This window comes from Aulonocara sp. 'chitande type north' Nkhata Bay, linkage group LG19 (assembly GCF_057382095.1).
Source record: "Aulonocara sp. 'chitande type north' Nkhata Bay isolate Kocher_YH1m ecotype deep benthic linkage group LG19, A_spYH_male_GT1.1, whole genome shotgun sequence".
Classification (NCBI taxonomy): domain Eukaryota; kingdom Metazoa; phylum Chordata; class Actinopteri; order Cichliformes; family Cichlidae; genus Aulonocara; species Aulonocara sp. 'chitande type north' Nkhata Bay.
Window position 1 is genome coordinate 27,943,574 of NC_141362.1, and position 63,051 is coordinate 28,006,624.

The 63,051-nt window shown below is 39.3% G+C and overlaps 1 protein-coding gene and 1 pseudogene across 4 annotated transcripts; one reads left to right on the forward strand and one right to left on the reverse strand.

Moving 5' to 3' along the window:
- Positions 1-28,847: 28,847 nt before the first annotated feature.
- On the reverse strand, positions 28,848-34,307 carry LOC147307225 (uncharacterized; annotated as a pseudogene).
- LOC147307226 (uncharacterized) lies at positions 32,008-37,609 on the forward strand. Of its 4 annotated transcripts, XM_086274783.1 has the most exons (10): positions 32,398-33,133; positions 33,266-33,372; positions 33,731-33,849; positions 33,952-34,368; positions 34,453-34,678; positions 34,858-35,007; positions 35,701-35,918; positions 36,007-36,160; positions 36,242-36,351; positions 36,915-37,609. In XM_086274783.1, exons 1-10 carry the CDS (start codon positions 33,003-33,005, stop codon positions 37,224-37,226), a joined length of 1,944 nt encoding a protein of 647 aa, XP_086130909.1. In that variant the 5' UTR covers positions 32,398-33,002; the 3' UTR covers positions 37,227-37,609. The 4 variants fall into 4 exon arrangements, with proteins under 4 accessions (XP_086130908.1, XP_086130907.1, XP_086130909.1 ...); XM_086274782.1 differs by having other exon boundaries at positions 32,008-33,133; positions 35,704-35,918; positions 36,007-36,351; XM_086274781.1 differs by having other exon boundaries at positions 32,397-33,133; positions 36,007-36,351.
- Positions 37,610-63,051: the final 25,442 nt, after the last annotated feature.

Sequence of the window (63,051 nt, forward strand, 5' to 3'; positions counted from 1 at the left end):
TTCTTCATTGTCCGAGACTCTGTACGGACTGGATGTCATAAATCTTTTTATTAAGTTTCCAGCAAAATGTTTGCAATTCCAAAAGCTTTTATTCCCTGGAAATTACTTGACACGGTATGCTTATACTCTATTTGTATTCACCATCTAAATTCCCTGGAAACTTAAAAGCAGGCACTTTGGTATGCAAGTGTAATATCTGTGTTCGGGTAATCGGGTACAGTGTGCTAGTTATCACTGTTAATGACAGAATGGTTTAGATTGTTATTCAGTACATTAACATCCGAAAGTGACTTTTGGCTCAACACTCGCTGGACCTCTGGCTCTCTCCAGCTCTCGGGGCAGCACCGGCCCACCTTGAACTCCCTCACCACCAGAGTGGAATCAGCAAAAACAGACCTCCAATCCCTCAGAGAGGCCAACTCTATTTCATGTCAAGAATAGCTAATGGGCTGTGTATAGTAAAAGAGGAAAAAAAAATCCGCATGCACTTTTCTTTTAAGTCATAAGCTACAGACATGTTGCTCAGCACGTAACACACAAACACACAACAAACACAGCGCCTGGCTTCGGTTCAGCACGTTATAAAACATACAGAGGCTCGTTCCTGTGCTTAATAGAAAATATATTCTCATTAAACAGGAAAAAAACAATTTGTGGATTCTGCTTCAATCTGTTTACATGCTGAAATGGTATTAGAACTAGGCCCTATATACAGTAACCGTGAGGTGATAGATTATCAACCAGGATAAAGAAGATGTAACTCATTCTCTGTGTCTTAAAATGTGGTTGCTTTGCATTATCTCTCTGAGTTAAGTCAATTTTATTACCGGGCACCATGCTTTAATAAAAATGTATCGACATAAGTGGCAGGCACGGGACGAAAACTGCTGGATGTGCAGTGCCTTGTGGAGACATTTTGGATTACATAAATGACAGATGTTTTTCTCATCTTGGAGAAATGTATGAGGTTGATTAGCTGCTGCTCATTATGACCTGGATGGTGGAGCGAGAGGAGCCTAGCAAATCTGGCCTCATTTTCCTTCATGTTACTGCAAATTAAATGGATCTCATGTAGCAGCAAAAGCTCAAGGCTTGGCCTTGGACTTCATCTGATGAAACGGTACATCTGTTATGGGAGATAGGATGTGTGAGGTGTGTGTGGGAGAGTGAGTGAGTAAGAGCAAAAAAGAGAGGGAAGTGCTGGAGTAAGAGAGAGACAAAAAGAAAAAGAGAGAGAAAGGTAGTTGGTAAATAGATCAGCACACCCAACTTCACTATGGGCCCACTGATGGAGTGGGTGAGAGAAAGTGAGAGAGGATAAGATCATAGCACTGTAAATTATTTGCTCTGCATGCTGAAGAGGCCTGGAAAGGCTGTAGACCATAGGATCAGACCCAAAGACTATATATTAATATAGTGATCCATTTCTGCACATTCAGGATCTCTTAGTTTCTACATGAGGAGCCAAGCACCTATGAGTTCCACAGGGGTAAATGATGTATGAAGTAGCTGCTGAGGAGAAAGGAGAGAGAGAGGTGGAAAGGACAGAGAGAGCAAAAAAGGCAAAGAAACTGAACAAGTGGTCCAGTTGTGCTGCATAAACAAAGCCAGGTATATGTATTTTGTAGCTGCTTCGCAGTGGCCACGTTAGTCCTTAAAGGTTGTTTTGCATATTATGCGTGCAGTGATGTTATTGAACGCCTAACCTCTACCTACCCAGCTTCAACATGTGATGACATACCAGGCAACACAGATGGTGCAAATTCTATTTTGGACAACTCGTATGGTGACAAGGTTCTGTTGTCCCACCTTCTTTGTGCTGAACAGGCTTTTCTGAATTGCAGATGCTTAATCTCACACATTGTGAAAGAGAAGCAGCCAGTCCACTGCTCTCGGTAGGGGAGAACATATGTAGCACACTAACATGAAAAGGCGATGACAGACATTTATCAAGTGGCGTATTGAGTGTCACAGGGGAAGTGCTGATGTGGGATCACTGACGAGGCCTCTTTTTTTTTAACATCCTCTTCTTACATCCTCATTCATAATAAAGAAGGCAAAGTTTTCTACCTCAGCACTCTCCTTTTTTTAGATGCAGTTTTATACACTGTGGAACGGATTTGTTGGCGTATTTTAGAGTCTGTTCATTCTGTTTGTTTACATAATGGAAGACAAAGGTGAGGAGATGAGTCTGTATGAGAGAGAAAACAAAAGGAAGAAGGCAGTCTGCACTCTCATTGCATCTCGGAGAAAGACTTGCATATGTTGATACACACTATGCAGTTTCTTCACTCGCTTTCTGCATCTTTCACTCTCAGTAAAACAAATATACACTCACACAAACACACCTACTCCCACACACAGACAGAGCCAAAATGAACAAGTCTACAATGATTGAGCACTGAGAACTAAGGGGTGAGGAGAAAACCGGATTGAACTGCATTAGCGATGAACCAAGAGAACAGCAAGCATGCCTCTCACCTGCTTCCTTGGAGACCCCCCAAATAGGCCCACATCTCAAGCTCCCTGATAAACATGCACACACACACAGATTCACCAGCAACGCGCACACGCATACAGTAACCCTCAACTCTGACCCAACTAAGCTAACACGATGTGTTGTGCATTTATAAACATGAATTTCATCTTTAGAGAATAAACAGATGCACGTGGACATGCATGCACAACACAGGGTGTAGTTTTCAACATGCCATGTTTTTACACTTCTAGCAATCAAGCAACAGAATACATGTTTTTACCCAAATAGAGGAGAAATTAAGCGTATATAAAGTAGAATCTGGCCAACGTACTGCTTATTAATTATTGCTCTTGTCATTTAATTGTGTGTGGGAAGAGCAGGAGGAAAAACGTGAAAGGAAAAGTAAGGAAGGAAGCGCTGACAGTTATGTTTGGTGCGTTGTGCTTAACTATACGAACCACATCGAGCAGTAAACCAAGTGAGTGGTAGTGGTCTTGTGGGAGAGCCATTCATTTGCATGGCATTAAGTGGAAAGGCAACATGACAGCTAGCGGCTCCACAACATGTTGTCAGATGACTGAACCTGCATAAAACCTCCTTATTAAAAGCATTCAGACATGTTGTGGAATTTATAATACCGTAGTATCGTCTGTAAATTGTTTTTGTCATGGTGCCGAATGCCGCTCATGCATGGAAAGGCATCCAGCGGCCAGAGGATTACTAGCGTTTGTTTGGAAGACTGTAGCACTTGCCAATGTCATTTCAATATTCACTTTCCATTCAGATCCATTTTGTTTTATGTCCATGAGCTAGTCGCAGATTTTGTCTCGTGTTTGTTGCTGGTCAGATAGCACAGTCTGTTTATAAGAGCATCTGCCTGCTACAGCTGGGAATGAGTCTTCATGCGAGCAGCAAGACAGAGAAAATCCACAGTAAACTTGTGACATTTGTAAAAATTCTTTCTCTTTGTTTCAACCTTCCATCTAGACTTAAACAATGTTTTCTCCCTCAGTACCAAGCTTGTGAAAATAAAAAACAAAAAACAATTGATGTTTGGGTTTCTACTGGATAAAGAGAGTTTTTAAAAATGGATGATCTAAACAAGCCCAGTCAGAGTTGACACTCTGTGGCAGTGAACTTCAGGCAAACTTTTGACTTTTACCGTAATCCAATTAAATATTTAATCCAACTCCAAGCAGTTCCTTTAACATTATACAGTATCTTTTAACCCATTGTTAATATGAAACAACATATTTTTGAATACTTAATAAAAATGTTCATATTTATGTAATTCAATGCATTATGTAGTATTTTCATTCTTTTATAGAGAGTGTATGTAATAAAAGTTTAAGTGCTGGAAATGCTCCCCGGTGGTTTTGGTCCATATTGGCCCCATAAGATCACACATATGCTGCAGATTTGTCAGCTGAACATCCGTGATATCAATCTCCCATTCCGCCTCATCCCAAAGGTGCTCTGTTGGGTTGAGATCTGGTGAAAGTGGAGGCTGTCTGAGTACAGTGAACTCGCTGTGATCGTCAAGAATCCTCTTGGATATATTCAGCAACAACACTAGGTAGGATGTGAAAATAAAATCACATTCATTAAAAAATAACTATTGAATTCTAAATTAAACTCCAGGAATATTCTAGCCCAATTCCCATTACTGCCTATTTTTTTGTCAAGCTAATAGCATTGATAAAGATAAAGCTCTATCATCTAAAGTTCATTAACCCTTTACAGCCGATCGGAGCGGGCACGCTCCATTTTGCGTAACTATTTTTAAATCCCGGTAGCTCTGCAACCACGTAAGCTAGCGCAATAATTTTTTTTGCATATGAAACCGGAGGAGTTGTACTTACATCTTATGCCATCAGCTTGTCCTAGGTCACAGTTTCCTTCCACATATAGCTTTGCAAAAACTGCATAAAAATCACTTGCAGCAACAAAAACATGATATTCCAGAAACACGCTTCGCCGATCCGATCAGCTGTTTGTAACACTTCCTACGTCCATCAGCTCGAACTATCACATGACCGCATGACCTGCCCGAAACCGGAAGTGACGTCATTTTGCGGAAATGTAGTTTTTTTACGATCGGGGCCTTATGAGCCTATACTTGTGTTTTAAAAAGTTATGTTTGAGTTTATGACTTTCTGTGTCGTTTCTGGGATGCTTAGGACTCATATTGCACTGCTGGAAATAGTTTATTTTGATGCATATGCTGTTATTTTGCAAATTTGCACTATAATATTTATTTTCGTTTTTCCTGCAGTGTATAAAAATTGGTGTATTTCAAAAATAAAACTATGAAGACACTCAAAATAAATTTCCTGTGGTGGGAAACTAGTTTGTGTAACTTTTTTGTATTTACAGTTTTGAGGGATAAGCCTCTTAAATTTCTCTAACTAGAAATATATGTTAAAAAAACAAAAACGATTTTCAATTTTTTTGTAGTTTATTGCACTTTTTTGCAATTTATGTAATTACTATGCACCTAATGCAGACATATTATTAAAGTTTGGGCTATAATGGTTGTATTGATGTATAGCAACTTGAAATGCTCCCAAAAATGGCTCCACAGCATGTAAAAATATAATATAAGCTCTGGCGGACTTGGTTCTATGGTAGGTCTTAAAGGGTTAAGGTCTAATGCTTTGAATAAATCCAAAGTCCAGAGGAATGCCTGAACTTTATCTTGTTGATAACTGGCCGAGGACTTTCGGTAAAGCAAAATTTAACAGTCGCGTTTAACTCTCTCTCCACCCGTTCCTCTCAGAGAGATAATGATATGCCAAGTGGCACAGTCATTGTGGTCCAGTGGTTTACAAACTGTTTCATCAAGCAAGATCAAATCGGAAGGTTTTGATTGATGTAACGGCGCAACGAACAATCAAGGACCCCTGATTTCTAACAGAACTTAGCAAAGCTGTTTTAAAGTGTGGTTAATGATGTATACCCCTTTTTGTTTTGCATATTTATTTGATATTCATGAAGTGTCCAAGCACACCAACTTGACATGCATCTCCATGGTGATAAATTATTGAGAGGTCTTTTCAGTGAGGCAGTTAAAAAGCAACTCCATTAATAATGAACAACTCTGTGTACTCTTCTAATTGTGTTATTTTCCCTGGAAAGTTGTGTACACCAGCTTTCAGTATCGCTTTTGTTGGGTAGCTTTGATATGTGCGCGCTGGCCAGCACGCAGGAACATGTTCTTTAAATGAGTCCATTTGGTGTAACTTTCAGACATAATGGGGATTTATCAAGTTACTCGTGTTGTTGTTTGCCACAGTGATTGTACAAACTGACACACATTGCTCAGACACATTTGGTTTTGTTTGTCAGTGGCATGTTAGGCCCTTTTACTTATCTTTTCTGGATGTGCTTATATTCCAAACAAAAGGGTTGGAAATTCTTTCCTGTTTCTTTCTGAAATTCTGATCTTTGCTTCCCAGTGAGATTACCCCCTTGGATCACATGCCAACCCTTGCCCAATTGTAAGGGTAAGCCCCAATGTTAAACCCTCGGAATAATTCTGTTGCAAAGACTCGGGATCACAAAGCATCACACAGCCATGAAATATCGGTAGTTTCAGCAGTCAGAAGTGTATAGGCCTGCTTTCTACAGAGAAGCTCCAGCGACGGTTCTGTGAGAGGATTGGAGAGGACATGTGTAATATGTGTGAAAAGATGTCCTGTTGAGTGAGAGCCAGCCTCATCTGTGCCAGTTCCCTACCTCTCTTCCTCTTCTACTACCCCTCCCTTTCTTCTCAGTTTCTAACACGGTTCCTCTTTCTCTTATTTTCCCCTTTTTCTTGTTTTTTTGTCTCTGTAATATCTTATATTTTGTTATAACACACAAAAAAAGCAACTAGAGTACACACTCTATGCTCAATGTCTCACTCATGTGCAAACACACACCCACACAATCTGTCGCCCTGTTTCTCTCTTTTCCACCTTTTTTTTCCCTTTTCTTTTCTCTCATCTTCAGTCAATTATACAGATGTCTAATGTTTTCTCCCTGCTGTAGGGAGCGGACAGAGCATCTATCATCCTCGGGGGGATGGTGATGATGGTGGTGGGTGAGGAGGGGGCTGAGCCCCATGCTTTGCTCCGCAGTTGAACACTCATTCCTCTGGGCTGGAAGGACGCCAGACGACTGGGGACCAAACCTTGGCCCCCGGCCCGGCATCAGGCTTCTACAGCTCCTTCCCATTACCACCAGATCTGGGCCATTTCCATGTGGGCCAGCAGAAGGCATCTTTTTTGCTGGTATCTAATCTGTTGTTTATTGTTGCGAGCGTGCTGTAGATGAGCAGAGAAAGATGCTGGGGAGGAAATAGAGGAAAGAAACATGCTGATATTGGAGATATCAGAAGAACCTCTGTGGCCCTAAGGTGAAGTTTAGCTTCATATTTCAGGGGGATTGAATCAGTAAGATAAGACAAAGACCAATGGGCTTTGGTAGGATGTGCGCCTTCTGTAGTTATGTCAGGTTATATTACCAAAACATTTTAACACTCTTCATTTCAGCTAGGCTGTGTTTTCATTATTCCAGCAAAACTCAATTTTCACCACCTTACATATTCTGAGAGATATATTTCAGCATATTTCAGAAAATTGCGGAGTAATTTTAGGCCAGCTAACCAAAGTCAGGAAAGCTTTTTTCAAAATATGTCCTGGGTCTTTGCTGAAAACCAGAATCTCACCTTATCAATATGTCAGCCAAGTCAAAAGAAGTGCTAGGGGAGTGGGGTAAAGGTGAGTTAATAATCCAAACATCATGTAAAACATCTATCAAGTTTATTCAGTTTTGAACAAAACTATAGCATTGCCTGTTATTTCGTATACTGCAACTATAATATACAAAGTAGTCCACATCCAAAAGGTCAAGGGTTAACAAGTGTAACTTGATGCTGTGAATGTGTCTGTGTGGGTGAACACAAGAGTGTGTAATCAATACACATAGACATGGCCTGTTGGAAACATTTCAGCCTCAGGGTGTGTAAGAAAGCAAAACTACATATTGTAAAGGTGGAAAGGGGTTGTATGGTTGATCGTGATATGTGATAGTGGTGGTGTTGAAGAAGAGGGGCTGAAGGTTCATACAACCCTGAAATAAGAGAGAAATAATGATCCTGCATGGCATCCCTGTAGTTCAGGTACACTGTAACCTCTGCCTACATGTACCTAGCCTGTGTTTGTGTGCTCACAGGCACTGCAACACCATTGAAAGTGCAGGGGGAAATGGCAATTCCCAGCTGTCAGCCTGACCTACAGGTTAGCCGCTGTACTTCTGCCTGACCGGCTGTAAAATTAGGAGCAAACAAGGTGCTTTTTAAAAACAAGGGCTAGCATCCAAGCCGTGTCTCTCTGGGGTGAATAATTCATATTAAAAACATCACTCACAAAAGCACTAAAAATATGCCCAGGGCTCTGAAGACCCAATGATGTGCCAAGCTGAGGGAAAGCTTGTTTAAAATGCACACGTTGTGGTGTAGGAACACACGATCTTCTCACTTGGATGTGTGCTGGCATCAATACAGCTCATGAAAAAAAAGATCTTCCTGGAGCTAAAATCCTCTAGTTCTAGAAATAAGTGCAGATAGCGCTGGCGAATTTCCCCATGTTCACTTCTTATTTTTAAGTATTAGAGGTTGGATACCTACTCTTGATGTACACCTACAGTAACTAAACCGGGTCACTGAGCTTGGAGTGACTCTATTACTCAATGAGTCACACTAAAATTTGCAACCGTGTGCCTTTTCGATCTCATTTTAAACAGATGCCATGGGCTTCGCACTGCACCCAGGAAAATAAAGCAGCTCTTATTTTCCCTTTGAAGAACATGCTCAGAGTAATAGTAAACAGAGCACAAATGTTGATCTCCCAGCAATCCCTCTTTCTGTGTAATACAGTTTTACTACTTGCAAGTGGATGAGACTTGAATCAGCAAAACGCTCATAGAACAATTGCAGTAGGATGAAGGGTCTTTGCTAAGTCCAAATATGAATCATGCTTAAAGACAGAATATATTCTTTATTCAGCCATATCCAACCATTCATTCTGGTTAGGGGACATGAGTCAGTACTACACTTTACAAATGCTATATGTAGCTATCAGTGCAGCAGTAAAATAGGTCAATAGATTGTGTGTGTGTCTAATCTTTGATCAGATGGTGTTCTCATCCAGGGCTATTAATGTGCTGATCCACTAATTGGGAGAGCTTGCTCTCTTAATGCAATGGCCTTCTAAATGTGTCCGTCCCAGTAATTTAATAATGGCCATTTCATGGTACTCTGACTTTTCAAACAGCTTGCTCAGGGCAGCTACAGGGACTGGATATTGATTGAAACTCCTAGGTTGCCTGGCGCAAGGCTGTGGGTGAGAGAGACTGATCGGCCTACTTCCCAGAGTCCAGATGCAACCGCAGTCCCCCCTCCTCCCGTGTCTCCACATGCTACTTATAAACACACAAACACGAAGCATAGACTCACAAGTGCATACTTGCAGATTCCACTGAGATCCTCTTCAGCAGGCTTGATCAGTAGCGCACAGATGAGAGCTATAAATGGCAAAGAAAGTTGTGGGGAAAATGTCACAGGACTGTGAAATGAAGACCTGGGACCTCTTCAACAGCCAACTCATTCTTCTACCGTCATCTGCAGCTCTATGTATAGTCACCAGGGCCCAGTGGCTGCATCTGAGGAGTAATGAGGAGGGGGGCCAAGGAGGAGAGATAAGAGGAAGAGTGATGGGGGTCAGGCTGCAGCATCGCTGGCAGCCCTCACGGACCTCACACACCACCCTCTTCCCCCTCTGATGGGCTGCTCAGGACTGCGTTTGTTTGCACAAGGTGATAAATAATTTGGCCTGCACTGACATGGATTAATGTGGCCCTTAGACACCCCCCACTCCTCCTCCCTACCCCTTTGGCATTTGGTCACACAAATGCTTGGCCCCTCAAACTGGCTTTCCATTAAAGGCCAAAATGCATGAAATTCTTATCAGCACTGAGAGGCTATCATACACCTTAAGCATGCTTCCATATATTTAGAGCAGAGCCTTGCATGTTCTCACAGGCATTTAAAAGATTTTTGTAGCTCCCAGAGTGCACTTTGAAATTATTTTTTATTCCATTGAGGAATGTTTGTTTTATTTTATTTTTTTACCTGGATTAGAAATAATTAGAATATATAAATGATAGAAAAAAAACAAGGGAAAAATAATTAGAAGGATGCAAATGGAATACTGATAATTATAACAATTAGATATGATATTTCATATTTTATCTGTAATCTTCACCTTAATCGACCACATACAATCTATCAGTGCCAAACGATCATGGTGAAATATGAGAATCTGTCAAATGTTTGGCACCCTGATATTATAATTGGACATCCTCACAGTAACAGTGACAGTAACCAGGTGACACTGGGTTGTGTTTTGAATACTAATCGCGCTTTGTACCTAAAACAACTGTGTACTCTCGAGTATAGTGATTTCATATTTCCTGTAATAAATTTAGCTCATTTGGCCTCAGTGCTACAAAGTTCTCTCTTACTTTAGGCCAAATCAGACAGCTTTACACCATGAAAGACCAACATCTTCTTAACAAACTATCTTACACTACTCAGCAAATTAAAAGGTGTTTTCTTGCCTTTCCTCCAGTTTTGTCTTCACATGGGTGTTTCTTTTCAAACTGCATTATTAGAGGCTCTTTAAAATATCTAAGATGTTTCTTGTTTCAATAATTAAACAGTGTACAGCTAAGGGCTCTCGTTATATCTCTTAATGTGCATGCCCTATGGCCTTTGTCTTTGATCTTTCATGCTGCTCAGTGTGCTTTTGCATAATTTGAACTATAACGAGAAACCATCCTTCCTCCCTCTCGCTCTCATTCTTTCTCTGTTTCGTTCTTTTGTACACAAACAGGGGAATGGTTTCACTGTTCAGCCGCTGCAGACATTAGATTCGGTGAGCTTATGTATGATGCACAGTAATCGTGTGATTAACTCATGTTTGCATATTTGAGTCACAGTGATGGACTGATATGACTAATTCCCCCCCCCCCCCCCAGTACACATTTGGCTTTTGAGATTACTAAAAACTTTTAAGTTACAGAAAAACTGTAACTTTGAAGACTTGGATGTTGTTGAAGCCCTGTAGCTGCTTTGCTTGTAGCACACATTTCTGGGACGAAACATTCGCATCAATCCACTTTACAGTTAATCTGACAGAAGGAAAAGTTCAGTTTTATTGAATGAAAGAACAAAAGCATGTTGGTGAAGTCCAAACTGCGTGCAGGCCAGAAACAATGGCATTACACCGCTAACACAACATCTGCTCTTTGCAAGCATCTGCACAGACAAGCATGTTAACATTAAGCTAGCAAAGGAGCCAGAGTGATGCTAAAGCTCAGCGTGTGCTAACCCCAACCCAACCAATCTTCAGCTGGTCAGGCAGTGTGCGACAGTCACTTTAAAGTCTTTTTGAGCTGCCTTTAAACTTTGCTTTGTTTTTATATTTAAAAACTGAAACAAAGAAAAGTCCTCATTAGGATAAGGATTTCTTTCAGTGTTGGGGAATGTAGCCTAATACTCATATTGCTAACTTAAAACTTAGTGACAATGGGTTTCAGGACACATTTAACTCAAAGATAATGTAACCAGTTCTCTATCCAGGGAGTAATTAAGTAATTATCTTTGTTAACACAATGCCTTACTTAAAAAAAAAAGTACAGACTAAAGTGTAATGCATTGCTTTTTTTGAGTAACAATATCAGGGAGTAATACCGATGGGTCATAAAGCACAATGTACTGCATAAGATCTTCTGTCTATGAATTGCCCATGGATATTTTTCTCCTCTAGAGGCTGGTTGTTGCTGTTTCCTGCTGCTAGCCTCAGTAAAGCCTCTGAACAATGTGTTGTGCTGAGTTTTTAGATCTTTTATCAAACTGCTTGTGTTACATGAGAATTTTTTACTTCTCCTCCTGACAAGTGAACAGAGCATTTAGTCCTAATCAAGTCCTTGCATATAAACACACGACTTTCCTATCTCCAGAAGTGGCATTGAAAAATAAAATAAAACACAATTTTTATTGCAATAAGACCAGCAACCTGCCCAGCCTCTCAGCCAGTGACAGTTGGGATAGGTTCCAGCCCCCGTCACGAGCCAGAACTGGATTAGTGGTTAAGAAAATGGATTGATGGATGGAAAATAAAACTAAATGGCTATGTCTTTATCGTATTAGTGATCTCGTCCAACAGTATCGTCCTTATGCATTACACAGATTTTTATAGCACCACTGATGTTACATACTTCCAAGAGAGTGGTAATCAGAAAATACTTTGCAGCTATTTAGATATACAGTGCATAAATTGAAAAAGCTATAAAGTGCTTCACAATGAATAACCAAATCCAAAGTACATAAAGAAAGAGAAATGAAGATGATCAAATGAGATAGCAGTAAAGCAGATAGCGATATGATAACAAATATACAAAGAGAATCAGCGGCACACATCATTTTTGTTTCAGTTAATTATCTCATTTAGTCGACTAAATAAGAAGAGCTTCACAACCACATTAGTATTACCCCTGCTTTTTATGTAGCTTGCATTCAGATGTGTGTGTTTATCAGTGTTTCATAAAATGCCTAAAATCATAAAATCCGGTACAGGATGGTGTATATTTTGTGATTTTATCTTTTGCACCTGTAAGTGTGCTACCTGTTTTAGTGTTTGTTACACAAATAATGTGTAATTGCTTTCTAATATTAGTTGTTTTACAGCGTTAGTCACAGTACCCCATGACATCATTGTTAGCTTCTGGGATTAAGCACACTGTAATTAACATTAAGTAGGCTCCCAAACCTCACCTTTTTTCCTTAACTCCAGACTCTCTGTCTGTTATTCTCTGTCTTTTCTTTTTCTCTTTCAAACTGGCAGTAGCACCAAACAGCAGGCCCACACAGACCAAAGCACCAGCGATGGTGGATTAGTCTGATGAATTATTCAAAGCCAATTCCCCATTGAAATGTGTAAAAGGTCCCTTGCTAGGTTTAAAAACAGAGAGTACAGTTGGAGCTGACAACAAAAGGTTCAGCTTCAAATAAAAAGCCCCCATCACTTTTCCTCATTTACATTGAAGTTATTCATTTTAACACCAGACTTTTTTTGTGAAAACAAAAAAAAAAAATGTAATAATATTTTTAAAAACACTGATTTTCTGGGACTCTTCTGCTGTTGACTGGTTTGACACAAAGCAAAACAATTAACACTGCAGGGTGTTTAGAAGAGTATATTCTGTTTTTACTTTGCCCCCAAGTTTCTTTCAAGATGTTGATGATACAATCTTATTAAAGCAGAAATGTGGAAGGCTCTGCCATGTTTCATGGTGTGATGTAACGCAGAGCCAATATTTCCCCGATTGTGCGCTGTAGACAGTGTTCATTGAGCACAACAAAGAAAGCTGAGAATACCTATCCCTAGATTAATACACTTGAATGAAATGGTAGCATGTGGCGCTGTGGAATGATTGGTGAGACAAGCTTAGCAGCCATTTTATTATGTGCATGTACAAGTTATTCATTTTCCAATGATATAGACATGGAGTTGGAACATTTTGAAATGGATTGTGGGTAAGAATTGAAAGAATGTTGGGTTGTGATATTTGAAACTCAAGCCAAAACTGTCCTTTTCTAAATCTCTGTCATAATTAGGAAACTAATTGAGATATGCTACAGTTATTAGCGGCATACCTTTTATTTACTTTTTTAATACAGGAAAAAGCTGAACTCTGCTAACACATCTGAAAAACAGAGACGGAGCTCCCGCATTGCTTTTCCAGTGAATCATCCGCACTGCGCTACCTATGGTGTCGTCTCAAAGTATAACTTAGCAGGGAACAGTCCCAATGTTAACAGATGCTTCTGAATTTGATTGAATCAACACACGAGAACTATTGGCATAATGGAAACATGGAATAATAGACAAAACATATTTTTCTTTAAATAGTTGAAACAGTCCTGTCAACTGTCCCGCTCAGTGCACAGTACTGCATTGATGTAGTGATTTTCTTTTTTATAAAATGTCATGAAAATCATTGTGGATGAAAGTCCAATATGGCAGAGATAGGATAGATAGGGTGTTTTGATCCAAGGAATTGAACTAGTACCTTCTATCTAACTACTACCACAAGGCACTTTGTTCTTGGAAGATAAAGACCTGAACTTAATCAATCTAAATTTTTGCCTTCCCCTAAACGCACCAAAAGAAATACTCTCACTACATTGCACTACTGATATATTCTGTGTTCTATCCATCATGGAAATATTAAAGAGCCTGATGGTTATTTGGCTCTTGCTTAATATTTACATTTAAAATCACACCAAAAAAAAAGAAGCACAAAGTACTCTGGCCAGCCTAAATGCTTCCATTTTATCCCCAAAAAATAGTTCCTGTGTAGTAACTCTCATTGTCTGTGTCATTTTATTGGTCTTCTATGTGTTTTAAGTAGGGGTGAGTTTACAGCCTCGTCTAACAAGTCTGTCGTCGACATTGCCTTTTCTTAATTGCTCTTTCACTCTCAATTTGCATATTAGTTCTTTAGCATTTCAAACACAAGAGGGTTAGTTTGTTTATCAAAGAGTTTCATTCTCCTCACTGGAACAGCTGGACTTCTTGTCCTCTTCAGCTCATTTGACATGTTTTAATTGTGCTTATATAAAACTTTCAAAACGTTGGATTTTATGTTTTTGAAGTTGAGAAAACTGAGATGGAATTTCAGGCCTGAATTTCAGGCCTTCTTCAGAGGTTGTCACTATCCTGTGGACACGGACAGCTCAAAAACCTTGATAGCAGAACCATTTTTACCACCACAATGAATAACTTCTTCATAGCTCAGTTTGCTCCTCAGTGCTTGTTTGCTGTGTTGTTTGCTCACGTAATTTTCATCCTTGTCACACTAAGGAAGCTTGTATTCATTTTTGTCCTATTTCCTGCCTTCATTTTGACCTGCTCATGTTGAAAATGCTTCACACCTCAGTCCCCAGAACTTGCAAATTCTGTTAATATGCTTAAATTTGATGCCTTTTCAAGTCATTCACTCAATCAAACATTATCGTAATATAACAAAAGACTTATTGACTACTCGAAGAATCTCTTTAACCGTGAAATCTTGTAATAAAACTCCCTTAACAAAGCTAACGAAGAAAACCAAAGCAAAAAATGGAAATATTATGAGCCAGTAGTTAATAAATGATAGATTTTTGGGCACAGCCTTGGATGAATACCCAAGTGTAAATAGCTGGCGCTGAACACTTTAGATTGTAGTGTTACACACTGCTGTGGGCTTTATCCTCCATTATGAAGGGACAGTGCACCACCTGCTAACACATATCCCCACTGGAAAACTAAATCCACCAGACCTACAGCACCACACAATTACAGTCTGAAATACTCTGTACCCCAGAGAGGTGTGTATGTGTGTGTTTGTCTGTTTCTGTAATATAGGGGGAAGGGAAGATGTGTACCTTGATGAAGGAAAATAAGACGAAGGCAGGTATTCCAGAGTAACGAGAATAATAAATGATCTTTGCACGTACCTTTAGATTGATAGGTATTTCCTTAAAATGCCTTCCCTCTGGTCTGTACATCTGTCTTATTCTCTTTTGCTCACTTTATTTAATCAATGCTGGAAAGACAGATATATAAAAATATTTTTAGCCCTCACTTGTGGACAGGTTCATAAAGAAACACTGGACTTATGTGTCTCCTGTGCACGTTAGAGACCATAAGGCCCCATTAACAGAGCTTGTAGTGTACACAGTCTGTACTTCCCATTGTATGCCCCAAGAACAGACATTACAAATCATTTGTTAGCATGGTAATATGTAAAGGGGGCAAATATGGATTTATGTTGTGGAGCGGCACCATCAAAGGATCACTCTGATGCCAGTGGTGGGGTTCAATAAGCTGGAGAGATGAAAGCTAATGAAAGGCAAACATGAGTATGGTGTTGGTGGGTAGGTATGGAATGAGAGAAGGAAAGGAGGCAGTGGGCGAGTGAGGGAGGGTTGCGAGTGATTACAGACGATGTGAGAGATGCTGTCTGGTGTGGTCCAATCAAGCCACAGGATACAACCGTAGTCAATAGGGAAAGATGAAAGGGATCTCAGTATGGAGGCTGTGTGGTCTCACAGAGGACCGTGTGCATATGTGAGTCTGGGCCTTTTTTGTCTGGGCTCTGTGTGTAAGCGTCAATGAAAAAGCGGTTGCCAGTGTCTATACATTCATAACGGCCCTTGCATTTATGTGCAGCAGTAATAAATATAGAGGTGGAAACACAGCCCCACCGCCTTGACTGTCGCACATTAAACATGATTCCTGCAAGGTCCCAAGAGTACAGTATGCTATGTTCCAATCAGGCTTCCTTAGATCAGACCTATCTACTGTAGTGCAGCGTCTGAAGGGCCCTCACTATTTTTGCATATCAGCCAGAGATGAGTGAGCACACAGAAAAAATAAACTTGTGATCAGTTTAAATGAAAGTGGAATACCCTGCAATCGCACACCTCCTACAAAAACTTTCTTTGCTACAAACCTGCAGCATAGTACCAGTGCAGTTGAAATTGTGGTGTTATGTGAGTGAATAATGCATGTGTTTCAGTCTTGGCTGAGCTAATAGCACACAGGCACTCATTAGCTACTTCTGGCTAGGTTTCAGACACATAAGCCCTTAAGTGTACATGTCATCGATGAGACAAATCCAGCAGCAGGTCAACTGCAGAAAGATACCAACACTTGACATGCATTAAAAAAAATGCAAGCGTCACCGTGTAAACTCTTTCTTTATGCTTTCTTCCTCATAAAGCCCAGTGAATGAAAATGCGGATCAAATATGCTAACTCTTCAAGACTGCAACTCTCACATACAAACGAGGCAAATCTCCATACATCATCACCGCTACACCTGCACTGTAATAAAGTGCTGATTGTGCAAAATGTGTTCTGAGTATAGGGACACAGGTTAAGACAACACCTGTGGAGAAACAATAGTAGTTTATATAAAATAGAAAAGAAAACCATTTCAACTGCAATATTCTTTTTTTTTATGGACCCTCATTGTCCTATCATGTGCTCTCATGCTCTGTGCTGCACGGCTTCCACTTGGGAAAGCTCCATGATCATTTTCACATTCCACCCCTGACTTGTGGGGTAGAGCGGGATGGGATGGGTACTTTCTTTTCACAACAGGGACAATTTCTTGAGAAGAGATGACCCAGAAAGCATACATTTAGAATACACGGAAGGCATAGCGTGAGCAGCAGCGGGCTTTCACGGACATCACTGAGTTGTAGGTCACCCATGTTTCTGGAATCAGGCGAAGCAAAGTCAAATACACAATCACTGTGTTTATGAACATAAGAAAATAAAAATGACCACGATTGGATCTGTGCAGATTTGAGTGGAATCAGAATGTACAGTATTTGTTCTGTCATGCAAGAGATGTATGATAAAAAAATAAATGCTGTAAGATGTGTTTATGTTAGTGCAGTTTCATCATTAGTTTGTGTGACTTCAAAATATTACTCTGTCTTTGTTTGTAACTGAGTTCACAAAATGTGGAATAGTTAACTAAAACTGATGAAGGAAAGGGTCACATCAGGTTGACTTAGTTGGCTCAGTTAGTGGTATAAAATTGACAGTTGAGTCCCTGTGAGTCATAGCACCGCTGCCTCCTAATTGGGAAGATCACATCATCTCTGTGTATTAATGGATAACTAATTACCTGACCAGGGGTATTACTGCTACAAGTCTGCAGGTAAGCTATGCTGCCAGGGTCACTGCTTCCACACAAGTCCTTCTCTCCACTCATTACTACGGTAATGAAATTATGCTCTTTTTCTCTGTCTCTCTCATAGCCCGTGCTCAGCTCATCTACACATGGGTCAGTGTGCTGCTGGGTAGTTCTGTGAAATGTCTCTGCTTTTAATGGCTTTTAGTTTACATGCTTTAACTGTAATACGTGATTCAATCAGTGCTAATGTAGGGCATTATTTTTGCACAAACAGCAAGCGAACAAACAGACAAAAGCCAAACAGTAAAATGGCCTTAAATAACTGTGTGCTTTTTATATTTGATACAAACACCAAAATGCACGCTACTCCCCTTTTTGACTGTTGCAAAGGAGTTGACTTTACTGCTGTGGAAGGCGGGTGGCTTGGTTACGTTGTAAAAAGGTGGATCAGTGACAACAAGGCTTGTCAAAGACAGCAGCATAATTTACAGACAATGACAGGCCTATGACATCATTTACACAGCAGTAACAGTTATTAGACTAAATGTTCATGGCAACACAGATTGCCTATTAACAGAAGAATGGTATGCTTTATTGTTATGTTGCAGCATGTGTGAGCATTTGTGAGTTTGTTGGCTGTGGGCCAGGGAACCTGTTATTTGGGCTGCTCTGTTTTTTTTTGTTGTTGTTGTTTTTTTCCCTCTCTCTCTCTCTCTCTCTCTCTTGCTCTCTCTCTCTCTCTCTCTCTCTCTATCTATCTCTCTCTCTCTCTCTCTCTCTCCCTCAGCCGCCAGGCATTTGGGAACTGGGGTACTTTTACACATTGTTAAACCCTGAACAGTCCAAACCCCAGCCTGCAGGCATACAGGCTCACACCACTGGATCAGGATAGCAGGACTGCCATCTGCTGTTTAAGACAGGGAGTGTATGCTGTACGCCAGCAGGAGAGAGGGGAGGAGAGATGATCTCATTTAACTAAATTTAAAGTCATCCTTGCCGACATCTGACGAGATTTGTGTCGGGACCTGAAACCCTCCCGTCAATCAGCACTTTGTTCACTGAATCAGTTGACAGTATCATTTGAATATCACAAGGCTCTTCAGAAATCCTCAGAATCTTAAGACACCAAGTTTTCCATCACAATATTAGCCCATGTTTTTTTTAAAAAAAGACCTATTATTTCCCCTCTGTTTGTTGTTCTTTTTCCACATTTTTCAGTTTTCAAATGCTGATATGTTAAGCACTGTGAGTATATCTTGGCTGTGCAATACACACATAGGATCTAATCTGGAGGACCAAGTACTGCTGTCTTTGAATATCATCAAGTTTTCAAACGTTTCACTGCATTTCTGAAACAAGAAAGGAGTGCTAACAGAGGTACAAAAGGGCCAGAGCTGAGGCTAGATGTTCCTCTCAGCTGAATGTGCAACACTCCTCCATTATTGTTAAAACTCAGTGGCCCAGGAACAAGTCTTTACCCTCTTCACCACCAACAAAAACTGCGTCTTTTCTTTTGCTTATTAGAAACTAACGGAAAAGAGGGCGATGACTAAGAGGAGAGAGGGGGAGAAGCTGAAAGAGAGACTTAGGATGAGTTGAGGGTGGTGGGTGGTGCACAGCTTTTGGACCCTCATTTACCCTGTCAGCCTTCTAGCGGGGGATAGTGTTCGAGATCTATTGATCACAACTCAGTGGAGCAGTAATCCTGCAGACTTGATTGATTCCGTCTGTTGCCTAGGCCTTACTGCACTGCCCATTCCTACCTCCGTGCTTTTTTTTCTGCTTCCTCACCTCTCCTCCCAGTCCGTTCCTTCTCTTTCTTTGCTCATAAAGCATTGGATATGCATGACGGCCAAGGGGCCCCATGAAGGAGGGATGCAGGAAGAATTGTGGGGACAGGAGCAGGGGAAAGCGTGTGTACACTGCAACAGGAAATAGCTGGCAAGGTGAATGGTCCCTCGACACGAAACGGGGCCCCATGGTGTCAATGAGCTGCCCGCTGCCTGATAAGTCTCCTGCTTTTTGTTTCACCAAGAATAATGAATCCTTACAAACTGTTTTGTCATTAGAAAGTGGGGTAAGAGGGACTGAGGGATTTTCTCAGGTAACGGCTTCTGTTTTTCTTTTTTCACAGTAAAAGTCATGGAAGCTAAATTTTATACTGTGTTTAGTTTAGTATATTTATTGATGTCAAAAAATCCTAGAGAGTTTTACACTGTATACAAACCACATCGCACAGTAAATTAAAATCATGTAAGGGGCAAATATATTCTTATACATTTAATAGTACTTAATCCAAAAGACTCAGTTACTATGAACAGATACAGCCTGCATGTTCTGTGTCTTCTGTAATCATGAAGCGTATTTAAATACGTGCCATAGCTGTGCCATAATCCCTAATAACACAATATTAATAATTTAACATTTTTTTGAAGGAGGACCTAGTGCACATGTGCATAGTTAGAAAGAAATGAGGTGATGAGATCTCTGACACCTGCTCTTCATATTTGTGTGAGAATAACTGCTTGAGGTTACATTAACCGCTCTTATCAGAGTAGACCCAAGCAGTCAGGTTACATAGTGGATAATGTTGGTATTTGCTAAGCTAAATGTGGATGGGAGTACTCTTTCCAGATCAATGAGAGAACCCCTTAAAAATGTATTTAAAAAAACATACTTTATGTTAACTTTTCATTTCTCTTTGATTAATTCTCATATAATCTATATAATCGCTTATAATGGGATACAACAAGCAAACAACATAGTTTACATCACACATGAAGTCATGATTGGGGGTGGGCTCCTTATGAATCATAAATGGGTTCAAATCTGCACCTATGATTTTTAGCCTGTCTGCTCTGCACCTTAGTAACAATGCGTCTGTATTTATCTGCATTTGTCCACTGGTAGCCCAGGGCTGCCGTCACACAGCCCACAAGTGTTTCGGGACCCATATGAATGTCTCTGGGTCCGCTTTTCAGAGAGTCTGACAGCTGCGGAGGGAGCTGGCTCAATACTGCAATTTTCCCCAGCAGTGCCTTGTGCCAGGATTGAGGCTGGCTTGGCTGAGCTGTGCCACACACTACAGAGAGGGCAGAAGCAATGGGAACTCATCCTCACACCCCCAACATTGACACACAGACAAACATGGGCACAGTAACAGGACACACATAACATTTTACAGGAAACAGATGGTGAGTTTAAATAACCTATAGAGTTTATAATGAGGTTAGTTTTTTAAAAAAAGACTGTCTCTTTGCGTTAGTACTAACGAGCAAAAAGTGAACAGGTTTTAACAAATCAGTTTGAGAGCAGCAGGATCATTCTGTGCCATAAAACTGACACGTCGTATGTCAGTTATGACACGTATATGTTCCAAAAGTATGTGTTGAACCTGGATTCAGCTAATGTTCACTGTAATTAAAATGTACAGTCTGGATAGCAGAGGTGCTTATGAAAGCAGTTTTAAAGAGGTGCAATGGCTTAATCATTCGACAGACATAATTCACATGATTTAAGCGATGGTCCCATATGCTATAATGTTCACTTTCTGTGACATTGTTTCTGGATGTAATAGCATTCAATTAAAAAAGCAATATGCAATGACATTCTTGAATCATTAAGGCCTTTTTGACATTTGAGCACCCCTTTCCTTACAGTCTAATCAGTGGTATCTTTCTTTTCCCACATTAGCTTCTCTTTTTTTAGGCCAGTTAGTTAAAATTAGTCATAGACTCTATCCCAGTCTCAAGAAATGATATAGCCAAGTTTTCTACCTTCTACCAATTCACTCTGTGTTGTTTTCAGTCCTTAATTCACCAGCTGACAGGCAGCTCTGCCCATGGACTTCATGCTCAGGTTGGTTTTGAAACCTGATAATATTGACAGTTAGGCTGAGTTACTAAATCCTCGAAATCTCTCTTTTTTTTCTTGCTTTTTCCTGTCCATATACATTTCTGGGGAGCTGTCTTGCTCCCTCAGTCCTACTGTTTTTACTCTTCTTACAATCATTCAGTTTTGCTCTCCCCTGCTTCCAGCCCTCCTAGAGGTTCTGGTATTAGGGGAATTCCTGAGGGGGATTTTCCCTGCTTTAGACTTTCAGTATGGCCCTTAAAACTATCTACTGTCATAGAGGCTAGGTTGGTGCACAGATAAGCACATATTACACAGAACAAGAACTTTATTCTTAATACACCAATTCAAACAGCCCTGTTACTGCTGATCTGACTGTATTCTTTAAGTTTAACGATACATAATATACCAAGCCGAGATTTCCACCATGGTTTATTCGGCTTTTTCTGTAAGCAAGGGATCTGTTTTTTTACCCGATCGTCTCAGGAGAAAAAAGGTTAAATTAGAAGTGACATGACTTGTTACAATCAAAGCAATACAAACAAACAATTACATGAAATTTACCGTCTTTTTTTATTTGTCCATCTTATTGATTAAATATTTACCTTTTTTCAAGAGCTTTTACAAATTTGTGATTCTACTCATAATACATTTGCTGCACTTCATGAGTAAAAATGTCTCTTTCATTTCTGGTAGGAGACATAATAGTGAGATAGGAACAATGAAAACTGAGTCATTACAAAAGAGGAGCAGGCAAAGAAAAGAAAAATATTTATAATATCAATAATAATGTCTTATGATTTGAGTTACAACTGTAGCTGCTTTATAGATACTTGTGAATAAATCCCTATAGAGCAAATTAGCTTTTACACTTAAATCTTCAACAGATTGTCGACTAAGCAACTTAATGATAAAAAAAAGAAAACTAAAAAATTGTACTTCAAAATTCTCACATGGAAAATATTGAGTAAACAAAAAGATAATGATCTGAAGATATGAACTCAGTATTTGAATCAAGAAACTATATAAACATTACAATCACATCACATTTTCTAGTTTCTCATGTTATGTGTCAAACACATTCATCTAACCTCACTGACCACTTTGTTAGGTACACCTCGACAGTACTGGGTTGGACTCATATTCTGGCCCTATCATCGAGATGTCAGAGGACAAATCAAGACTCATCAGACCAGTTAATCCTCTATTGTCCTGTTGTGAACTGTAGCCTCAGTTTTGCGTTTTGAATTGACAGGAGTCGTTTTCTGTTACTGCAGCTCATCTGCTTAAGGGTTTGCTATGTTGTTCTTATCAGCTTGAAGCAATCTCCCTATTCTCCTTGGACTTCTGGGATCAGCAAGGCATTTTCTCCCAGAGGACCGCCACTTAATAGACTTTTTTTTTCAGGGAGTCTTCTCTGCGAACTCTAAATATGGTTGTGCAATTAGCATTCCAGCAATTACCCAAAGTGCCTCACATGTAAAAGCATCTCTTCGATCAGTGTTGCTCTTGACTCCTCAGGCTCTGAACATCCTGCCTATTTGAAATAACACAAGGTATAATATGTAGGTATCTGTACCTGCACTGAAAAAAATGCTTCTTTGAACCATCTTAAAAAAATTACTCTAATTTGTTAAAGATAAATTTATTAGTTTTACTCAGGCTATAATTTAATTTCAGCCTTGAAGTACACAATGGTAAGGACAATGGTAATCCATGATAAGTGACTTTTAATTTTAGGCAAAGTGAAATAAACAGTCTTAAACCAGAAATCCCAATTTTCCATTGCACCATGTTAAATAAATGTTCAAATAAATGACACAGACGTTTCACTTTTTTTCAGTGTGTCTACTGTGAAAATTAACTAGTAAAAGTAAAGCAAAACTTGTGCACATAACTATTAAACGTGTAATAGTACAAATATGCTGAGAGATCAAATTTAACAAATGAAAACATTCCTGTACTTGTTGTAAGCCACAATAGTAGGCTACAACTACTGTAGAAGGATCAACAACAAAGACAGCTCATGTACTTTGGTAAGTGTCTTAAGTGCGTTACCAGTACCGATACCAGTGCTGTTTGCAGATTTTAAAGTATTTTTTTTCTCTTTTAGACGCATGAATCATAGATTGATTTCTCTCAAATGTGTTAAGTATTTATGAATCGTCACTAAGATATTATGATAATGTAGTTTAAACATAATCTTGTTTGAGTTGTGGATTACTTAGTGTGTTTGTGGTGTTCCCAATATTTTGCCAACAGGGAAGTTGCCCTCTGGTGTATTACACTAGAGCTTGACCAATGGTTTCTACAATCATTGCATTTGACCAATACAATGACTGAGCAGTAGTAAAGTCTGACCATTGACTACTGAGCAAAGGGGACTGGACTCTACCCGTCTTCAACATCCTTTTTTTTTCTATAGTCTATTTTTAACTTTCTGTAGAGCATCTTTATCTGCTGTTTAAATGTGAGACTGGATGGGTTTGGTCCAAGAACACTGACATCACAGATAGGTGATCTGATTGTATCATGGTTTCTAGTTCTTTTTGCATATCCCCTACAATTGTTCTTCATTAACAGAAACAAAGTTGTCACAGTCCCAACTTGTATTTTTCATTGTGCTGCATCACTTATGTTTCTTATCCTTGGAAGAACCTATAAAACTTTAATTACTGTATTTATTATTTTACCCATCTGTTAAAACACTCTTGTATTGACATCCATGCTTTTGCAGCTGGTAACTGAAATAAGGCAGCACAAAACACCAGCTGTCAAAAAAAGCAGCCACAGCTTTGTGAGCACTGTTGAATGTTAACCGATTGTTAGTCTGCTACCTTAGCATTTGCAAATAAATACAGCTGCTGAGACAAAAGGAATTGAATGACAGGAGAGCCCTGGGGCAAGTGACTTTTTATGGATGACCACTAATGGTCACTCACTTGTGAATGTGCTAATGAGGTAAAAGGATTTTCTACAAAACCAAAATAGCAGCCCTCTAGTACAATAGCTGACACCTCTTTTTCCTTTACAAAACACCACAGATGGATTAGCACCAGTCTTCCAATAACTGGCGACCAGATAGGGAATGTTTGCTTTGGCCTTCATAACAATGTCTTCTACAGTTGCTGGGTTTCTTTATTGTGGGTTTATTAGAGTTTGGCATCTGCTCCATTTGCATGGGGTTAATCTCAGCTGGTTAAAGAAGAGAACTAAACTCCCCTGTGGCCTGAGAAACAAGGTTTGATATGCAAATGACATTCTCTTAACATTTACAAATTCAACACATTTCTCTTTTTCAAAAGAGGACTTCTTAGTGTTGCTGAGGCACGTAAAATATATATATTTATGTAGAAAAAAAAGAAGAAGATGGTAAATGAGGGTGGGATGAGTCTTGCTTGTGTGGTCATTTTTTTAAAGACTGCATGAGGGGGGAAAAATAGAGATTCCTCAGTTCAGTAGTCTCACTCTTTTTGAACAACAACTGGAGCATTGTGCTTTTTTAATGCTGTCTCAGTGGACTTAATACTTGTTATTTTCTCCCTTTCCTTTCTCTCCCGCTCTCTCCTTCCACCTCATATTCCCAACGCGCTGTCTGTGCTCTTGCATCTGTAATCACAACATTACCTCATTGGGGGCTGCCTTTGCAGCCTGTGTGTGCAGGTGCATGTGTAGGTGCACGTGCGTGGTGGTAGTTGAGTGTGTGTGTGTGTGTGTGTGTGTGCATTTTGAGGTTCTGCTGGGGGCTGCGAGGGGGCTTAGAAGCACACTGGGTTTCAATGGGAGCCCACACCACCGCTCTGCCAGTTCTTATCTCCTCCCATGCAGGAGAGCAGTGGCATCAAGCCGGTGGCTTATTAGAGAAGCAGGGAACATATTCCAAATATCCCCACCCCCCCACCCCCACACAGACACACACACGCACAACCCACCAACCCCGAATACCCCTCAGCACAATCACACATTCACAGACACACATAGTGGTGTGTGGACCAATGTTTCTATCTGGGCCAATTTTAGGGCCCGTGAGGAGAAAATATGTCTAAGTCATGCAGCAAGTGTTTATCGCTTTTCCTTTTGTACTTATGACAAAAAAATAAATTGCAGTTTGGAAAATGTGTTCTGCTTTAGGGTTGTACTTATAATGATCAAAGATAGAGAGGGAGAGTAGTAGCAAGCAAGACACATAAGAAATGCTTTATTTTTATATTGTTTTCTCTGATGGATGGGATGGCTCTAGCTGTGAATTTGCCATTATTGCTGCTCCTGCTGGATGACATTAAGTATTACTTAGGACCTAAATGAGTAAAATCTGGACATTCTGGTTTTTACCCAATTCTGCTGCTGCTAATGCCTTCATTACAAAGCTGTACCTCAGCCATTATCGCTGTGGCAGAAGGAAAGTAATCACAGAATGAAAGGCCAGCAAGTCCTTTCAAAAACACCATCAAAGACCCTGAACACGAGCATCTACCATTTACGTGCAATCAAACACAATCTTTCTGCTTCACCTTTTTCCACTTACCAAGGTAATTTCAGAAGCCTTTTTTATCCTTAACTATACTGTAGCAACAGCAAATGAATTTTCTGTATTTCATCACTCAGCAGTAGGGTTGAAGGTACGAGACATGTGCGTGTATGAAAAAGCAAAGTGTACATAGATAAATATGGATCTGTGTATTTTAGTCTTTAAGTCTGACTTCCTGTGCAGATGTTGACTTTGGTGTGCGTGTGTGTATGTGTTGTGTGCATGTGAAAGCAGGAAGATAATATTATGCATATGCATGCAGAGCTTTAGTGTGGGAGGATGTCATTGATTTATAACCACGATGAAAGGTCAGTTCACCTTATTAAACAACACATAGGTATACTGCAGCATAATATCGGATAGCCATTAGAAACCAATCTGTCCATTCCTGCTGTGATTTGTGAAGTCATTGTGTTTGAAAGTGGAAAAAAATAAAACCAGTTTTAAAAAAAATATGATTGCATTACCCTTCAAATGTGCCAAGCTATTATAGTTTAGTATACAATTCAGACCATTTTTATCGCTTAACAGTATCGCTATACTGAGGTTTTAAAAGAGCAGTTGTCTTCAGAGACATTGACACAGAGCCATGTTCAACCCTTTACAAAGTGTTGGCTTATACACAATCATTCACTTTCTATCCACCAGTCCATCTATTTCCCTCTCTCGCCATGTCCTACTTAGTTATTTTGTCTGATTAGACATTGTTTAACCTAAAGGCCCTCAGGCTGATTGAACATGCATTCTGGCTTCAAGCAAACACCATCTCCTCATCACTGGCTTTGCTGTCTTAAGGTATTAGTATATGTGGGGAATGTTGTAGAACCTACTTCCCATTGAATACATGGAGACAGATGCCAAACAGATCGGACATTTGTGAAAAAGATACCATCCATGTGTGGGTGGTACTATGTTAGACATCAGTGTGTGTCCACAGAATGTGTGTGGGAGTGTTTTGTCATATATGTTAGCATTTTCATACATACATGTTACAATAATGCTGTTGTATCTTAATATAATTGTTAGTGGCATGCATGCTAGTCTTCGTTCTCTTTTTGCTGCATGTAAAATCTGGTTCTACTCCCACCTGCAATGTCCTGACAGGTGCAAACTACTGTTCAGATGCAGAGAAGCTAGATTTGTCCATTCATGCATAGAAAAACATGGTAATAAAAAAAATCTGAGTTGGCATTTTCTCAGTGATAGCCTCAAAACACCACCCATGCCAGTCCTTGCCGGGGTGTGGCCTGGATCAGGAGATGGCATAGAGCGCGCGTTGAAATGGGGGATTCGGGCCTCAGCCTGAAGCTGCTATGTAAGGGAAGAAGAAGAAAAAGAGGAACCAGCAGGCCCTGGAGGTGATCCAGCAGGCACTCTCATCCTCTCAACTGTTGCAAAAGGATTGGTGGCTAGTGGGATAATCCACCAGTGTGGACGCTTCAGATAGCTGCCTCCACATACGAGAAAAGAAGGGAAAAGAATAGTACGCCCGACCAACACAATGATAGTCTTAGGCTGTGATGGTACAGTTACCAAAAGAGAAGCCTGAACTCTGCCAAATTATGGAAACAATTAAATCACAAGGCCTGGTTTGAATATTTTCATGCGAGAGTGATGTTATGTTCATGTGGTGTACGAAGCTGTCAGTTCATGTAGATCACCTCTAGAGTAAAATTTCATTTATTGTTTGTCGAGAACAAAAACCTATGTGTATACATATATATTGTTGGTCATATGCAAATAGCAATCCTGGCTGCTCAGTTCCAAAACATTTTACACTAAAATGAAAGATTATAGGTTTCCAGTGTTTCTGCTAGTATGTGGGTGGAGATTTTTTTAAATTAGCCACAATTCTGTTTAAATCAGTGCCATTTGTTTAGCTTAATCTTTTCACTTGTCATTTAACATTTAAATATTTTAAAATGCAGTTTTTAATGCTAAGTTAAGTAATATTTCTGGGGGGGTTTATTATTAATAAATGATGGGTTTCTTTAGTGTGCAGTTCAACAAAAGCTCATTGGTGTTTCAACTATTTTCAAATTGTTGTTGTGTCAGGCTTTTGTAAGCAAAAACTGCAAAAAGGCAGAGATAGGAAGCAATGAGTTTGTATATTTTATATAGTACGTTGTAAATGTGACCTTTCCAGGCTGAATCCCACCTCTTGCCCTATGTCAGCTGGGATAGGCTCCAGCCCCCCCCCCCCCCCCCCCCCCCCCCGAATCCTTGGATGGATGGATTGAATAGTTTTAGTGCAAAATACTTTTTACTCTTTCATACAGTAGCAGTAGTCTGATACTTTAATTGTGCTACTTTTAGTGGCTTATTAATTTAAGCATTTGTGTCTTTTCCCTTGAAAAGCTGATGTGCTCCCAGGTCTGCTGCCAATGCCAACAGCCAATCATCGAAGACTAACAGCTGGAACTACAGTGATCAATTTTGTTTTAGACAAGCAGTCCTATTGTGGCTTCACAGTTTAATATTTTATTCTTTTTATTATTTAATCAGTGATACTGAAGGAGGGATTATATACCCCTTATGTCAAACCAATGATTTATGCCCCTTATATTAACTGCCTGCAAATGCAATGATTTGCAGTAACTTAAATCTTACATTTGATGAAAATGTATGATATGGCACATAACACTCAAACTTGAACTGCTTACCGGATTATAAAAACATTATAATGCATTATACATAAAGTATTATAATGTAATTGGTTTTTGTAGGGTTTTTGGCTTTGTTAATTTCTGTTATTTGTATGTGTTTTTTGTAGCATTGAAAGAAGAATATTCACCTGGGACACATACTTTTATTTATTTATTTTTGGTGCTTCAGACATGTTTGCCATTTCCACACTGCAAATTATCTGGTGCTTGCCATGATTTAAAATCTTATTTTTAGACAGGCCAGATTATTTGCCTTGTTTTAAAAAAGATTTACTTGTTTCTAAGTCTGGATTTTAGATAATAAACTTAAATCGAGAATAACCATATAATTGTGTCTATATTAGTACAGAAATCCAGAAATGGGAAGAATAACTCTTAAAATAGCCTACATTAGGTCTCTCACCAGATGTCTCTCAAAATATCACTTGTTTCAAGATAGAGTGACAAACTCAATTTGCTTGATTTAGGAAATTCACACAAGGCATCTGTTGAAAATATTATTTATTCAAAATCATGTCTGACTTCAAAGTTGTACATATAAGGGAAAAAAATTAACCACAATTTATGATACAAATCACATTTCAAAGACAGCTGTTTGTCCCAGCATGCCAGCATTATGTGGTACAACATTGACATTGGTTTAGGGAACATTTAATGACTGTCAACTTATATCATCACAAACTACACTAAGCCAATACTTGGTGCAACCCTAATCTTAAGGGTGATTTCTATGGGAAATAATATCAGAAAGACTGTATTTGATTGGAACAAACACACTGTCCTTAAAACTAATAGAAAAGTATGAAGTGTAATCAATGAGCTCATGGGCTAATTCTGTAGCTTGAGCAACAATGGGCACAGTTACTTCATATGCCAATAAGTCTTCATTTAAATTCAAAGTTTCATAGCGTTGGTACTCAAAAGCAATAAAAGATGAGTCAATCAAAAAGATATCCTTTATCAGTCCAAACACAGGGAAAGTGCCATCCACATCTGCAATAATCATGGACTTCCCAGCAATGTATTTATTGCCATTTAGAACATACCATTTCACTGAGACAACAGACTGCATGACATCTATTCCAAAAAATTCTTTAATTTTTTTCCTAACATATTCATTATTTTTAACAGCTGATACTGGCCCGGATTCCTTTTCTTTCGCAAAAATAGGATGTTCAGTGCCTATTTCATTTTGACAACACTCAAGAAATTGATTGTGGTTTGCTAGGGATTTACAAACATTTTTAAAATTTAACTTAGAAGCCCACTGTTTAAAATAGGAGTGCTTTGCCTCAAAGCGCATGCACATACTCCTTATTAAAGGTCCAAGGGATAAGATTTGACTGGGAAGATGCAACATATAATGTTGCTTAGGTATTATATTGGCTTCGGGAAAAAGTTGCTTGAACTGATACAGGTGTTCTTCAATCATATTTCTCAGTTGCAATACAGTTTGTAAAGAAATAATGGGAGCAAGAACTATTTGAACTATCATAATTAACTTTCTAATAAATACAACATACTCACTCTCCACACCATACAAAAGAAAAAGTAATATTTTTAAAAGAATTAGCATCTGTCCACAAGACTGTTTCAATTTGTTGTCGTTAGCCGCTAAAGTGCCAAAGGTAATAGGACATGGTTTATCCCGTATTTCAAGAGGTGAGTAAGGAAAATTTTGAATGTCTGAATTAAACTTGTCTAATTCCAATTGTCCTGAGAGAATTAGGTGTTTTAATACAAATTTAACTTCCATTGATGCAACACCTTCAAAAATAACATGCATTATATCCTGTGGAGTTTGTTTGATCAGGTCAAATGCAGGAACATCAACTAGTCTGCTTCTTCTATTAATTCCATAAGTAGTTTTGAGGGACGCTTTCAATAAATCTGTGCTTGCTTTATCTATTTCAAAACACTGCCTGATATGTTTCTCCAGAGTTCTTTGAACAAACTTCTTCTCCTCAAAAACACTTTGCATATCATCAAAGTTGCATTCACAGTGTCTACATTTGCTATAAGCAAAACCAATCCCTTCTTTAAAGCCAGCAATCTCATGCTGGGCTAGCGTGTCTCCGCAAATGGCTATAACAGCACCAAACAATTCAATTTCACCATTTGACATTTCAATCCTTACACCATTGTAAAGCAGTGATAGATCTTGAAGTATTCTTTTCAGTACAACATCAATACCCCACTGAGAAATGTCACTTGCTTTAGCAATAGCAAGAAGTCGTATTGCAGCTAACTTTGACCTAAATTTTGGATCAATATTTCCTAAAGTATAATAAAACATGACCAATTTGTTTGCAGAAGCATGGGACCCTAAGGGGTTACATATTTCAATTTCATCTGTGTACAGTATTAATTGCAATGCATTGGCCTCTGAGAAAACAAGGGGTGAGATGTAAAGAGGGACCCGTCTCTAAAATCATAGAAGAATCCCTCTCTGCTTCTTTGTGGTGCAGTGTTCAACATGGTAAAGATTCTCTCATTAGTCATTAACTGCTTTAGACTTTCAATTAATGGTACATAGTAAAAACTTTTGTTCCTTATGGACATGACCCTTGAAAGACCTTGCTTTACCCAACATATCTTCTGGGATACTACTACTTCCTCGGCGTTGACTGGACAGAACATTTCCCCTATGGCTCTACACTGTCCATATGCAATGGTGGAGAAAGGATCCATGAATTTATCAAATGTAGCCAAAGCCTCATCTTGAAGCTGAGTGGTTCCCTCGGCATTATCTTCAAACACTGTCTTCATTCTTTCCTTGAGCGTATCCAAAAGAACAGCCTGATACTGTTGCACTCCTGAGATGATATGTTTGACCGTTCTCTGTGAAAACATTTGAAACAAAAGTAACTTATTCTGCATTTATATTAAAAAAAAAATTCTGAATTCCATTATGAACAAGTAAGACATTGATTGCCTTATGTAATGTATTGATCCATTAAGACTATAACATACCTGTGATAAGTGGCACTGTTCTTGAACACTGATAGCAAAAGCTGCAGCAGATCTGGTAATATCGTGTCTGGTAAAGGATGTTTTAGCAACAGCTTCTTCCTTTAGAGCAGAAAAACAAAGTTAGTCCAAACTCCTGGCCAATTATAGAAATTCTTACATAACAGGTATAATCAGTTACACCTAATGATTGGTCCATTAAAAAACAAAGTGCATGACAGTGATTAGTGTTACAGTTGTGAATATTCAATATAATATAAGATAATATAATATTCATTCTTTGGAATAAAGAAAAAAAATGGAAAAGAAATCAAAGACAAAGAAACAATAAAAAAAGGGGTTGTCCATTGTTTTGATGAGGCTAGGGATTGGATTCATGAGAATGAGATTTTATCTTTTTAAATAATGAATTTTTGTTCGCACTTAGATATTAGTTTCTTTACATGTTTGTTGTATTTATTAAATTATTTATGTATTTTTAAATCACGTAATTTAGATTTGCACTTAGAATTTATGTTAGTATTAATATATGGATATATTTTATTGTATGCATTTATTAATTTATTTAATTTTCAAAAAAAATCATTCTTATCCATGTTTTGGCAGTATTTCTAGCCAACAGATTTTTTTACAGTGCTTCCAAATACTCTGTGTCTTACCTGAAACTGTAATTCCTACGAGATACCCAAATTGCTGTCAGATTGAACGATTTAAACGCGCTGAGAGTGTCTTTGATGCAAACTTCACCAGGAGACATGCCAGCCGCAGAGTGTGTGCCTTCTCCGGCTGCAGCATAGCCTGTACTATCTACACTGAACTGCTATTCTGTTTATTTGTTTTTCATTTCATCCTGCAGGATGAAATTGTGATTTAAAATCCAACCATGGTGGAAATCGCTTGTAACAGTTTGAAGAACAATATCTAGCGGTATAATATCGCGAGATCTCGTTAAATTTCTCTTGATTAAAAATGGAGAAAATGATTAAAAGTAATATAGGACCAAATACGAGGAGTTAGACATAGCTAAATTTGTCATCAGAAGCCACACTACATTTTATTTAGTTTAACACTTACCGTGATCGGGCTGTCAACAACCTGAGGCTCCTGCACTTCAGCCAAAGATCCACCAGTTGATATTTCCACGGTGCTGGTTGTTGTTGCAGTACTACAGTTGGCAAAGACTGAAACACCAAAATTTTCCGATCCTAAAGAGTGGGATGTTGGGGGGATCCTCCATCCTCTTGGTGGGCTTCCATTCGTCAAATACAGAGGGTGCGTCCGTTTAATGTGGCGAAAGAATGAGTTAAAAACTCTGAAATCTTGTTCACAGCCATCTATTCCACAGTAAACCCAAAAATCCTGCCTTCGACCATGAGCTGCATTTATGTGGCTAAGGAGCACCTTCAGAGTTAAAGAAACAAAGATAAAACAGATCATACATCTCCAGAGCGCCATGGTGAACTGTTTTCGCGCAGTAGCAATGCAGCTTTACTTTACCGCTCTCCACTGAAGGCCACAGATGAGAGTGTGGGACCATGGGAAAGGTAGGCAATTTTAAAAATATATGCATCCTTAATTATCCAATTTTTCAGGTTTAAATTACATCAGTTATATTTATTTTTAGGCAATAAGTGTTTAAGACTGAATTTATATTTTTATTTTCTTTTTTTTTACTTAAAAAAAATTAAATATAAATAATTTTCTGCATGCGCATTCTCAGTTCCTGTCGTGACGTTACTTTCACGCGGGACAAACTCTTTTCCCCTGCTTTGTTAACCATCAGGACCGTTAGGAAGATCAAAATTATTTATCTAAACAAAGTGAACAGTAATTTAAGGTTGGTAACATTAAGTTGATTTGAAAAATACTATGGTACAACGGTGTTATTAAGATAAAGTCGTGTTTTGTGAGGGCTGCTAGTTAGCAATCTAGCTAATGTGTTAACTTTAGCTAAATGTTCTTATTTAAGCCGTAGGATATTTCCAGGTACTGTGAGTGGAGGCTTTGGAACCGAACTAGAGAACTGCTGTCACGGCATGGACAACTTTGACGATGCCATACTGTCTGTGTTGCAGGGTAAGTCTTATTTTTCAGTTATTTTGGTACGTTAGCTAAGCAGCCTTAGCATCTGTTAGCATCATTTCTGAAACTTGGAGCTAGGATTGCACTCTACTCTGAACTTTATCCACATTATAGCCTTGAGCTGTCTTTGCCAAAATAGACTTGGAACATCATTCTTGAAGACAGCCAAAAATAGTTTTATTGCATTCCCAAATATTTGATAAACTGTTTTAAGTTTGACATTTTATCCTGTTAATATTACTTATTGCTAAAATACATTTATTGACAAAAAAAATGACCTCAATATGTAATAAGCCACGCCCAGGAAAAGAGAAATAAATATCACTTTTGAAGTTGTTTTTCTCTTTTACAGCTGCGAATATTGATGAGGAAACTTTGAGGAGCTTTACCCGGGATGACCTAAAGGATCTTTTTCCGGGCCATGAAAATTTCTTCCGTAGAAAGAAGATTTGGGATTTTATCAGCCAAAAGGTAAATACACATTATACCACTAAGAAGATGATTACTGTCCATATTGTCTAGCATTAATTTGCCTAATTGTGTATTTTTGTTTATATCCCACAACTGTTATAGTTTAAGAGTACTGACCAAGATGCCAACACTTTCCATCGAAGCGAGAGTAACCCCTTAGGCTTTGATGTGTCACAATGTCAGCCTCAAACTTCCACTCCCATTTCCTACACTGCTGACAAAAAAATGAAAATGCCAGACCCACCAGAGTATGTGGTGTATACAGATTCAGAGTTGGACATGGTGCGCAGTCAGTACTTTGCATTGCTCCACAGTGGAAAGGAAAAGGACTGTAGGATGTCGAAGGAGCTATGTTGCAGACTTGTAAGGAACACCGTCACCAGCATGGTTGCAATCCTCCGTGCTAGTCCCATGGGGAAAGAAGTAACATACCCCTCCAAACTCGAAATGAGAGCAATGTCGCAGAAGATTGTCGACTATTACCCCATGTTACGTGATGCTGACACACACATGCCATACGTAAGTCATTCTTTACTCACTACAATATCTAAAATTGAGCGAGATAAAAAAAAGAATGTACAAATATATATTATTTTACCACAGCTGACCATCTACACCAAACTGTACAAACGACTCCAAAATATGAAGTCTCCAAGGAAGAGGCAGGGCTCCATGCCACAACGAGGCAGGCCCAGGAAGACTCTTTTCAGCTCAGATGACACAGACAACGGGACTGAAGGTGACCTAAGTGGTGAAGCAAGTGGTTCAAGTGACTATACCATACTTCTTGAGAGCAATGATGACCTCAGTGAGGATAACTCAAATGCAGGTGTGTACTTTGGTCTGCTGTACTAATGACTTTTGGACATCTAAAACTTCAAAGAGACCACCTGCCCTCAGTTTTCTGTTCAGAGTGCATCACAAGATTTATACAGTGTTGAGTATTTTCCTTAACTTTCTAGCTATTCCCTGTTATTACATTCTGTTCATCTTCTGTTTTTTCCTCAGAGAAAGAATCCCAATTGCCGCTACCCTCCACTGTACCAACTACGTCAAACAATACTACCCTGGCTTTACCACTATTATCCAAGTCAGCCTCATGCTCTGCACCCAGGGCTGATATAGGTCCTTCAACTGCACCTCCAGATGATGTTGTTGGTAAGTCCACCATCACCCTTATCTACCTCTGTCTGACTGTGGTTCCTCTTACAGCTCTTTCCAAAATATGGTTGCAGCAATGAACCCCGTTCTAAGTGTTTATTCCAAAAATCATAGTGGTTTGGCATTAACTCGAGTTGGTGTGTAAAATCAACATATGATAGATACCTCATTCCAGTTTGCCAGTTAGCCATAGTAAGTATTTTACCACTTTGTGTTGTAATGGGTGTTACTCAGTGCTGATTATTTACACATGTAAATCCTCATGCTGGTCACATCTATCATGCCTTATCACAGTGTTTCTGTCATAGATCAAATTACCTAAAATATTTTTATCCATCAGCTCATAATCACTGTTCACACTGATGTGAACGATATACACAGTAAACAACCTTTACCTTATTTTCACCACAGTTTTATTCACGGGCATCTTAAACTGTCGTTTTAATATTTGATTCTGTTCAAACTAACAATTAACATAAATCCATGATCATTATAAGAAAAGGACACAAAGGGAAATGATCAGGACATATAGGGTCAGTTCATTACTCAAACATATTTAACCTAAACATTAATTCTCAGAAATATTATACTTAAAAACAACCATGCAACTAGAAATGACTGATTAGAAAAATCTGAATTTTGTGAAGTCTAGTTACACCATGTCTTACAATTGCTCTTTGCTTTCCCTAGCAGACCATGACAGCCTGAAGATGCAGGCAAGACATTACAAAACCTTGAGCAACATGTACAGGAAACCCAATGCAAAACCCAACCAAAGTGACGTTGCTCAAATTTTGGACCTGGAGTTTGAGGCCAGACGAGCTTTTATTGACGCAGATGTTACAAGGGAAGAAGACAGGCCCAGAAAAATATTTGAAGCATACCCGTGCTTCAAAGACATACAAAATGTAAGTTCAACTACCTTCAGTTAAATTCCTTGCTTTCTCTGGATAGGTTTAGTTAGTTCTTGACTAACTGAGCACAACTTTGTCATAGGCGATGGATGAACTGCGTCGCATCATTGGTGGCTCCAACTGCAAATACATAGATCAAATGAAGGGTCGATGGGCAGAGTTTTGTTCGAAAGTGCAGTTCTATGGCATTTGGAAGAAGGTCCTGAAACCTCCTCTCCCCTTGGATGTACGTGGAGGTAAGTGGCCTTTTCATACATTAAATCCACACATCAGATATGTTCGGATTGCTTTGTTGAGATACTTTTCTCTGTTCACAGTGGATTTTACTGTCACTCTCTTCAATGCACTTCCATCTCTTTTTCCTTCAAAAACTACACCACCAAAGCGGCTGGGAAGTGCCAGTGAGGCTCTCCTTCATATCCTCAAGGTGAGAACAGCTGCAATACCAGCCACTGTAACTTGTACTCCATTTACTTGTATTGTTATTATTAATATTATTATTTTGCTTTTCCTGCTTAATAAGAGTAGGTCGAAGTTCAATTCAGCAGGGATTAAATTACTCCTTATTCAGGATTTCTTAATTGTTATTCAAAACCTACTCCAGAGAGGCAGCACAGAGCAAAAGCACATTGCAGTTAGGATACAAGTAGAAGCAGTAAAATGATATATTTAAAAAGGCCTTCAAAAACTAGAATATGTAACAAAGTTAAAAGAAATTGTTTTAAAAAACAAATGAGAAAAAAAGCACAAATAGACATGATAAAAATGCTGCAAATTAGAGAAAATTCATGCTCAGAATTAATACATTTCCAAAATTTCATATTTATGTAAGTCAGATATTTTATATTTATTTCTTCTATTCCAACAGTAAATCAGTTGGAGCATTCTAAACTCTTGATATTGCTATTTGTGTCTTAAGCTGTTTGGATGCACAGCAACCCTTTCATTTAAAATCTTGAAGAATTTGTCCTTTTTTTGTGCTTCTTCTAGCCAGGTGAAGATGCAATGCTATACCTGGAGAAGCGGCCTCTCTCCTCCCCAGTGCTGCTTTTTGATGGAACAACCAGCATTGTTGCTGTAGGAAACATACCAGTGACCACTCTCTCCTTGGAGGATTTCTGGGAAGGAATGTTGGTGTTGATGGCATATTACTACACCTTGCACTTAACATACCCAAAATGTGTTGCAACGGTCCTCTCTGTCATACAAACTGAGGTAATCACTGATGCCATCCATGATCAAGATGCCACTAGTGCATATAAGAAAGCAATAGCTGAGTGGAAGTCGTTCTTTGAAAAATAGGTGAATACCAAGCAGGATTTTATCAGGTCATTTGCAGTTTGTTTAGTTTTGTAGTACGTTTGTACAACTTTGTTCCTAATTTGCCTAGCAATGTCCTGAGAAACGGCTTTACTTAAGATGCTTTACAAATGAAAGTTGTTGTTTTTTTTTCTTAGTGACACTTTACCTGAGGCATGTAAAGTTTTAAGTCAGTAATGCCATTATTTATAACATTGTGAGACTATGTGACTGTCACAAAAGTTTAAGGCCAAAACTGTAATTTTTTTTCTGTGTTTAGGCCTTTTAAAGGGTTGATTTAGACTTTTAGGGATTGTGCAGCAGCCCTATTTTGTTTTTAAAAAAAGGATTTTGTTCTCATGAGAGAAATAAATGTTGGCATATCACTCTTGTCCTGGTTGTGATTTCAGTAGAAGCCAAGGAGTAGGAAAAAGGTCTGTTTTAAGGTTTTTTTTGCCTGGATTTAATATTGATTCGGCTCTATTTTAAGATAAGCCAACCTGAATCAAGAAACAAATTAATCATATTTCACTAATATTGAGTAGTTTTTCATAGTATTAGAACTATTTTTCTCGTTGCAGTGCATTCATTTGCTGCAAGTAAGAATTCAAAACATAAAAAAAGACTGTAATTTAGCATATTTAACTAATATTTGGGACTTGATATCAAGTAATTTTATCTTAAATTGAGCTCTTTAAAGCTTATTTTAACCCTCTTCAATTCTCAAATGTGTTCTTTTATTTCTGGATTAAAAAATCTTATTTCAAGATTTCTTATTAAGTAAAATAAACTTGCTGCATGGACAGATAATTTCACTTGTTTTCAGTGCTTTTTGTATCAAATGTAGTATTTTTTTCCTAAATATAGACTAGCCATTTTTGCAGTGCATTCAAGGACATCACTAGATAATGTCCTAGACCCAGTATGTAGCAAATGGGAAAGATCCAGGGTGGCATAGTGCCAATTTCCACAGGGTCATCCCGGATATTAAGCCCACCGACATCAGGTGACTGATGATGGGAAATCTCTACCACATGCTCAAAAATGTGTGAGTCGATTTTCTGGCACAAGAAAGAAAATTCAGAAATTACCTTAAAAGGTATCAGAGACAAGAAGCCATATAAAACTGGGAAATAATTAGGTAAAGGGAAAAACGCAATATGTACTTGGGCTACGACAGTAATGTAAGATGTGCTTGCTTTCAGATAATAGTGACTTAGGTAAAACTTTGGAAGTAAAGATGTAGTTCATAAGGGAGACTTAGACTTAGCAAAAACTAGCATACATAAATTGCATTTAATCATCATTCATATTATTATACACCGATTTTTAAATAATGGCCCACCCTATGAATATCTCTCACTGTTAAAATTAAGTTTAAAATTAACAGAAGACAGCTGAACGTAAGCCAAGGTCCAGATAATTAGTTTAATAGGTTGACCATCACTAGCTAAAATGCATTTGAACTGAAGGTTTAGTAACTATTGACTATGGCACATTGTATTGCTTTCATACATCATTTACGGTTCAGTTGCATAGATGTCAACAAAATATGTATGTCCGAAACAGATATGCCAATTACCCTAATGGAAACCGGGAAGCATGACCACTTCAATTAGCAGACCTGTTCCTGCTTCGTTTTTCCTGCAGCACATCACAGAGTTTGGAGAAGAAGCACAGTGAAGTGTGGGTGGTTATGTTGGCGAGTCTGCAGCTGGAAATTGAATATTCCTTCTGACAGTATGATGTAAACAACACGCACACTCTAGGGGCAACAATTTATAACACAGGTTGCTTGTAAATACGTGGTTTATCTATGTATCTTAAACATGTTGGGTGTCATGTAATTGGAATCAGCACTCTATGAATGAAACGCTGTGTCCGTGTCAGTGAAAGTGGTCACACTTTGGTGATCCTTCATACTGTATGATGCATTAGAGTTTTCCGTTACATGTGCTTGGAAGAACACAGCGTGTTCATGTGACCACTCAAATATGTGCGCACACACAGAGAATTACAAACACACTAAGCAAGACCTAAACGCATTATTGGTGTCTTCAATTAATTAATCAGCAGTCAAATTTAAAACTATAAGAAAGAATAATGACTGCAGCTTAAAATGTAACCACCACTACTGCAACAGTGGATACGTCTAAATGGAAGTTACAATTAACGATGCATGACCCATCACATACATCACATATTGTATTGCAGTGTGTAAGGACTGAATAGTTGTCTTAGACATTCGGCAGCATTTAGGATATGTGTGTGTGTGTGTATGGCCTACTATTATTTTTCCTTCCTCACAATGAGCACCAGTACTTGTCTCTCCCGCTTCTTCTTTCTCCATCTCCTTGTGCCTGAGGCTAATTTATGGGCTTGTTAGTAGGGAGACTCCTGCACTTCAAACTTTTTTTTCACTTAGGTCAACCAAAACATATTTTTTTCTTTTTCTTGATCTCTGAATATGTGGCAATTACATACAGGAAGAGCTCCCGGTCTCCAGATATTATGAGCAATACTAAACTAAAATCAGCTGGTCCAGCTCTCTTCGCGTTATTTAAGAGGCTGTGTTTTCATGAGGAAACCAGATTTGGCTCCTTGCCCATTTCCATTGTCCTGTTTCTGTGAGGCGAGCGGCTATTATGACTGTCAGTCATTTTCCGACATAAAGGGGCTCATTTGAAAAGACTCAATGCAAATCTCATATCTTACAAGAAACACTCTTGATTTATTTTTGCTAAGCTTTTCTTCCTAAATCGTCAAACAACCTCCCAGCCCATTTCTCACATCCCCTCCTGGCTGGAGTTACATCTTTCAGCATCCAGTCAAAGGAATAGGGAAGTGCTCTGTGGATAGTTGCCACCTTACCACCCCCATACACACATATGTGCCCCAGCCCCCAGACTCACCTACCCACTCCCCTGCTTTCCTTTCCCTCCAGTCAATAACAGCACAGCAGGTGTAGAGCCAAGCCCAAAGATAGCAGAAATATTGACAAGGGAAAAAGTATTGGAAACTTCATTTATTCTCTGCTCAGGAAACTGTTTTTTACTTTTATTCTGGGCAAAGCTGGAAGATACACCTTATTATCAGTAGCTGTTGCATTTTTTGTTTGTGGCTGTTTATGTTTTTTCCTCTGTGTGAAAGATCTAAAGTTGGCCTATTTGTCCCAGAATCAGGTTTTTCTTTAAATATCTCCACTGACTAAACTGACTCAGTGTTTAAAGTTGTCCGTCTGGTAATTGTGTATGATACTGATTCATGCTGTAAGTCCAGTTCTTCACCTTTGCTTGTAATCCTTTACCCCTACTGGCATGGAATAGCCCCCTTAGTGGTATGACCGTGTGCTGGGTTGATGACATGTGCTAACACGCTGTCTGAAACTGCCATCACAAGGAAGTTGGGACGTTTTGCCTCCTGCAGGATGGCAGCGGCAGAGAGACACTGCATCAGTGCCAGACAAGGCAGTAGGAGCCACCAATGAAGCAGCTGTGACCTTGCAAACAGAAGCTCAGAGTCTGAGCCAAAAACTCACCCTCTTTCCCCACGGTGAGGTCCAGTGTGCCAGCAATGCCAGGTGCCCCTCCAGAAGTGTTTGTGGAAGCCAGGATGGAGCTGTAGGCTGCCATCCTGGAGCCGTTTTACATAAGAACAGAGGGTGCAAGAAAGACAACTTTGACTGATTTTTTTTTCTTTTTGTGTGTGACTCAATATTCAAATATATCACATTCACAGATTTATTTTCTTCTTTAAAAACTTTTTTTTATCCACCAAACACCAACTTTTGGAATGACTTAATGTTGCCAACTTCAAACAAAAACATCAAATTAGGTACTGTGGATTCTTGTGTTACTTGAGTTTTTTTTTTTTTCTTTCCATTGCAAGCCACTTGGGCAATGTCTTCAAGCCAGTTCTGCATTTCTCAAGCTTATATCCCACAGCTTCAGCTTCAAGATCTCCATAATCACCAAACCACCCACTGCGAAAAGATTATCAGAGAACGCATGTAACAAGCCATCTCTCACCACACAGTCCTTGAGGCTAAGAGGGAAAACATGCATACATCAAGTAAAACATTGCTGAACATAATTAGCTACCTTATCCCAGTGGTCACTGGAACCTTAAAATCAATAGGAACATTAGTAAAACAGCAGTGAACACCCCAGCTTCGGTGCTTAATGCATGCTTATGAAAAACAGGGCTTGTAAGAATAGTTCTTTCTCCTTTTTTTCCTTTAAGTGTTCAAGAGAAGACAAAAAAATCACTGTTGATCCACAGCTGTTCTATATGAAGAACTTTTCTCCAGACAGAAATCAAACTTGGTCTCAAAGCTGCAGTTGTGGTTTTAGAGGTAGTTCTGCAGACTCCCAACGCAATAAAATTTGTTTTCTGAAATGGCCATAGTGCAGAGTTCACAAGTACTCACTGTTTACCTCGTGATTTATGTAGCTTGGTGGACTTTGCTGTTCTTAACTTTTCTAGCTTGTCAGCATTGCACCTTTTGCATAATGTTACAATTAGTTTTGGTTAAATGCTATGTGCGGGAATGTGAAAGAGTAACCAAGGACACATGTAAAGGTTGATGAATACACTTTAGGTCTTTTGCCCTGTTTTCAATTTCCTTTTCCACATTCTCCCACATGAAACGGAATAACCTTCACTGCTTATATAACCTTCTGCATTTGATTACCATATTAACGTCCTTAACAGCATGAAGCTAATTTGTGAGCTATGGATGTCTTTGGAGAAGGTCACAGTAATGAAGTGTACACCAAGAACATGATTTCAGCTTCACTTATTAAACATTTGCTAATTGTTTATATTTGCGTGATTAGAAATTTTAATAAGAGAAGAATGCCCTGGATGTAATGTGCCATACTTGTGGCTGTTATCGCTTTTTTTTTTTTTTTTCCGTGGACCATCCCACTCCTTTTTCCAACACTGGTGCTTTTAATTATCTCCTCTGACACAAGATACTATGGCAATTTCACCTTGTTATATTTAATAGATAGTTCAGTGGTAGAACCGTGTTTTCTCAGGTGGTTCTCTGCTAATCGTCTGGCTAACAGCCCACACAGGAAAAAGCTATCTAGGAAACCCAGTACAACTGTTAATGCAAAATTTGTTGTTTTTGTATTAGGTTCATGGACTTACTTGGTATATCCATGAAATTAGTTAAGTAGGAATAATTAGATCATCCTCTAAGTATTGTCTAACAAGACAAGAAAACTATATGCATGCTAGTGGCTTTGCATGTGTCCTCAAGTATAAATGTTGACATTAGCGCGCTAAGAAGTTCATGATGACCATGAGAAATAAATATAACATTTTAGGCATGTTAAAATCAACTGCAATAGAAAAAGCGGGAGTACTAAAATAAACCAATTGTTTTTAATTTTAACTATAGAGGAGAAGCAATCACTAAATCCGATAATCTTGGTGTTATGTATTTCTGTGCACATTTTATGTAGGTGTTAGTGTAAATTCATGGACAGCCTACCTGATCAGCTGGGGAGCTTTAGGTCCATATAACATATCACAAACCTGAGTTTGAAAGCCATTTATGTTGTTAGCCTTAATTTTTCTGGTTTTAAACCATGCCATATCTTGTCTTTACAGCTTCAGTGGTAACATATCCTAATCATCACTAGATTTATTATCAGCCAAGTTATTTTATTAATCTTTAAAATATCAGGCTGTGCAGAGAGATGATGACATCAGTGATTTTAACATGAGGTAGGGAATGCAGATTACGGTAAGTACTAATGAGGAAAATGACAGAGTAGAAAATTATATCACATGACCTTAAATGCACTTTATTTCAAACCATGCATAACAGGGAGACAGACCTTTTCACAAATTGAGACAAGAGCTCTGCGCGCGCTAAGGAGTCAAACGGTACGACGATGACGTTGTCTTTAAAAAGATAATTCTCTTTTTAAACTAAATACATCTTCAAAAGGAAAAAGCCCACAATGTCTTGCTGACACCACCTGCACACAGAGGGCAGGCTGCCACTGTTTCAATGGGCGCTGCGTGCACACCCCAGCGGGCTTCCAGATAGCGGCTAAAGAGCTTATTTCCCAAATCTCTTTATCCTTTCTAGAACTGTGAGACGTTGACAGAAAGTCAGTTAACTCTAGCCAGTGGCAGCTGCATGGGTTTTGCATAATTAATTATTTATATGGAGCCAGACATAGTAATTACCATCCAGATGAATATGATATTCTAATCAGGCAGGCTTTAATTTTAATTGCCCTCCAGCATCTAACTGTCAGTGCTGGCCTGGCTTGATAAAGTGGAGAGTCTCTAAACACCATTAGACATCTGCTCTGAGAGCATTGCCCCCACTACCCACCAGCCGCACCACCACCACCATAAAAAATCAATACAGGACGAGGATATGTGTGTGTGATCTTGCTCATTTTTCAATTGAAAGCCATTTTTCGTCAATGGCAAAACCAAAGTAGGGCTTCAAGCTATTGAGGCAACCTCTCCCCCTCCCCCAGTGATTGATGAGACCGCTAGGATTCTTTTTTTTTTGTTTCCTTTTTTACTAACAACTTGGTGTCTCGTTTCAATATATTGCTTGGGAGTGCTTATCATGCTTCTTCTTTTCTTCTCTAAATTGTCTGTTTTCTGGCAGGTGCACTGGAACAATGAAAGGGGCGATTTACAAAATTTGTTTCCATGTGCATCACCTCTACTATACATCAGCTGTGTAAACATTAGCATTCTAACAAAAGGTGGTGTGCAATGATGATTGAAACTAATGTTTAGTTTTCAAATGAATTAACAAAATCTCCTTTTTTTTAATGGTGTCCTCGTGATTTAAGACTTCCTGAATGCGCGACACTTACTGCATGTCATTTACATTTGTGGCTCACCAGTTTGTTAGGTTGGAGAATTTCACATTTACTGATGCCCAGTTCTCAAAGACCCTCAGTGCAGCAGGAGCCATAATCCCAGCAGCTGTTACCATGGCGAGGATTTTTCTTACAGTTTCCAACCACAATTCCAGCAGAAAAAATATTATCACATATTTTACGTTCTTAGTTAGGGCCTGGGCCCACTGCACTACGCTCAAATTGTTGAAGCGTTAACAATTAAATGACGTTTTTATTTCAAAGTTAAGTATATTAGTGACTAACAGAATATACCTCACTCAGTAATGTGATGTAAATATATTTAGCATCTTTCAAAAAGACTGCTTTGAGTTATTAACTTGTTTGCTTTGTTTTGCTTGGTAGCTTTTTAGATGTTTACATTACAGAAGGTGCTGTAATAAAGTGACATAGTGTATGTCCATGAAAGAGTGATTGGGAAAATTGCACTCATATGAAATATGATTTTAATATAAAGTTATATAAAGAGGTGAACTGGGTGGAAATGAAAACTTTGGCACATTCTCGAAAGGCAAGGAAACCACAGTCATTATGGTTGTGCACTTTAAGAGAGATGATGGATGGTTTCACATTTGGGCCCGATAGACTCGTAAAATGTATGGCTTCCGCCAGTTTGGGACATATTTAAAAGTAATGACATAAAAATTAGGAATGGCGATTTATATCATATACCGTGGTTTTTTGGTTTTTTTCTTTCTTTCGGTTCTTTTCTCGTTATATTTTTTTCTAATAACTTTATGGTTTTCAGCTCACTGGTTGCCAAAAGCAAGTAAAAGTGAAATAATAATTGACAGCACTTGCCAGAATATTTGAGTCCTTCAAAAACCCTTGGTTTTCACCTATCCCTCCCACTGTTTCTCATCATCATTGTGCATTCACAGAACGGAGAAACATTCCTCTACGCAGCTCGGCTCAAGGTTTTTTGATCTCCACACACTGCAACTGAGGTGAAGGGAAGTAAGGTCCTCAGATGTCTATGGTTCCTCATGCCCAAAGTTTGAATTTTATTAAAGACCCTCTTGGCTTCCTCGGCTACCAGGAACAAAGCATGAGCTGGACTCAATGGTAATCCTGCCTGCGAGGCGAAGGTGTCAAAGGTCACTCGTCGCCAGCAGATGAATCCTGTGGTCGGGGTGGCAGAGGCTATGATGGAAAGGAGAAGAACACAGAGGGGCTCTTTTACTCAGGTTATCCAGGCAGAATCTAATGAGGAGGATTGGAGGAGAGAGAAGCATGCTGGTTCTTGGGTGGAGGCATGAGGAGTGCTGTGGGGGGGAAAACTTCACTATAGAAAGCAACAGAGATGAGGATAAGGTAGAGAGGGAGAAAACTGGAATGCGTAACATGAAAAGGATGGTGGAGTGAGACATAAGGCACAATCAGAGGTTGCATTCTATGGTCTTGCGTGAGAGCCACTTAGTGCCTCAGGACAAGCCCAAGGCTAATAAAGCTGAAAGTTGGTAGACGCTCTGACCTTGCTTTGGAAAGCAAAGCCCTAATAAGGACACAGTCTAAAGAGAGAAGAAAAAAACTATTTCTCTGCAGAGCAAACACTCTCTCCATCCCTATTTCATACCCTCTCCTTTCATTAGGCTATGGTACAGAGTGGAAGAGGAACCTATAGGCACCCTAATGAAGGGACTGGTGGATTGGATATATTAAAAAGGAGGGATTAAACAGTATCTGACATGGAAACTGACTTTGAGCATATTCACAGTGCATGATTAGTAATAGACTGTGAAATTCCAAACTCAATTATAAGAGGTAGGTTCATAGTAATAGGATTTTAGAATGTGAGACAACAGTAATTTTAGTTTCACGTGTCAAACGCTACTTTGGAGTATGTTACAGCTACGTGGCTAAAGAAAATCTGAAACATGTACTTTGGAAGTCGTTTCATGACTGATATTAACCCTGTTTAAATAGACAAAGCACTAAAAAATTTATTTTTTTTTCAATTCATAAAGGCTCCTTTTCACTTTAGGTTTGTAGTGGTTTAACAGGTAGATCAGATGTATCTTTATAGCATTTGGATTAAAAAGTATTACTCACCCTTTCTTTTTAATTTTATGTGACGTATGTAATGACTGATTCAGGCGCTAAAAAGAGGACAAAATGCACATGTAAGAAGATATAAAAAATTATCAGCAGTCCATAAATTCAGGCAATATGTTTTCAATCCTTAATAACTGTCTCAGTAGAGAACTGAGACTTTTTGATTTCATGTTTGTGGTGCGAGTTCTTCCATTTTTGCCTGATCCTTTTCAGCCATCCGTTGAAGGAAAGGGTCTTCCACATGCTGCACTGGGTCTTCACAGCATAAGCTGGATGATAAGGTAGAGGTGCTTGCATTACAGAAGCTAGCTTAGAGCTGGCTGCACTAAGAAACTTTGACAAGTAGTCAATGTGAGTCCTCCCAGGGTGTGTATTTTTCTACTCAGACTCAGTCAGTCAGAGCGCTCTTTGGACCCCTGGAGATAAAAAGAACTTTCACCATGCCCTAATACTGTAGATAATTTGTGCCATGATGTTTTTATAATGAGGCCAGGGATTAGGGTTTCATTCAGGCTTTCTTTCATGAATTCAAGATTAACAACAGGCTCTGTCTGCAAAACCAATTGGAAGAAGGGGAGATTTTAAACCTGCCAGAAACAGCTGAGCATATGTGAGAGTCCAGCACTGAAGTGTTATCGGAAGGACAGAGATGGCAGGGGAGCTAAAAAATATCAGTCAAAACAAGTGGCTGTTCATGGAAGTGAACCCAGTTGAATAACCATTACATGCGTCTCAGAGTTTGTTTCTCCAAGACCTTTAACACAGTCTACTGAACATACCAGAGCAAATCCCTGTAAATTGCCCCAGTGTGCCAACATTAATCTGAGGCAGGGGTGACCATCCACAGTCTAAATTGAGCCCTCAGAGACCATTCACCCAGAGAGAAAGCGTTGTTAGAGAGCTGGAGGGACACTGACAGTACAGTGTACCCCCCAGTCCAACAGCTTTTGCTGCTGGAGATGAGATAAGGGCTATCAGCTGCCTGACTCCACTGAGAGGAAGTGCTGCATTTTGATGCAAAGAGTAGCAGCAGCCACTGACGAGCAAAGAGACCTAAATATGAGCTCAGCCATGCCATTGTAGAGCCAACAGAAGTGTATGCCAACAGAAAATGGTCTGAAGCTGAATGGCACTGTGAGAGGGCTGTAGATGTGGTGAAGGAAGCAAACTAAGAGGCACCTGATGTGTAATTTATTTACAGCACCCACAGATGAGAAGGCAAATCAGGATGATGTTGTATGGGAAAAAATAACAGGGCAGACCAATCCAAGTATTGATAGTATTGATAGCAATGCTGGTATTAGTGTCAGATCAATACTAGTGTGATGGGATTAAAGCTTTAGTATGTTTGTCTCCTGTAGGTTTCTGACATTGCTCACGTTAATCAGAAACAAGGCTTTCCTCTCATTCAGGAAAGCTTTGCTCTGCCCCCTCCTCAAACTGCCAGTTCTATTAGAAAGGTGCCAGAATATACAGTGTATCCCAGTTTGTTATGTATGGGCTACGTAGACATACAGTAAACTAGTCAGGATGTCCATGTTGACCCCTGTCCACTGCAGAAACAGCCAACAAAGGGAGCATCAGAAGTGGTCAGAAGAACAATAGAAGTTGTCCTGGTCTGATGAATCACATTTATTTTTACATCATGTGGATAGCCCAGTGTATGGAAGCCCGTTTCCGCCACTAAATTAAAAAAAAAAAAAAGCTAGTATCCATAACTCGAAATTTAGAGTTATTTTCTCGAAATTTCGACTCACTTTTCTCGAAATTTCGAGTTAATAAGTTGAAATTTCGAGAAATATAACTCAAAATTTCGAGTTACTTTTCTCAAAATTTCGAGTTAGCTCTGCCAATCAAAAATATACGCCCGGAAGCATATGGCGCAGAGGAATGCGCACTCAAAAACGGATCCCAACAAATTGGCGCTTTCGCGAGTACGTTTGCTGATAGTAACACCATGTGATTCAGCTAATAACACAGGGATTTCATCATTTGTGAAGCCAGGCTGAAAACACTCAGCAATCTGTGCATTCACGACTGGATGTAATACCGGTAGCTTAGCTGTAGCATTTGTAGCTGAGGGCTTCAGCTTCCGGGTAACAAGGAAATGACGTCATTCACGTAGATTACTGATTGGCAGCGCTAACTCGAAATTTCGAGTTACTTTTCTCAAAATTTTGAGTTAATAAATCGAAATTTCGAGTTAATATGTCGAAATTTCAAGAAAATAACTCGAAATTTTGAGTTATGGATCCTTTTTTTTTAGTGGCGGAAACGGGCTTCCATACCAGTGTGTGTGCTTAGCTTCCTTGAAAAATAAACAGGCACGGTGATAAACTATGGGAAAAGGCAAGCCAGTGGAGGTGTGATGTTTTGGGTAATGTTCTGCTGGGACGCAAAAGTTTCCCAGGAGAACATTTCTGTGAGAAGTAAAAATATGAGAAGCACTAACAAATGGCTTTGACTAATGGCTTTCATACTTTTAAAGTATGAAAATAATGGCTGTGTGGAAAGTTAGTTCTCTACAGGGGTACAGGTTACTCTCGTGACAGGCACTGATGCAGTCATCTGTGCCAAAAATGCACTGACTAGGTCTCTGTTGTGATGATAGTTTATCACTGTTATGTCTGTTCAAAGTAAGCAGTTTTATCAGATGTTTTCTGAAGTTATTTCTGTTTTTCTCCAGTTCATCCAACAAGTTAAACAGTTATTTAACTGTACGTCCACAGTTGAAAAGATAACTAATTTCTCTGTGGTAGTTAAAATTATTGTTTCGACCTCAGTAACTTTTTTTATTTGCCGCTGTTGCTTTCAGGGGAACCAGTGATTGCTAGTCATGTTCATTTGCATACAAAGATAAGTCTAATATGGTTGCTCGCTAATCCCTTCCCCTTAAGTGCTGGATAACAGACCATTTTTAGCTTTTAATCCATTAATGAAATTTGTTTGCTCATTGACTTGAATCATCACCATAATTATAGGGAAAAAATTTATCAATTCAAGCTATTTGAAATGATGTGTATTTTATGTGGCATTTGCATATTTGAATTAGTGACAGTGATGTGTCATTAATTGATACGATTATTTTAGTCGTTGTGGTGCAAACCGCATTTTCATTGTTGCCTTAATGAGATCTAAAGAGTTAAGTTGATAATTACAAGAATAGAAAAGCTAACTGCTAAATGCACGCACGTTTGAGTAATTCTTTACAATCAGTGTGTATAGAATAGTTACAGCTGTGAACACTTTAAAACATATGTTCTGTAGCTCCAGCAATGTAATGTAAAGGGGAGAACTGTCTCATAATTTATGCATATGGAGGCTTATTACTCTGACATGAATACATCTCACACGCTTAGGAAAGCGAGGCAGCAGTAAACAATTCAAACTATCCAAAGTAGCAGTTGCTAGACCTTCGTCTGGCATCCTTAAATGCACGTAATTTTACTGGTCAGCACTTTGAAAGCATTAACTATTGTGTGGTGTCTAATGCACATATTAATTATGTATGCTGGTGAAGATGTACCAACCTTGATATAGCCCTTTAAATCTCCTGTATTTAGCTGCTATCATTTATAGCTCACAGCTTACAGCATCCACCACAATTTGCAGAAGCAACATTATGGAGCGCGTTCCTTTCAAGCGGTGCTCTGTCCCCTGTGTTTTGATTTAGACAAAGCAAAAAGAGAAAGATCTTTTGGTGGAAAGTGTCAGCGGTGGAAGCTGAAGGTTTGTGAAGAAGTTGGCCCAGTAGCCTCGGATCACTAACACAGGGGTAGTCATTGCACACAAACCACTGTCAGTTCTCATCACTCCCAAAGACCCTGAGGGTTGGAGTGTGCATGTGAGTGAGGTGCTTACTTTGTGTTCTTCTGTCCAGATAGACACCCTTGAGGCGCCTTTCATCCAGAGATGTGCTCTCTTCTATTTTCAGCCCCTCTATATGTGAGCACTGGAACTATCAAGGAGCAGTAGATTGGAAAACCTGAGAGTGGCATAAAATAAATCTAAGGTTTCACAAGCATTTCCCCCCCACCTATTACAGAGCTCCAACTGGCCAGCCAACACAGCATCTAGTTAATAAATAGTTTCCACTGTGGTGACTCCCGGGAATGAAGGAGGTAAAACAAAATATGGTGTTTCACAGTCTGCATGAAGATCCTCATGCCAAAACCGTAGAGAAAAGGAAAGTGTGTTATCTTATATATTTATTTATTTGGTGTGATGGTGCCAGTGGTCATGTTATAATAATATGTCATCATTTTTTCAGTAGCACAGGACATGCTGGCTACAGCCAGTATTTGTGCCAAAACCAGCGTTACACTGTTGCTTCTTCCCGTCTCGCCTCCATCACTCACCCACTGCGATGATAATCTTCATGCATGATTAACATTTTGAGTCCCTCTGTTTGATTGAGATGAGTTCAGGATCCTTGAACCTGAAATTCAAAGCCATCAGGTGTTGCTAATGTGTTTCCAATTTCCTTCCACCTTCTTAATATAACCTGCTGAAAAACAACATCAGCATTACAGCGAGCAGTGCATTTTCACTACAATGCTGCCCGTAAGCATACAAGACAAGCTTTCACATCTGATCACGACCCCTTATAAGCAGCAAATGTCGCATCTCTCTAACTCCCATAAACATCGCTTAGGGCTACAGAGGCGTTCATATGGCCCCAATCTCTTCATGTCAGAGTGGCAGGAGGGTAATCACTGGTGACAGAACTGCCCATCTGAGTTGCTTTCTCAGCTGTGCGTGTGCAGATGCATTTTTGTCTTTCTGAGTGGCAGCTGTGGCAGATGCGGATATTTCTCCATCTTCAAAATAGGCCTCCAGTCTATTTCCTCCCTTCCTACCCTCTGTCCTCATCATTGCGTGACCCCCTGCCATTCACCTGGGAGTGCATTGAGTGATGATGAGCTTCTTGTCCCAAGGCTGCCTGCAGGGATCTTGGGATACTGTAGCACTGTCACGCCATGCTTCTGGGAGAATCAAGCAGACAAAGCACTATCTAGACTTTTTGTTGCAAGCAAGTGTGTATCTGTGCATTTATGTGTGTCTGTGTGTGTATTTGTAATCATCAGTGTTGGGACTAACGCGTTATTAAGTAACGCGTTACAGTAACTACGTTATTATTGTGGTAACGAGCACGGTAACTAGTTATTATGCCAAAATCAGGAACGCGTTACTCGTTACTGGGATTTAGATAGGGTCGTTACTCGTTACTTCGTGTGGTGGCATCGCGGAGTTTCCACAGATTCAGTAATATTAGCAAGTGGTGGAGGCCAGCAGGTGGATGAAGGAAAAGGGACGCAGAAGGAAATGAGACCCGAGGCGGCCGCCGGTCCAAGTGTGAACTGAACTTCAGGTAAGAAGTTATGACCTGCAGTCTCTCTGGGTCAGATATAAACCAAGTTTAGGTGGAGTTTATTTTCGTTATTCTGACTTTTTCCGTACTGCGTGCTAGCTAGCATGACGGAGTTTCTATACAGCTGGGTGGGTGCTATGTTACTGATGTTGAACTTTATTTTGTTCATAAGTTATTAGAGTTGCCAACCGTCCCGTCTGGTATTCAGAGAAAATATTACGCGTTTCTTATTGAGGTGAAAAGGAACAGTTTGTCCCGTAATTCAGCTACAATGAAAAAGGCACAAAGCTGGATTTATTCTGTGTCTTTGCTGCACAGCTGCCTCTTCTTCTTTCATTCTCCCCCCTCCCTCTCCCGTTTCTACTTCAATCATGAAACTGATCAATGATCAGCTGATCGGCTCTCTTGTTTGTTTATCGCCCACTTTGCGCCGAAAGAGGAAACCAGCGGATGTCGCGCTAAACAACAGCAGCATGTTTAAGCTTGATCAGCTGTTGTTAGAATTTATTTAATATTAATTTCTAGTATCAGCTGATGTTTGCTGGAGCCACAGCTGTAAAAAAAAAGCTGCTGGTCATGATATGGTTTGGTTATCTGGTGAGAGGGAAACATGAAGATGAAACCAGGAGATGTCCTTACTGGATCATCAGAGCTGAGCAGGTGATGGAGAAACAGGTTTACCTTTTAGGTGACATGAATGAGTTGAAGGGAAGTTATGAACTGTTTCTGAGAGACAAATAACCCCAGGATCCTTTTTTAGGTAGCTGACAGCTGGTAACTGTGCAGGGGCGGGTCTAGCAAAGTGTGGCCAAGGGGGCATGTAGGGCAATAACAGGGAATGGGGGGCACAAAGAAATACTTTTCTTTCTTATTCTCATTTAAAATGTCTAGCTTTTAAAAAATAATTATCTGAATCTTACAACAAACGATTGATAGATTGATGCATATATACCATCAAAACAGTGTACATCACTGTCACAACAGCGTTTGTTTTCATTCAAAGGCTTTATGATTTTTCCTATAATGGTGGGCCAGTTTCTAGTCAAAATGCCCGGGCCAATTTTCTTTCCCAGTCCAGCCCTGTATGCAGCTCATCTGCAGTCTGGTGTTACCTACATCTTCCTATTCAGAAGGCAGAATTTCTGAGTTCTGAGTACAATCGAAAGCACCACGACTGCAGTTTTTGTGTTGGATGTAAAAGGCGCACATGACGCTGTGACGTAGGCTAGAATCATGGCAACAGTCAATGACGGTCCAGGCGTGGGATTTCTCTCGTGGAAATATGCACGTTATCATATCCTTTCTATTGGTAGGTGGCACAGTGCACTGTGGCAAGTAAGCAAGCTAGAAGACTGGCAAAGTTATGGAAGAAACACATTAACAAGAGAATTCTGAGTAAAACCAAAGTTACTTTCCCTAGTAACTAGTTACTTTGAAAGTAACGAGTAACTTGAAGTAACTGAGTTACTTTTGAGAGAAGTAACTAGTAATGTAACTAAGTTACTATTTTAAAGTAACTTACCCAACACTGGTAATCATGCTATTGTATGAAACATGAATGAAGGTGGGCAGTATCACTGGGGAGTTTTGAAATCACATGCAAACATATGATCACGCAGGCACAGTTCAAAATAGTGGAATATTTTAACCACTCCTGTTTCATCTTACTACTGCACATGGCCTTGTTTAATTCGATCTGGAGCTCCCTGTTATTCAAAAGAAAATATGACTGCCCCTCTTGTGAGTGATTGTCGGGATCTGACAGTGCTTAATAGTGAACCCTAAATACAGGTTCTGATTGTATAAAAATTTTCACCCAAAATTGAATGGAGCATTTTGAATTTGTAATATATAAAATGATAAATGTGGGCCTGGTATGTCAGGCTGTATTTGCATATTTAACAACTTGGCTCTGGCTAATAACAAGCAAGGAGAGCTCACACAGAAGACAGAGTCAACTTCTCAACTAGTTTTGTGAGGTGTGAACGTACAGGATATTTGTGGTACATGGATGAACAAATATATTTTTATACATGAAGTGACTGTATTTAAGGTGCTGAATAAGACTGCAAGAACTAAAACACCTAACCAGAGGAGCAAAAAGGATGCCCTGAAAGATTTAAACATGTAACAAAATGTTACTATCAGCAGTGTCTGTTAGTGTGGGTGGCGCTGTATCTAAATGGATTCACTGCCTCATCATCATAACAATAGCATGAACAATTTTATGGTCATGTCTGGGTGTTTTTTTTAAACTGTGACTTCAGCGCTGGATTAAAAAAAAGAAAAGGAGGATTGTCAAAAACCGAGAAAAAAACAGACGGACGGAAAGCAGAGAGGGGTGTACAGTAGGTCTGCGCAGGGGGTGGGATGGTAGAATCATTATTTCTGCTCCCCGGTTTATTCTTAGTTTGTATAACAACTGCCAAGTTTATGTAAAATCCCAATTTCAAACAGTAAGTTACCACATAGCCTCAAGCAAACATGCTAAAATCCTCTCCTTGCACTGTCTGCTTTATAAACAGTTAACATTTAAAACACTGAGGCAGCCATACAAACTGTCCCCAATATTCATATGCTGCCTGTCATACTGTCATTCTTGTTGGATAAATGAATGTAATATTAATCCCCCAAGATCCCCTCCTATAACGTCCTCATAACCCCCCTCTCACCACTGCCGTGACTCCTATATTTTCCTCCTTGGCCCTGGTCCAAGCCAGCCGTCAGACGAAAGCCTCATCTTAGGCCATGGACGTCAAGCCAGTGTGAAGCATTTCTGCATGGCATCTGCCAAACAGCTATGGCCTGTCAGGCCCTTCTCTCTGTCTGTCAGTGAGTAATTGGCACACATATAGTAAGAGCAGACACATGCAGGTGGCTGTCTCTGTGCTGTGGTACCTTCTCTCCACACCTCAGGACCCCCAAGGGGACCGTTTAAGCAGCAATCCTGTGGTGGCAGCCTGCTTGTGTATATATTATGGGCAATATCCTGCACTCCTTCGCAAAGTTTAAGTGCCAAAATAAAACATAATTGGCCGTCTGGAGTTGAGGCGTAATGGCACGCATTCATTTTAGGGATTGAAAAGTTTTCCTCCTGCATGGAGTGATTGTGCAATGTTTTGTTTGTTTATTTAACAGATGGCATTTGTTCTCTCGTCTTTCTAACCCTGTACCTCCTGCAGTATGCCAGACTTAAAATTCAGCAGCATATGTGGTACAGCAGGGGTGTTAGTCACGGTGCAATAGCCAAATCCCAAACAGGTTGTAAATGCTGGTCTGCCTTTCTAGTCTCTCTGTCTACATCCCCACTGCCCTGCTAAAACCTGAGTTTTCAGTGTTCAGAGATTTGCTAAAGGCTGCACTGAGGGACGCTTACCTGTCAACCGTGAGGCAGAGTTGGTCACTGTAACACAGGAACTGTCAAAAAACATCCAAAAGTATTAGAATCCGCTTGAGTTAAAGCTTACCTTGGCTCTTAACTAGTCAGTGTATTGCACAAGCAGTTTGCTATTAAGAAAATATTATGACTGCTGACGTCAGCGCATGAAACAGTTAGTGGATTTTCAGCACATTGCTATTTTCACTGCGCTTTAAAGAAATCATGCATGCAAATAATTTCTCAGTTTTTGTGCCGTGTACGGTGGCTGATTGTCTACCTGCTACTCTACCGGTGAACATTCAATACCTGTAGCTGCATGACTTTATCTAGTCCAAACACAGATGTCACTCAATATGAAGGACACATGCTTTCTCATAATGTCAGTGGACGACAGAGAGCTACGCTGTCTGAGTCTGTTGCCTTCTTTTGACTCTACGGCTGCTCATTCAGCTCAGTTTGTCACACATTATTGAAAAAATGCATTACGGACTTGCCCTGCATTATGGATTGCTTACATTTTACATTGTTCTGTCAAATCAAACTTCAGACAAGATTGTGACAGATGAGTTTTGTTCCTGTTTCGTACCAAGTCACAACATTTTAGCTGTGCAAACAGATTTATTTACTTTGACCGTATTGTTTATTTCTTGAGTTATTTTGAATATAAATTAGCTCTCTTCAGTTTTATTAACTTTTATATTTGTTTTATACTCAACTTATACTCTAGTGCAGGATTATGCCGTGTTCCAGTTACGTTGGAAGTTGGCTGTTGGAACTTGGGAGTGACGTCACTGAATCTGCAGGACAGATTAAAGGTTTTACAGTGATACTGTTTACGTTCACCACTGCTATGTTGGATTGTTAACTCCGGGTTGATGGGGCTGCTCCGACTTTCCGAGTGGGAAATCCGAGTTAGGGGGCATTCCAGTTAAAAATTCAGATTGGGAACTTGGAAAACTGACTTATGACTAAATCTGGAAAACACCATCAAAAACTCAAACGGGTGTCAGTTAAAACAGTATATCCCAAAGAAGTCTTGCAGTAGTCTTCTGCATAAGAAATCAGTGTAATATAAGTTTACCACCACCAACACCTCTGCAATTCTGCTTGTGTTTGCATCGCAAAATAAGGTGCTTACAGCTTTCTGCATTGGCATACCTTAAAAAGCTTTTGGTATCATATTACTGCAAAAGAGCACTTCACTTTCACTGTACAGACGTCCTTGTAGTTCCTAGTGTTTGGATTTTCTCTTTAGTATTGTATGGACTTAGTTTGTTGTGAATTGGCAATAAATAAATAACACAGAATTAAATTGAACAGATATAAATCATTCAATACAAAATCAGCTGAACATACTTTGCTATATCGGGCTGTGTCAGAGTCAACGAGTGGCAGGGTGCCTTATTCCAGCAAAGCAGCGGTCCCCAACCCCCGGGCCATGAACCGGTACCGGTCTGTGAGTCATTTGGTACCAGGCCGCGAGAGTTGAGGCTCAGGTGTGAAATTCCTGGTTTTCAGGATTTTTATTGGCTTTTAGCATTTTTTTTAATCGTTTTTATCGTTAACTTTGTTTCCCTGGGTCTTTTCCCATGTGTTATGAATAAATCTTCTTTTTATTGGTACCAGTACTGACTTTATTTTGTTGTATTTATCCGTGACACCTTTAAGGCCGGTCTGTGAAAATATTGTCAGACATAAACCGGTCCGTGGTGCGAAAAAGGCTGGGGACCGCTGCAGCAAAGGAATAAGCTCAGAGATGCCTCAGCAGCATCCTCATTTACATCTCACTGCACCTGACTCACCATGAGTACCATAGTAACCTACTTTGTGTGTATATGTAAAAGATATTTAAAATACTATTTCATAATATGTTTGCATCATTGTGATACAGCCCGAACTATAAAAAAAATAAAATGTTACCCAAGCAAATAGGCAGACTTGACCTCACACCTCAGGGTATTTGACAATTTGCTCCGTTGGCCCAGAACCATGAGAACTGGATATACAGATGTTGGACTTTTATACAGTTTTATAATATCTATTAGCATTCTTATAAATGATCAGATTCTCATATGGTCAATGATTTGGGTGTCGGACATAAAACTGCATGGCAGTTACATCTTGCACTCCAGTGAAACTTAACGGGATTACCACTCTAAGTGTTGACCAACTCCTGGGCAAAACAGCGTTAATATTGTTCAGTCCTTACACTATATGAGTAAGCCTCTCATTAGTATGTAAACAGGACTGTAGTGGGTCAAAACAATGAGACCCGATGGACTTCCACTCAGAATAATGCGGCCTTGAGTCTTTCCACTGACAGACATTCAGAGCACAGGAGCTGTTAAAGCCAGACCACCAGCCTCCCTGCTGACTGCAGTCAGCAATCAACTGCATTGCGAGGCCAGTAAGAGGTCAATACATGATCCAGACACTTATCAACCAGCTCCCAATAGCCTCCAGACCATTAACATCTCCTTAAGTAAATTGTGTTTGGAAGTCACTGAGCATTCTTCCACCCCGACACGTTGCTGACCTCCGAAGGCATAGCTGATTTTCCCTCTCTCCCCCTCTTCACACCTCTTCTACCCTCCGTCCTCACCGCCACACAGTGACTGATTTTAGTTGCAGCAGATTTCATCATGGGTTCGATATTCATATGTTCTATATTTATCAGTGTTTCTGGTAATGTTTTTTTAACCTAATATAACTGTGTGTGTGTGAGGTGACAGAGAGAAGTACTATAGGAGGAAGATTTTTAAGTACCTCTTAGCCGTCCTTAGAGAAATTTTGTCAGTGTTCTACTGTCACAGCTTTGCAGTCACCAATCTTTTACAGGTATGTGATTGAGACTGAAATGAAGAGGCTGTGTTTAACGCCGGGTAACGTAATGATGAGTAATGTACTAACTGGTCAACTCTCTGGACTTCTTTCTGGTATAACTGGTTGTTTTTCATCTGCTGTTGTTTACTTTGAGTGCCATATTTTACAAAAAACACAAATGTGATATGAGGGAAGAAAAGAAATAATTCCCACTACCCTTACCTACACACGCAAACACTCACACATATGCACATAACTGGTTTTATTATCGCTTTCTTCAACAAGGGACATGGCTTTTGTACTGCTGTACGGTATCATGCACCGCAGTGGAACTAAAAGACTGAATCAAATGGTCCGATCCAGCTCTCCCTAGGGGTTCGGCGCTACAGAGACGAGAGATTATAGTCACACAATTCCTGTCCTTCAGAGGACTCCAGTATGACATTCCACCATACACATGCCATTTTTTAACACATTCCCATCATGCAAAATGAGCCCACCACCGTGATATTTTCACCACGGAGGAGGAAAAAATGCAGATAACTTCACGGCGCGCCCGACACTAAAGCGCACCGCATTTGCTGTGTATTAAAAAGGTTGCATACATGAGAGCAACGGGGAAAGGAAGATCCTATCATCCACAGAAGTGATTTTCAGTATGTGACTGTCTGGCATTCAAAATTGATGCCAGTCTGTTTTTATTCAGCTCTCTGTAGATCTGCAGGTGCTGTTGCCATGACGCCTTTAAATATTTCATGCTCCTCTGACTTTTATGCCCAGCCAATGATTTCAAGATATCGATTCATTTCACCAATCAAAACACCATGTCGTTGCCCTCACATATCGAGGCCCCGGCTCCTGATATGCTCCCCTCGTTTTTCTGCTTGATTAATCAATAAATGCCCCTGCAGTTTTGCCCAATTAGTTTCACACTCTTCCCATCGATTAAATGAGGAGGAAAAACATATTCCATTTTGATGCACATCAGAGAGAACTCAGACACCTCATCAGGTGGTATTGATCACAGCTAGTCGCCCTTACCGAGCTATGTGCCAATGACCTCCATCATTAGGCCCCGCAGCTGCTGGCTTATGCACTCCAGACAAGTGGAGCAGTCATCAACCCCCACCACATCACCACCATCACCATTTCCAACCACCCCCTTTCATCATCTTAGAGCTGTTCTCTCCCCTTTTCTGTCCTCCCTCTGTTGCTTTATCACCTATCTACACTCCCACCCCCCATTCTCTCCCTGCTCCCTTCCCTCCCCGCTTGTTTCTCTACGTTTCCTTCCCTTATTCATCCCCTCCTGTAATCAGATCACGGTGACCCCCTGCTGGTGTTAATGGAGGTGAGAATCAGCCCCGGGTGTCAGAATGCATCTCATCTTTCTGGTGCCCGCCTGCCAGTAATGAGGACGGGCATTGTCAAAACTCAGCATCCCACTGTGCCAGACACAGATGAGCGCATAATGAGCAGTGTGTATAAATAAAGGCAAAAGAAAAAAAGATAGTTAAACTCTTGCCATGTCACACCACCTGTTATGATATGTGCAGAGTTTGTTTGTATGCAGCTGGGGTGTCTATTGCCTCACAACCTCCCCTTATCTACCTCAGATATATGATATGATTACAGACGAATCCAAACGTTTTATATACATAAGTAGATATAAATCTCTATAAATAGAGTATATAGATAAGTAAAAAAGGGAAAAAGGAAAAACAAATTCTAGAAGTGCTAAAAGTGCCACACAAAGAGTTCTAGATAACCTCCCTCCTGTAGAGTGGAAATGCTTTTTGTGGCCAGCCAAAATTCCTGAAAGAGATTCTGTCATTATTTATTTTAATTCTTTTATCCAGTTAAAAAAAATCCAGTTTATTCAGCATTTGAAAAGTTAATATTACACTCAGTTGTGCTAACCAAAGTTTAGTTTTATATTTAACCTTTTTAACTTTCATTTACCGGCATTTGTAGTGGCCAATAAATGAAAGTTTTCAAAGTAAAGAAGAGACATGAGAAACTTCATTTAACAATATTATTATGGTTGACTCTGAAATTTCTCTGTTGGTAACACATGTTTGGAACACTGCAAAGACAACAACCAGAAGATCTGAGCAGAGGAGAGCCTAAACAAGTAACGCACGACTTGCTGAGACAATAAAACAGTTGCTTTGTTATATTATCTGTAAGCACCCATGAATAAATACACATATGCGTTACACACTATCGGCTGATATATCTGATTTTTAAATTGCATTGTATCGGTATCAGTATCAGTCCTAAGAATCCTGTATTGTTTCTATTGATTAGACAAGGCTGACCAATAACTTCTCATAATGGAGTTGTTTCCAACAGTGTGTATTTAGACATTTTTGAGAGGCATTAGAGTCTGAATATAGCAGCACCTACTATGTAACTGACAGCTTCTTTGAAAAAGCTCAAGGGTTTCATGATTGCAATATTACTATACGCAATGCTCATTTTTCAGCGGTCTTCCATAATTACAAGCAAATGTGCCTCTCTATCTAAATAAATGTCCATACCATATGGAAAAGCATAGCTGGGGGCAGCATAGGTCAATACAGACAGACAGATCAATATTTGAATGGTCCTTTTATTATTCAACTAATGCATGGTAGTTTACATGCAAGATGGGACTCAAAGGAACATAAAAATAGTACAACACAACACCAGTAGTGTGTTTGTGCTATTTGTATTATACATTTATGGGAAATTAGCACAAAAAGCAATAAGCCATGCATTTAAAATGCCCCATTAATAAGTTGATAGGAATCTACAGATGGTGTTTTTCTTTAATCTAAATTGTGTGTTTATAACGGATAAATGATGGTGTATGTTTCATAGATGAAAAACCTTCACCAATGCGCGAGTACTGCTGCACTCACTTGGAATTTGTGTTTCTCATGGATTCTGACCTATTGCTGTAAAATCATACTGAGCTTTAAGCTTGTTGATGTGTGAAAACTTTCAACAAAAAGCTTCTTGAGACCTCTTTAGTTTGCATTGCTACTACCTTTTGATGGGAACTACATAAATTATGCATGGGCTGAGCATTAGGGCTGAATTTAAACCCCAGTGCTATACACCAGCGCCTCAAGATATCTGAACACACAATCAATAATTCTCCATCAGCCAGGGAGGCTTCCTAGAGGCCCACACAGCCTTCTTTGAAGCTGTCTGACAAGTTAAACCCAGTCCAGTTTCTTTTTTACTAATGGCCAACCTCTTAGGAGAATATGACATGCACTGTTATAAATTCTTGTTTTTACACGGCCCAATTGTACAATATGGAGTGTATTACACAGATCGGTTTTAGTGTTAGAAAATTAACGTAGCTCCGGAAGAAGAGGAAACAGAAGGAATCCTTAAAATGGCACCATCAAACAAATGAATAAGGGAAAATTAATTTCATGTCTGCACTTTAAGTTTATCACAATAAGAATCTGAGTATTTTAAATTTTCTGTTATGTTTTGGGGTTGTTTTTTTTAATCTTGACATTTTTGATTTTGCCCAAAAGCAGCTAGTAAGAGACTAAGAAGCTAGCCTCCTCATTGTAAATCTTTGACAAACAAGTGATCATTTACACAGCAATCTTGATTTAATTGCTACTCTGCTTCTACCTACAACAAAACTCCATTCCCATGAGAATCAAGTGGACAACATCACTAGGCTGACCAGAAAATGGCAAAACTTTATCATGCAATAATTTGACAGGATGCTCAAGTCTCCTTTTGCTACCTTCCAGCAACTATGTGTGCCTGCCTTGGGAGCAGCAGGGCAAATAACACTGAGAAGTAATATTGATGGATGGAGTAATGTGGAGGAACTTAAATATAAAAAAAATATAAAATATAAATATAAAAAAGTAGTTATTATGTAACTACTGTGTACCTGTAGCAGAACTATTACAGAAAGCCTTTTACGGAGTAGTTGGCTAGCATCACTGTTTTTTAAGATGCAAGATTTCATGGTTGTGTACATAGCCTCTTTTCATTTGTTATTTTCTTATAATGTTCTTTGTAGTTTGAGAGTAAATTACATGGAGCTGTATTTACCATTTGTTACATTTTTACAGGCACTTTTAGTCAGTCTCTCGTTACATTTAGCTACAGAATAACTATGGGGGCTGTGATCTTAAGCACTATCCACTCATCCATCCATTTTCCTAACCACTTATGCAGTTCAGGGTCACGGGGCACCTGGAGTCTGTTCTAGCTGACATTGGACAGGGTCCCAGTCCATAACAGGCCTAACACAGAGTGACGAGATAGCTACTCACACCCACACCTACATTTACATGGGCAAATTTAGAATCATCACTTAACCTAAAAAGCGTGTTTTTGGGCTGTGGGATGTAGCTGGAGGACCCCAAGGAGACCCACGTAGGCACCAAGAGAACATGCAAACGCTGCACAAAAATGTTCCAGCCAGCCAAGAGGTTCAAACATGAAACCTTCTTGCGGCAGCAGTGCTAACCACTGATAAGTCACTTCTGTGAACTAAATATAAATAACTGAATTTATATAAATTCAGAGAACAATGATATTTTAATTAGACATTTCTGACTTCATATCAAGTCACAATGTGATGAGAGGACAAAGGTCTCCATAGAGTGCTTTTTTTTAAGTCATCACTTCTATGAAATGTCCAGATGTTATGATCAGATGCTCAGTTTTTGATCACACTATATTCAGTAAAAGCAAAACAACCAAGACAAAGTAGGTACATTTTTCCCAAACGTTGTGTTATTGTTCAGTATTTATACTCTTTCAGCTTTGGTACCTATGGTACTCAACATACTGATAGATAAGTTGGAGCTAATCATAGTGACATTGTGATGAATGTTTTGCTTCTAACATATTTTTGAAACTATTCGCAGTCCATTACATTGTATATTAGTGTAGCTAAAAGTCAGTGTTACGGTCAGTTGTTTTCTGTAAAATATAAGAAAGTAGCTTCTGGCTAAATTTAAAAAAAAAAAAAGGATAAAGAATGTAGATTGCTTAACAGGATACAGAACAGAAGATAAAACCATCAGGTACAATTCAAGTCCACAATTTTAAAACATGAAGGTTAAGCTTTCAGATTAATGTGTTCTTTTTTATAGGTTTATGAGTAGAACTGTAATCATGGGGGTACACGATTGATGACTCTATCACTGATACAATTTTAACTATGTACTGTGTAATTTACAGCTTTAATTTCATTCTGTGGGATAACCAAATATGTAGAGAGAAAAAGTTTGAAGGCCCAGGACAGAAAAAAATGAA

Excerpts from the sequence above, each read along its gene's own strand:
- LOC147307226 (XM_086274781.1), top strand. The coding sequence starts at position 33,003 with ATGCGCATTCTCAGTTCCTGTCGTGACGTTACTTTCACGCGGGACAAA. Across the intron at positions 33,850-33,951 it reads GGGATTTTATCAGCCAAAAG|TTTAAGAGTACTGACCAAGA; the intron begins GTAAATACACAT and ends CAACTGTTATAG. Across the intron at positions 35,919-36,006 it reads GCTTCAAAGACATACAAAAT|GCGATGGATGAACTGCGTCG; the intron begins GTAAGTTCAACT and ends ACTTTGTCATAG.